Source organism: Callorhinchus milii, unplaced genomic scaffold, assembly GCF_018977255.1.
Source record: "Callorhinchus milii isolate IMCB2004 unplaced genomic scaffold, IMCB_Cmil_1.0 Scaffold2, whole genome shotgun sequence".
Taxonomy (NCBI): domain Eukaryota; kingdom Metazoa; phylum Chordata; class Chondrichthyes; order Chimaeriformes; family Callorhinchidae; genus Callorhinchus; species Callorhinchus milii.
Genome location: NW_024704743.1, coordinates 91,972,464 through 92,044,552, shown reverse-complemented (window position 1 = coordinate 92,044,552; position 72,089 = coordinate 91,972,464).

Below are 72,089 nucleotides of genomic sequence, written 5' to 3'. Positions count from 1 at the left end.
TGAGCTCTCTTGAATTTTCTGAAGCGTTGTCAGGAACACCAAGGGGAAAGAAAAAAATGCCAAATCAGACAAAACCTTCTAAAACAGAACACGCTGAGAGGCACGCTGTACATACAAACTGGGTTTAAAAGGCTGGTAATGCAGGAAGAAAGGAAAATGCTGCTTCTTCAAGAACTAGAAAAAATTCACAAGAAAATAAAAACTTATTGCTCTGAGAAAAAGTAATAAACAAACTGTATCTGTGTAGTTGTCTCCTCTGTGATTGAAGCTGTTCGCTCAATAAAGAATAAAACAATGCAACATGTCTCAGTATCAGTTTGCCAAAATGTGTGCAAAGGACAAACTATGAATAAAAAAGTAATACCTTCAGATGATTGCACAGGACATATGAACATGAAGAAAAGTTGGAATGTGCTGTGGCTTTTCTATTTTTAGATTTAAGAAATATTGTTGCAATGTTTTGAGGAAGATTCATCTGTCAAAAGATATTTCAGAACTAACACCGGAGACATCACACGTACTTTCCACAGAAAACCTTTGGATCATTGTGCAGAGTTTTGAATAGCCACATCTGAGCACTATGTAAAAAAGATAATCATTAAGCCGTAGCAGAATGTCATGTTTGCCTATACATTAACAGGTATTACACTTACATTACAGATAAAATCTTGTGAAGCACTTTGAGATGTGTTGATGATGTGATAGGGTGCAATACCAAATGCAAGAATTGTTATAATTGATATAACTCTGGATTTAAGAAACATGGCTATCTTTGTCTCCTACTGGAGTCTATCTTGTATCTTTACAGCCAGCAGATATATCACACTCACTTGAAATTATTAACAAACATTATCACATATAAGGAGTTTATTGAAGTTGTAGATTTGATTAAGAACTGAGATTAGCAGATTGGGTATTTTAACAGTATCAACAATAAGTGAATAAGTAATAATAATAATCCTTGCAATTGAAATAGCGCCTTATCATATCATCAAGTTGTCTCAAAGCGCTTCACAGAATATACTGTAAAGTGAATTGACTGTATGTTTTGAAAGCAAAAAGCAGAGCCAATTGTGCACAGCAGTGTCCCACAAACAGTCATGAATTGAGTGACCAAATTATTATTATTTTTATTATAAATATGACTTTTGAAAATTGCAGTCATTCTGCTGAGATGTTGGATGAAGCTTCATGGTGCCAGAACAACATTAACTTGAAGATCTTTGCAATCTTAACACTTCCTCCAATATATTGTTACTCAGTACAAGTTTTCTATGTATCAGTCAGCTTTGTATGTGTAGCCAGTCAGGGCACAGGCATGGAGCTCTGCTAATATCCACCCACTCCCAAAACCCTGTTGCCAGTATTAAATATAACTGATCTGATTTTCCAAGATCTATTCGGAACCTGAAGTCAAAACTGCCCTGGTGTCAGGAGTAGAACAGATGCATTAGTTCTGTGGCTTGATTTCAACGGTTGAAACATAGATTGCAGTCAAAAGCCAGAGGCTACAGGCAGTAATAAATTAAAGTCAGCTGTCGGATCTGATATTTGAGATGTGTGCACCACGTGCAAAGAGAACACGAGTGGCATGTGGAAAAGAAATCTTGATACTTTCTTGGGTCATGTGAAATTTTAATTGGATTTCCTACATTTCTGCAAAATGTTATATTTTTTCTGGCTCCATACAAAGTCTACTGTCATGCCAATGCACACATGTCTAGCAATCATATAAATGAGCTTTGTTAGTCAAGGCAAATTAGCAGACAGCGATGATGAGTGCAAGGTAGCCAATGTTAGACTTAGCGATCAAGAAAATGAATGCTTTTTCCTATGAAATGTGACAGAAAAAGTAGCAATAAAGGAAGATCTTTGGTTAGTGACTATAATCTGGGATTGTTAATTTCAGGATAGACTGGAACATAAAATGGTTGACTTTGAGGGAATGAGGAAATAGATGAAAACATTTAAAAAGGAAACAAAGATAGTAAAAGGAAAAGATTCATAGGAAACTTTTAAAGAGATTTTTTTAAAAAAATACAGAACAAATTCATTGCAGAAATAAATTGTCGGGCAAGTAGACGTGTGAAACCAGTGTAGCTGATGAACAAAGTTATTGCAGGCATTTGGGAGAAGGAGAAGATGTGTAAGGGTTTAAAGGAACAGGAAAGGAAGATCTATACAGACAGGCTGAGGATAACCAAGAAATTGACAATGGTGCAAAGAGGGAATATGCTGCAAACAACACAGAGAATAGCAAAGACTGTTTAAGGTATATAGGAAGCAAACAAAGGCTACAGAGAGAGAAGCCGGGCACTGAGAAATGACAAGGGAAAGTTAAGATCTAGAGATAGAGAATCTGCCCAGTTTAGTAAGCCACTAACCATATTTTTAAAATGTTTACAAATGAAAGGGGAAGAGCAAGCTAAATGCAGAGGTAAAGTTTCAAGGTGAACGTAGCTTTAAAACCATTAAGATCACAATGGATGTTTTGGAGAGGTTGCAGATATTCAGGCAGATAAGCCTTTAACAACTTTCACCTGAAGCTTTCAAATGAATTGGCTCAGGTGATTGTGAGTCCGTTCACGGATATTGTTCAAAGCAAACTGGGTTTGGGTTAAAACTCAGAGGACCGAAAAATAGGAAACATGATTCTCATCTTTAAAAAAAGGGCTTTGGGTGAGCCGTTATCAAATAAATTATCCTTATGTTGATTATGGGAAAGCTGTTTAAAATGATGATGAAGGATAATGTAATGGATAATCTTGAAGGGCATAGGTTAATTAGGGAGAGTCAGCGAGTCCTCAGAAGAGGGAGGGCACACATATTAAATATATTGGATTTCTTTGATGTTTTTGCAGATTGTTGGGAGCCGGTGGATGTCATTTACCTGGTTTTCATTAAAGCATTCACCACAAGTGTTCCAGAAGGTGAAGAAGAATAATATAGAGATATTTAAAGCAATGAGATTTAGACTCCCAGAATTAAACAGCCCAGAATGAAATCTTTCGACCCATTGTGCTTGTGTCAAATATTTTGTCCCATTCCTCTTCCTTTTCCCCATACACTTTTATATTTTTTCAAATATTACCTAATTCCTTTTTAAAATCTTGTCGGACATTGCTTCAACCATTTATTTTGGTAATGGAGAGAAATCTCACCTGGGCCTGGAGTTGCTCTATGCAACATTTTAGAGTGTGCAGAATTTGGTAAATTATTGAATTTAGTCTTAACTTTTAAGTAATTTTTCTGTGGTTCTTAAAAGAAACTTACATAAAATCGGCTTCAAAATTAATTTATATTGTATTTAAGAATTTATCAAATTTTACACATTTTGAAATGTTACATATTGCTGCATTCAAGAATTGTTGCATTCGCTCACAAAATATAGTCAATTCACTTTACAGTGTATTCTGTGAAGCGCTTTGAGACATCTCAAAGACATGATAAGGCACTACATTAAACGCAAGGATTATTATTATATAACTGTCTGTGTTCAAACATTTTGCCAACAGGAAGGGCAGTTTCGAATAATAATATTAATCCTAATAATCGTTGCATTTGATAAAGTGCCTTATCATGTCATCAAGACACCGTGAAGCACTTCGCAGTATAGTGACTGTGTATTTGTAGGCAAACAGAATATGTACTGAATAGGAATTTAGGGGTGTCAGAAGAGGAGAGAGATCCTAGGGTTTTGGTGGACAATCACTATATGATTGGTAGAACGTACTCAGACAATCACAAAGAAAACATGTCAGGATGTACAGCTAAGTGAGTAACGTATAGGACAAGAGAATTGATATTAAAACCATACATGGCCTGGGTGAGACCATAAAGAATCATAAAGATTTTAGCACAGGGGTTATTTGGCCCATTGAGTCAAAACTGGTGCTAACTCATCTAATGGAGTTAACTACCCTAATCTAATTCTCCACTCCTGAAATCTCACGAAAGGTCATCAACCTGAAAACGTTAACTCACTTTTCTCTCTTCATAGATGCTGCCTAACCTGCTGAGTGTTCCCAGTGACGTTTGTTTTCCCTTTTATATTTTTCCTCTTTAAATGTCTATCCATTTTTCCTTTTATATGTTGTTGTGGTGTCAGCCTCAGTAGCCCAAGCATATAATAGTATATACAATTTGAAAAATTGGATCAATATATGTTTTTCTGCCATGCACAAATTCAAGAACATGCTTGGGGTGGAGCAAGTGGGGGAGTGTCAAAATAAATGTAACAAAGAGAAAAGAAACTGTGATTTTTTAATGTAAAAAAATGATAAGGCACATGAACTGAGCTATTAGCAGAGCAAGATGACATGATGATATGCTTGGCAATTGAAATGTAGAATTGAATCAATCCTTTGTGGTAATCTTGATAGACTTGCTGATGACAGACCAGTCAGCCTGTCTCACTGGTAGGACTGGAGGGGCAGATCAGTCACTGGAAGCAGGGATTCTTCCTACTTGTTATTGTTAATCCTGCAAGCCAAAACCCTAATGCATAGGGCAGTTCATGTTGGACAAGCTTTCAATGGCAAGCTATATGGACTTAGCAAAATGTCAAGTGTACCCTGACACCCATCTGGGGTCCCCAAGTCTTGGGTCTTGCCAATGTGTGCTTAATAAACTGGAATCAAGTAAGCAGAGTGCATTGCTCTAAGGAGAGCGTGTGCATTCCATTCCAGATACAGGGAAATTTCCATGTGCAGGTGGCATATTTATTGTGGAATTCTCAGTCTGGTTTAGTTACCCTTTAAGCATAGTAATGAGTTTCTCCATGTATCAGACACACAGCTGACAGCTGGTACAAACCACAAAGACTTTCAAAAAGAAATAAAACATTCAGGGTTAATAGATTTCACAATAGATATACATAAGGGATCTATTGGCAGTATATCACTAGTTTGTCTCCAGAGACAACTAGCAATGCATAATAACTATTTTTTCGCTGTTCTTTCCACACACCCTCTAATGCCCTTCTTCCACAGAAAATAGAGTTTCTCCAGGTATCTCATTGCCCACAATACCAGGAGAAACTCCCTGCTCTCTTTGAATTTGTTACTGTTGTATGTATGAAAGGTGCTGCTCCACCCTAATCATGCAAGTTCTGATGAAGGGTCACATTTGAAATGCAATCTATCTATTTCTTTCTGATCAACCTGCTGTGTATTTTCTGGTTTTATGCCAACTGTACTGTGTGTATAGCCCGACTTCCTTCCTTCACTGGAAATGCACTTGATGTACAATTTATCTTGTTACGACTGATGCTTGTCCATGATAATGCCAGTGATATGCAGCTGTGAATCCAATCCAGCTCAGCTCAAAACTATTTTCCGGCATATAAAAAAAAGATGCATTGGAAAGAAAAGTTCAAACAAGATCTAATGTCACACAGTTACCCCGTCAAGAGAGCAGTACTGGAGTCCTGTAGCTCAGTGTTTAGAGCACTCGCTTTGCAAGCGAGAGACCTGGGTTCAATTCCCGGCAGGGCGAAACCTTGGGCAAGTTTCCTTACTCCACACGCCTAATAATAATCCCTCCAAAACAAAACAATAATAAAAATTGGTCATTTTCAATCTACGACTGTTTGTGGGACATTGCTGTGCGCAATTGGCTGCCGCGTTTCGCCCACAATTATACAATCAATTCACTTTACAGTGTGTTCTGTGAAGCGCTTTGGGACATTCTCCCTACGTGAAAAGCGCTATATCAAATGCAAGGATTATTATTATTATTATTACTGGATGTTCACTAGGGCCTCTCATTATTCATAACCTCTACATCTCCTGCAATCTTTGGGCCGTAACCCCTGTACAATGTCACAGATGGCCAAGATGTGGAAACTGTTTTTGCCTCGTACGCAGGTGTGTGATGACACTGAGCACATCCCCTGTCAGGCCTTTATATTATGTGTAAAATAGGATGACATTGATGTATGGGACACTAATCCTTAAGTGCCGCAGGGAAATTTTAAGTCGAATCCTTTTTCTAATAGCTTCATATTGTAGACACATTCATGCATGGGCACAGGTATTTCTCAAGCTACACTGCAGGTTTAATGTGGGTTTGTGCTTGGAGACCACTGTTCAAATATTTAATAACCAGGGCTGACCTGTGTTCTGTTCCCTCTGGAAAGATCATGCTACCCTTCTGTTACAGCATTACATCAGTTGTCTTTGGGTCATACCTCCAGAGAGGTTTATGTCACTCTGACAACTTGCTTGTGTTTAACCTGCTTCATTCCCATATTTCATCTGACACCAAACAGGCTTCTCTGCAGAGGGGCTGTAGGGGATGGAGGGGAGAGGATGAGGGAACAATTGTAGGTATTTTGTCATTTGAAATCTTTTATATCACTAGTTTGTCTCTAGAGATAACTAGCAATGCCCATTAGCTGTTTTCCCACACTGCATTAAAGTCTTCCATCCTAATACCAATTCCTTGTACTTTCCACGTACCATCTATTGTTGTTCTCCACAGAGAAAAGAGACTCTCTAGGTATCCATTGGTAATGACACCAGGAGAAACTATTTTGTCTCTTCAAATAGTGTTATGGAATCTTTAACATCACCTGAAAGGTCAGTCAAGATCTTGGTTTAATGTATTAAACCAATAAATTAATTATTTAAATAAATAAATAAATAAATAAACAAACAAACAAACAAACAAATAAATGTACTAAATCAAAGGCAGCTCCTCTAAAAGTGCAACACTCCCCCCATGATTGCACTGAATCCAATTCCTCCCTCCACAGACTGCAGATCATCCAGAACTCTGCAGCCCATGTTTTCTCCCGCACCAGGCTCCATGACTCTATCAGCCCCCATCCTCACCCGACTCCACTGGCTTCTCATTACACAGGGGATACAATTAAAGATCCTGGTTTTCACCTTCAAAGCCCTTCATGGCCTTGCTCACCCCTACCTCCGCGTCCTCCTAACCACCTACCAACCTGTCCGCGCTCTCCGCTCAGTGGGCTCCAGCCTGCTTCACATCCCCTCCCTTCACCTGCCCCCTATTGGCGGGCGGGCCTTCAGCCATTCTGCCCCCACCCTCTGGAACTCCATCCTGCAGTCCCTCCGCCTTGCCCCCTCCCTTGACTCCTTCAAGACCAGTCTCAAGACCTTCCTCTTCAACCATGCTTTCGATCACCCTCCTTCCTCCCCCATGCTCTCCACCCTCCCCAATCCTGACCCCCAGCTCGGGTCCGAAACACTGATTCTCCAGTGCCTTGGGATGTCCTCCCGACATGAAAGGTGCTATACAAATGTAATCTTGTTGTTGTTGTTGTTGGATTATCAGTCTGGACTTTTGAGCTCAGGTTCTGATATGGAGTGTTTGACCCAGAGGTGAGCATGCTTCCACTTGAGTCAAACAGTTTATTAGACCATGCAGTCCATACCTAACCTACCTATAAGATCCAAATGTTTGAAATAAGTAAAATGTGATTATGCACAGTGTATGGAGCTTCTCACTATCCTGGTCAACAATCCCTTAGATAAAATTGATCATGCACTTCACAGCTGTTCATAGGACATTGCAGCGTGCAAAGGTATTCACCTACAAAATACAGTCACTACACTTCACAGTAAATCCTGTAGAGCCCTTTGAAATGCTTTTTCCAACAGGGAAGGTACTATATTAAATGCAGGAATTCTTATTATTATGTATCAATATTTCATTTTTCTAAGGTTGCAGATTTTGATTCTTACATTGTTGGAATCTCACAAATATTTTCTCGCTGCATGTGTTTTTTTTGTATAAATCTGTGCATTAAGTTTGTGTGCAGGTATGAGTGAACGTGTGAGTCTGTATGTGTGGGTAGGGTGATGGTGTCGGTGTGGGGAGGAGGAATATTGGCTTGAAGATAATAATTTTGCAGTTTCATTGATACATTCATCCAGTAGAAGTGAGGCCTAAAAATATCAACTTTCTCTGAGCGAAATCAGGCCTTTAATTAGTGAAAACCTTGTGAAATACATTTTGCAGAACTAGATTTTCCTTTGGATAAGTAAGATAATTAAGTAAGGATGTGAGATTCCCAATAGCTTTCTGTTCTGTTTGCTTCCTTGGATCCCCTGACTCCTATTGATTTTAGTTGCTATTCCTACTTTGATGGGTAGCTTAGTGTAACTCATCTCAGCCACCAGTTTAGCTTTGACTGGGACAGGCTCTTTACTATAACAGTAGCTGAATTAAATGGCTTGACCGTTCAACAAGATTTACAAGTGTGTTACACAGCCATGGGGCTTTGCAGCAATTTCACATAAAATCCTCATTGTGTATTCTGGGCAACACCATTGCAAGTTTAGAAAAAATCACTTTTTCTGCCAGTTGATGAAATACCACTGTTAATTCTGTTAACAATAATCAAAACCCTTCCACAGGTCAACAATGTTATCTGATGTTGTTTAGTAGTGAAAAGAGAGTGCTGCTGAGACTGGAATAATCTGCAATAAAACCTGGTTGTAGTTTTCATGCTGTCAGAGCTCGTAATCATGAACCAGCAAGGTACCTATCTTAATAACAGTGTTTGTTCCTTTGCGGTGAATCCAAACCATACACGTGTTCCAGTCTCTGATTAAGGTCTCTGGCAATTCTGGCTCAATCAGGCAAATCTGAAATGGCAGGATTATTCTCCAAAAATATGAAATGATCCTAACTTCCAAGAGTCTACTGGCTAGGAATAGCTGAGATTGTGAAGAATGGTTAGGGCAAGCGAGAAGACCTGGGTTTGTTTCCCAGTAAGGGCGAAATATTGGGCAATTTTCCTTATTCCACACGCCTCTGTTTAACTAGCATTAAGTAGGAATCCGTTTTTTAGTCGATTGGTGGATTGCTTTTCCGGGGTAACAATCCCTTCAAAAGTAGTAATAATAATGATTAGGTCACTCAATCCACAACTGTTTGTGGGACACTGCTGTGCATAATTCGCTGCTGCCTTTCGCCCACAAAACATACAGTCAATTCACCTTACAATATATTCTGTGAAGCGCTTTGAGATGTCTTAAAAACATGATAAATAAAGCACTATATCAAATACAAGGTTTATTATTATTATTATTATTAATGGCCATTTTATAATCATATGCCCTTCAGATTAAATGATTTGGATGAGTGCCCATCGCTATGTAATGCTGAGCTTGACAAATGCAAAAAAAGAACTTGCACTATTTGTGCACTATTTCTGACTCAGAAGTTTTATGGGTTCAAGCACCATGCTTCAGCTCAAAACCAAACAATGTTACAATGCAGTACTAGTGGCATGCCATATTATCAGAGATGGTGTCAGTTAGATCAGGACATTGAATCAGGACACACTTGAAATAAGTAAAATGTGATTATGCACAGTGTATGGATGATATAGACTTTCAGATAAGGTGTGGGCATAAAATATTTTTGAATGACTGAGAGAGCAAGCTTGTGTGTGAGAAAGATGTGATGGTGCAAGCTCCCCTGTCTGATTCCATCCTTTAATGCTTTTACCTGTTGTTTATCCTCAATCTGGAAATCAATCTTTTAAGATTCAAAATTAATTCTAGTTTAGGGACCTTTCTGTGAAACGGTAGGGGAATTGTTGACTTTGCAGTGCAATTGAGAGATACCACTAGATGGAACATTTTATTTTATGATTGAAACCACAAAAGAGAACTTCAGCAGTACAGAGCAATGGCTCATGAGGGATATAGATTTCAAATCAATTAAGTGGGAACTTAATTAATTTATTTGAAAAGGTCTAAACGTGGAGCAGTCCCTTAGTACATCTAATAGGATAAGTTCCCAGCCAATGCGGTTCATGAAAGTGATTTTATTTCATTTTCTTTTCAGTTAGTGTGTCAGACCATGGGGAGTAGTGTGCCCAATTTTAATAACTACTTTTGTGAAAAGTTATATTGGGAAACCGTTGTCCACCAATATAAAATGTAACAAAAGACAAATTATTGCAGATACCGGAAATCTGAAGTAAAAGCAGAAGTCGCTGGATACACACAACATCTATGGAGAGAAGAAAGTGAGATAACGTTTCAGGTCGATGACCTTTTGTCAGAACTGCCGAAAATAAAAATGCATTGCTGTTTCGATATGCAGAGATCACAAGATCAAAATAAATTTGGATGAAGCAGGCTTTAAGACAATTTGATTGTATCCTTTTAGAATATTAGCCTGACTGCTCCCTTACTGTGTCAAATTGTTTTTCGATGAGTTTTGTGCCCTGAGCTTTACCATTCGTTCCTTGGAGCCTGGATAACAAGATCATCTCATGGTGACGGTTCTGCCAGGACCATTCATTCATCTCCTCTAATATAAAGACAGAATGCAACTTGATTTGACCTCTGCTCAATAATGGGCCATTAACAGCATTCGATGAACCTTTAAGTAACCATTTTTAATGATAAACGTCTGTTTCATGATATTAAACTCAGTGAAGCTCAGCCAATGTACTTTGGCACGTATGTATCATCCTTATGTAGAGCATGGCTCAATACCAGCAGGTCTAGGAACAAACATTTTGTAGAGGTTGGCTTTCTTCCCTCTCAAAAGAAAGGTAGATGGTTCTAGCTGCAAAAGAAACATGAAACTTTAAATTTGTTTATAAAGGAACTGAAGATTCTTTACAATCATAGTTAGATAGTTCCACAAACATCTCAGATTTCTTTATTGCTACATAACAGTGGTTGTGAATGGCATCTCTGCTCTCTAGACCTAGTCCTTTGGATTCTCTTGGTGTAGAGATGTATCAATGGATATTAATTAACAAGGTAGAATTGAGAAAAAGGACATTCAACTTGCTTGACTTTGTTATTTGGATCCTTGCAAAGTACTTGTTTCATCACCAGCCTATCTTGTCACCAAGAGTGACCTGTGAAGTGTTAATTATCACTGGTGACAATTATCACACCATTGAGGATGGTCGATAACTGAACCCAATCATTACCTAAAGCCAAATGATAAATAAGCACATTCAATTGCTAAAGTTGGTCAACAATAAAACATAGCTGACAACGAAACAGTCGATAACTAAACACAGTTGACAACTCAAGCTATTCAATAACTAAAAAGTAATCATGAGTGTGAAATAACAATGGTTGGGTCTGCATGAATGTTGATTCATCCCAACATGTCTGGCAAAGACACAATGGGCCAAATGGCCTTCTTCTGTGCTGTATAATTCTATGATTCTATGACTGTGGTCTGTGCAGTGGCATTACTATTCTGGCCTGCAGACTGTAGCAGTTCATTGGATATTGGCTTAAAAGTTGTGTAAAACCCATAATGAAATCAATTTCCTCCAAGGAACTGAGCTTTACTCCCTTAACCTTTCTTCATCGGTCACTGATTCAACTCGCAGTCTCATTCGTGCAGTCCTTTCAGCACTCGTCAGTGCCTCTGTGCCTATTCGTAATACTGAAAGGTTGAGTGGTTATTTGACTCACTACGATCTCAAATAAATATTGTGTTTGTTAAATTACTTTTTTGTTAAATCTAGCCATTACTATTGTTGATTTCAACCTTAGCATTTTGCAATTAGTTTGTGCTGCTTGTTGAAGTTTTTTCTTTGGTGTGAATTTGCTTCTATGGAGCCATTTCCTTAAGCAAATCTGTGACTTCTTTGAATTGTAACATGATTTAAATGGGTGAGTCTGCTGCAGTCAATAGCAATTATAAGGGATTTAGATACAGTGCATCATTTCAAAAGATTATAATATTAAGAATTCATTATTTGATGTTATAGTAGTTTGTGAGTGTCTTATGTGTTGCACATCAGAAAATTGATAATAATTTCCTAACATTAGACTCAATTTTCTGTACTTTTAGTTTTTCTATAGTTAATTTTGCTATTTGATTTTTTTCTTAGTGGACTTTATAATCTCTACTAAATATAAACCCGAGACCTGTACATTTCAAAGGCATTGTATTAATCCTATTCTTTTTATCGCAATCTTTGATAATACAATTCATAACATAACATAACATGTAAGAGCAGGAGTAGGCCATTCGGTCCTCCGAACCTGCCCCGCCATTCAATCATGGCTGATCTTCTAATCTAACTCCAGCTAATACCTAACCCTGCCTTATCCCCATATCCCTTAATCCCTTTTGCAATAAGAAATCTATCTATCTCAGTCTTGAATGTGTTCAAGGACTGAGCATCAATAGCCCTTTGGGGTAGCAAGTTCCATACATTCACCACCCTTTGAGTGAAGAAGTTCTTCCTCATCTCAAACTGTCTTTGTGCATTGATGCAGTCTAAGCAATCAAATAGTTGAGTCGATATGCGTTGGGTCAAGGATTAAGTCTGTTTGCCAGACGTGGTAATTAAATTTATTGGTGAGATGCTAATAATACACCTGGTACAGTTGAGGATCAGGTTTTGAAGTTAGAAACAAAGTGAATGAGAAATAACTGCATCAGTGGCAGCAAACCTTACAAAAAGGATATCACATTATAATAGTCTTATTTTCAACAATGATGAATTTTTCGGCTCCAGCAATCAATGGGCCATAATAACAAACTTCAAGTGAGACAAAAAGTGTCAAAAAAGTTTTTCCCTTAGAGTAATGGAAGTGTATTAATGGTGAGGTAGATTTCAAATAGATCTGGTTAAGATTATAGTGTTAGATTATAGAAGTTGTAGTATAATAATAATGAATATTAAACAAATGTGGAATGGAGAAAGTACTGACAGTCATGGGATAGAACACATCAGGTTTTCTCTGACAGCCTTGAAAAAGAGCAGAGGGTCACATCCTATCAGTAAGTAACAACAAGCCCACAAAGGTAACGGTCTAAGGTACCGGTCGATACAGGATCTTGACTTAGCCATGTCGCTAGATTCTGACAGGGCGTGCCAAGCGACAGAAGGCAACCCTCAAGAATAGCAACTAATGAGCAAGTTGCTTAAACTAGAGGACCTTGGTGCCATCCCGGGATACTGATAAGAAATAACCAGTCACTTAAAAGGAATGTACTAATGATCCCACATAACAAAATAACAAGCACCAGATAAAGCCCTAAACTGATCAATCGCCTATCTTAGACAGGAAAAAGGGAAGACCCCTTGGAGACTCAGTCAGGCTGGCACCAAGCCAAATGATTGATTAACCTGAGTACGTGACAGTATCAGAAGTGGGTAGAGGGGCCCTAGGAAGGACGAGGTGGTTGGTCGACAAACCGCTGAATAAGGCGAGGTAAAATACAAGTGATTAGTTATGTAAATACGGGAGGTAATGGCAAGTCAGGCGACTGACTATAAGTAGCCAAAAAAGAGAAGTGGGAAGCAGTCTGGAACGGCGCCAACAGATGGTGATGGAAGAACGAAAGCCTGAATAACTGAAGCAACTAAGAAAGAACCCTATTCTGGACTCGCAGCACTTGGCTTAACAGATTTTATCTAAACGGAATGCTGGGTGAACTTTTTGATATCTAACAGTAGTTTGGATTGATGTTTATTCAGATAAATATTGCAGTAGATAATTCTACATTTTGTGTTACTGAAGCCTAGGAAATGCTGCCTTCTCTTCAACAGTGTACTCGTCATTCAAGGAGATCTTGTGTTGCTGCCAAAATTTTGCAAGTCGGAATGACATGCAGGGGATATGCATTGCTGTCAATTTTCTGGAGCTTACACAGTGGTTATGCTTTTCAACTGTTTTTTTCAGCTCTAGTGTGTGATGTATTGGACCACATTTACATTTGGCTTGAGTTATTATAGGCCCAGGAGACATGAACCACAGCTTCAGACAACAGCAATGCTGGTGCGATGCCAAAGAAAGAATTTCATTATTGAATGATAAAAGAGAAGAATATTGCTTAGATATTGAGATCTATTGGTTAATGATAACCTAATAGGATTCCATCTGTCAATCCCCCTTCGCTAAAACTTCTGACCAGCCACGAATTGACAAGTTATTGCATGCACACAGATAGGGAAATTTGCACATATCTTTGTGAAGGTAGGTCCTGGTATCACTGACAGTATATACGGATAGATTATCTACTGCATTTGCTAACGTCACCATGGGCATTACGCTGCAAAGTAATTCATTGTGCGAAGCACTTTAAAATGTTTTGACGTGATAGCACGTGATATCAAATGCAAGCGTTATTTATTTATCTTTCCTAGCATCAGCAGAGTATGGTTAATGTGAGCCTGCCATTTCAAATCCTTGTTCAACTCTTACAGCTTCTTAAATTGAAGCCTCTGAAAACAGCTAATGTCAGACCAATGAGCGACATTAATGTGGTGTAAATCCTGAGAAATGTTTCACTTTCTGAAACCCATGGGTGCCTGGACCACTAATTTCAATTTGTTTTTATGAAATCAGCAAAACATGTTCAAAATCGCAGCTGTATATATTTGCATAGTCACTTGGCATGTCAAAGCAATGCATAAATCAGACCAGAAACTAGACATTTGAAAAACCTCTCTCTGTGAACAGAAACATGCTAAAGTGCCTCATTAACATATACACAAAATGAGGCAACACAGGAAGCAGGAATCCCACAATGACACACAGTAAGTCCTGTGTCAACTGGAGCCCATTGAGCAAACACATTTAAGCACTTGAATTTGCAGAAATCTGCAATGGATTGAATTAAAAGAAGTATTCATATTTAAAGCTTTTCCAGAAAATTTGAGGAACCACAAAACGTGTTTAATGTTTTTACCCACCCCTGCGCAATGCAGTATTGTAACTACTTTGATTAATAGCATAGCCAAACCTTCATTGGGGGGGTTGAAATCACAAGAGATTTCAGCTTGGTCAAATAAAGGCAAATATTTTTCATCTTCTCATTTCTTTTTTTGACACATGCCATTTAAGACTCCCCATGACAACTATTAGAAGCTAAATATTAGCAAATCAGATTGATGCGAACTCAATGCTTTTAGTATGCAGGACACATGTTTGAGGAGCATGTGTGTATATGTAGATGTGATTACACATTTCCAAATTGTGGGTGTGTGAATTTCCATTAATGTGTATGAATGTATGTAAGAGCAAGGCATTGCTTATGCACGTGTGTAAAGCACATGCATGACTTTGAAAATTCCATTTCACATTCTCTTTGATCTCCCTTTGATACCATGCTCTCAGCCTGAATTTTTTTATTCTCGTTTTTACAGTGGGGGATAGAGCAAAGGAGAAAGCAAGACAATGTCATTTTGATTAATTGCTTAGACACAGTCAGAAAAAGAATCATAAACTCTTTGCATTGCACCCTGGAAATTAAAGATGTACATTCACAATTTGCCCAATTAGATCATTCATCGAAACTTCAATTCTTTTTTGACTCAAACCTTAGTTAATCAAACGCTCATGTTTTCTCAGAAACACATTTGTACAACAGTGGAGTGACACTATGGGGTCATGAGGTGTTAGTGTAGTTCAGTGGTAGCACTCTCACCTCTGAGTCAGAAGATTGTGGGTATAAGCCACCTAAATCACATTGTCTAAGCTGACACTCCAATACAGTGCTGGAAAGTATGTTGCATTGTCGGAGGTGGTGTCCTTCGGTTAAGACGTTAAACCAAGGTACTGTCAATCTGTTCAGGTAGACATTAAAGATTCCAAGGCTGTTTGTGGGACATTGCTGTGCACAACTGGTTACCATATCTCGCCCACAATATACGCAGTCAAACCATTGTCCTGTGAAGCATTTTGAGATGTCTCAACAACGTGATAAGGCGCTATATCAAGTGCAAGGATTATTATTATTAAATCAAGGTACTGTCTGCCTGTTCACCTAGATTTTGTGCAAGTTGATGATGGACAGACAATCATCCCAAATGCCATTATTTTGAAAATAACAAATAAAGTAAAGGAAACAAAACACAAAATACACCAAGAAATGCTCACAACAACAACTTGCACTTATAGAGCACCCTTCAGCCGGGATAGCGTCTTGAAGTGCTTGACAGTGATGGAGTCTGACAACAAGAGGGGCAGAGAGAGTTGTGGGGTTGGGTGTGACTGTAAGCACGATCAAAAAGTAAAGTTTTTAGGCAGGATTTGAAGGTGGGTAGGGAGAGGGCAAGGCAGGAGGATTGAGGGAGAGAGTTCCAGAATTTCGGGGTGTAGTGGCTGAAGGCATGGCCACCGATGGTGGAGAGAAGATGACAAGGGACAAACAGGAGGCCTGAGCCAGCCGAGCGGAGGCAGCAGGTGGTGGAGTGGAGGGTGAGCAGGTAGGGAGGTGTGAAGGCATGAAGCGATTTCAAAACGAGTGAGAGGATCTTGAAATCGATCTGTTCGGTAATTGGGAGCCAGTGGAGCCTGGCTTCATTATTTTTATTATTTTGAAGATAGCCATTAAAGTAAAGGAAACAAAACACAAAACACACCCAAGAAATGCTCAGCAGCAGTTCACTAATCAGTTCTCCTTCCATCAATGTCTTGCGTGGTGCAAAACTGTGAAGGGAAGATGAGTTGCAAGTGTAAAGTGTTACTCAGAATTGTGTTTGAATTTGCAAACATTGCACAGGAATATGTAACTGATGAATTCACAAACATCATAGCTGTTTGTGGGCCATTGCTGTGTTCAAATTGGTTGCCACATTTCCTGCAAAATACAATCAGTACCCTTCACAGTGAAGCGTTTTGAGTCCTCCTGACGTAAAAGCTGCTATCAAAGGCGATGATTATTATTATTCTGCATGTACCTAGACCTGCTGAAGGTTGACCCACTGGAACTCATCTGGCTTCTGTGAAGCTAGATCACTACTAAATGAGGTTCATATCCCTTGGCAGCAGCTTGTGATTGATTGGTTGGAATTGCTCAGCCTCCAACACACCCAGGAATCTCTAGTTACATTTGGGTATTATTAGTTATTATCACATCTAAGAATCGTTAGTTATGATCACATCCAGGAATTACTAGCTTTAATGACAGACCTGAATTTAAATGTATCTAAAAGTTTGGTTAGAAAACATGTTGAGTATTGTGTGCAGGTCTGGCCACCATATTACAAGACAGATACTGTAACATTGAAGAGAATGTAGTGCAGATTTAGAAGAATGTTTCCAAGGATAAGTGAATATAGCTATCAAGAAAGATTGGACACTTTAGACACTTTTCTCTTTGCCAATGAAATTATTGAGAGGGGACTTGATAGAGGAGTTTAATTATGAAAAAAAATTGATAAGGTGGAATTAATAGGCCGTTGTCCTTTGTTGGTGAGTCCAAACTGAGGGGGCATAAGTATAAGGGAGTCAGTAACCCATCTAAGAAGAAGTTTAGGAGAAACCTTAGGTATGATCACACTAGATGTGATGCATATATGAGTAAAAAGTGAATAAAGGGGTATAGGATAAGGGATTAGGGGGGGGTGAGCATTCATACGGAGTATAAATAGATTACGCAGTAGGTCAGGCAGCATCCATGGAGAGAGGAAATTGAGTTAACGTTTCAGGTCTATGACCTTTCGTCAGGCTTGAAATGTTAACTAATTTTCCCCTCTCCATGGATACTGCCTGACTTGCTGTGTGTTCCCATTAACTTCTGTGCTTATACATTTCCAGCATCTGCAGTACTTTGCCTTTTATAAATAGACTAGTTGGGCTGAATGGGCTGTTTCCATGCTTTAACATTCAATATAATATCATGTAATCCAGGAATCCAAGTTATGAATCAATTTGAGTCTCCAGGCCAGCTGACAGGGAAAATCTTATTGAAGTCCCAGAGAGAGCATAGATTTCATGCTTCTTTGGCAGAGCATGGCTAGAAAATCTATACTGAACAAAAAAATTAAGTTAAAAGCCATTCCAGCCACTATAATTTTAAATAAATAAAAATCAATGTTTGGCAGGGGCCAATTTGAAAAAAAAGCAGATGGGAGAAAACTTTCACTGTAAATTGGAAGGATGGTCTGTCTTTCCTTGGTGGTTGATTTATGTTAAACACCAAACAATTAAATAATAATGATAGCAGATTAGCTAGGCTGTTTTATCAGCAGGACTTGGAGGGTCAATAGGGGCAGGGATTCTTCCCACTCAGCACTCATTAACCCTTCAAGCCAAAGCCCTAATGGGTATGGTGGTCCTGGTCGGACAAGCAGTGCAGGGAGCTTGCCCAGAAATGCTTCCACAGGAAAGTTGTGCAGTTTTAACTAGTTCAACGCCAGCAATATGATTTATTAAGATAAGACTTATGAGGGTTTTACCATATTGTAAAGTGTAGTTACTGTTTTTTTTGTAATGTACAGCATGAAGCAAATATTCAGAATTTGTGTTAATTACAACAACAACAACAAATTACATTCATATAACACCTTTCACATTGGGAAGATGTCCCAAGGCACTGGACAGTCAAGGACACAAAACAATTTGGAAAGATTCTCTCTTCATTTGTTTGTTTCTGGTGGAATGATTCTCAACTGCCGACCTTGACAGTATAAGCTTATAATAACCCAACTTTATGTTCATACCACTGAGGTCCATAAGTAGACCATAGACTGACAGCCAGAGAATGAAATATGCTTGTCTACCACCTTGACCTCTCCATTCATCTAAATGCAGCACTTCATCTGTCAATGACTGGGTGATCTTGTGAATTTTCTCTCATTATTATGTGGAGTTTGTTATTTGTCTTCTGAATTATGATGTATTATAGTGAGTTTGAACAAATAAACATCTGTTACTTATTTCAATTTACAAGTGATTGACGAGCAATCACTTAAATAGATGTTACACTGGGAAGGATAAAACTGCATTCCTGTGACGTTACACAGTGCATATTGCCAACACAGCATATTGTAAAATAAGATTTCTTAAATCTACACTAGTTATAGCTGCAGATAAAAATCTGCTGTCAAGATAATTGTCTTATCCTGTTTCTTAATATTAATATGAATACTGTAATTCTGGATCACCATATCTTCTAGATATATAATATTGAATTCACATGTTGATTAATATCAAAGGTGCAATCATGAAAGCCATTTAAATGTTAATAACATTTCTCAGTTTGATTTTAATTTTGGCAGTTTTCAAAAGGTGTGTTTTTGGCACTTAAATCTTCTGTCTCTGGCTCAGCTAATAGCACTCTCACCTCGGAGTCAGATGGATTTAAGACCCATATTGGAACTTTGATTTTATAACCTCGGTGGCACTTCAGTGCTGTAAACAATCAATTAATACATGATGCTTGCATTTGGTATAACACCTTTCATATTGGTAGGGCTTCTCAAAGAGCTTTACCGTAAATCAGTTGGATGTCTACCTTTCAGGTGAACCGTTAAACCGTTTCTCAGGTATTGAAGATTCCATGACACTATTCAAAAAGAGAAGAGACAGGCTGCGAGACCTTCTCCTAATGTTCTGGGCAAAATTCTCCAGATTACTCAACCATTTGCTTACTACTGTAAACCGCTTTGAAATATTTTGATGTTGGCGGCTGAATTCTTTTTTTCTTTTTTTCTCAAACGCAGAAGGCACAAAATTTCTTTGCAGTTCATCACTAAGTCTGTCACAGCCACTGTCAAAATTACCACCTCTCCCTCTTTGAAAATAAAACCTCCTCTGACTCCAAGGTCATCTTAGAAACCTCTCTCACCTCTGCCTTTTCCCACTGCCCCAAGTCTGTACTCTTTTGCCCCCATTTCTTCCAGGTTACTTGCCACCCTCAGAATGCACATGATCTGCTCCCTTGATCTCCCCCAAATTGTTCACCACCTAATCACCCCATCCTCGTATCCTGCTGGTGAATATAGTCAACCTTTCCCTCTCCTCCAGGACTTCCCTTCCCCATCAAAACCACTGTCATCACTTAAACAACCGACCCTTGATCCCTCCAAACATTCCAATGACCAGCTCATCTCACACCTGCTTTTCCTATCCAAAGTCTTGGAAGTATTGTTTGCACTCAATTTCACTCCCATCTTTCCCTTGATTCCCTTCTTGGGCCCTTTCAATCTGTTTTCCATCTGTAAGCTACAGCTGATGCAAAACTCCACCACCCACATCCTTACCTGCACCAAATTCTGTACATCCATCACCACAGTTCTCGCCAGGCTCCACTGTCTCCCTGTCTCCCAGAGGATCAACTTCCAGATTATCACCCTCATCAATAAATACAGTTCATGCCCCAGCACCTCACCTATCTTTTTTATCCCATTCTTCTGCTTGTCTCCTCCACTCAGCTAACCCAGGCTTGCTTTACCCCTAACCTTGGGAACCTCCTCCCTCTAAACCCCAGATTCACTCTCTGTCTTTAAATCCCTTCTGAAAACCTAATTCTTTGGCCACATCTGGGGTCACCCTCCACTTCCCCCTCCCTACCTCCTTTTTCTTTGCTCTGCATCTGACCCCATTTTTGTGAAGTGCTCCAAGACCTTTTTTGGTCAGCTGGTTGTCTGACACATGCAGAAACCCATCACCATGCTTAAGAGTATCCAAACCGAACAGAATTTTATGCATCCCACCTACACATGGAAATTCAAGAAATATTTACTGGAATGGAATGCGCACTCTCTCTTTGGAGGGATACATCCTACTTACCTAATTCTGGAAAGTGTTAGGCACAGGTTGGCAAGAGCCAAGACTTGGGTATCCCAGAGTGTGTGTTGGGGTACTGCTGGTGTCTAACCAGTTAAAACTGCATAGCTTACATTATCCTATGTGAAGGATGCTAGAGTGTTGCAAGTTGTTGCTGTTGTCCTTTCCCAAGTAATGTATAAATGTATCTTTGCACATATTTTGCTATACCTCTTCCTTCATGTAGAGAAATTACATTTTACCTTAAAATTCTGCAGCCACATCTGTTATTTCCCTTAATTTCATGGGCAGACTGTGTGTGTTCCTCTTGTTTGGCTGAAATCTTAGCGCACATATTTTAAGCAGATCTTTGTCCCCAATCCATTCATTAAAATCTATGAAAGGTATAACAGAGCTGGAGACTGAAATACATCCATTTTACATTGAGTATTAGTTCGACTAAAGCCATTAAACACGGTAAAAGTCAAATTCAAATCCTCCAGATGCTAAGTGGTACTCTGTTTCATTTAATCACAATTTGGTTTAATAGCTAAAAAAACCCCACACATTTGTGTTTTTCCATTGTAAGTAATAACAGGCTCCAGTTTGTAAGTGTGGGCTATATTTTATTTAATTTCCATGCAAACATCAGCAGAATCTCTTATCTTCCCTCAGGCACTCTGATCTCAAACTTGACCTCAACAAGTTGAGATATTCTCTGTCTCCTCTATCTTCCTGCTCAATTCCCCTAGTTGTTGTCATTGACATTCTGCTGATTTCCCTTTGAATTGGGATTCACATCCCACTCTCTCTTCTGAATTATAAAAACCTTTATATTTTGAATGCTGCCTGCTTGAGATGTTCTGTAGAGCATTTTAAAATCTGCTAATACACAATCAGAGACAATCGCTATCTTTTATTTAAAAAAGTGTTGTATTTGAATGAATTCTTGATGTGGACCTGTTCTTATTGCTTGATTTCTTTGGCATGGCTTGGGCTGGTTCCTTCTCAGTTCAACAAATGGTCTTCTCTAGCCCTTCCAGTTTCATCTCTCATGAAGTAACCTACCCATAATATTACCCAGACTTCTCTTTCAATTGCTGATCGACCTGCTAGGCATTTCCTTTTCATATTTTCAGATTTCCTGTGACTGTCTAAACAGGGATTACACTATTCCTATATTTCCAAGCAATTAAATGGATTGCATGTATTTTCCCTGGCAGTTCTACAATTCTGATCAGATGAGGGCACTGCTGGGCTGTTTACATTCCAATGCTGAGTATTGTAGTAGAGCTGCTTTGGCTCAATTGCTAGCACTTGTGCCAATGGATCAAAAAGGTTGTAGGTTCAAGACCCAAGTCTATGTTGACACGGAAGGGCGGGAATGGAAGAGTGTAGCATTGTCAGAGGTGTTGTTTTCAAATAAGACTTGAAACAAAAGTGCCATTCGACTGTTTCGGGTAGATGTTAAAGATCCCATGACATTATTTGAAAAAAAGAGAGCGTTTCTTAAAGTGTCTGGTCCAATAATCTTCCCATTGAATTGGTCATTCACCTCATGGCTGTTTGTGGGATGCTGCTGGCATAGATAAGTACCATGTTTGCATAAAAATACAGTCACTTGAAAGTATTTTCAGATGTTTTGGCATGATAAGACACTATGAAAATGCAAACTTGCCTACAAAATAAACAGTCACTATTCTTTAGGATGAATAGCATGAAATACTTTGAGGCATCCTCTCTACGTAAAAGGTGCTATATCAAATGCAAGCATTTAAAAAAATATTGTATGTCCTTGCTGGACCTCTTTTGTCCTTTGTTTGAATGCTTGCTCTTTTCTGTGTCTCATTGCTTCCTCTTGGCTTTATTTTTAATTTCTTTTTAATGAGCTTGATTGCTGGCAGTTCTCACTTAGTGGCTCTAAGAGTTCAAGTGTTTCAGTTTGGTGCAGTAATGGTAATCATTGCACTGAATACAGGGCCAACAACATTTCAAAGTACTCCATAGATAATTCTGTTTCAATAGTAGAAAATGGGGACATAATAACTAGAAACAATTTCAGAACCATTTCAGATCTGAACTTCAATCTTAGAATCCTGGCAGATTCTGAAAGACTCTCCAAAATGTTTTCTGTTTCAACAGATTATTCCATAGTCTTTAACCATATAACATTTTAAGGGGGATTGAAAAAGTAAACACAGATCGATATTTTAGGAAGCAACAAAGACAGTAAGAACAAGAAGACATAGGTTTAGAGTTGTAAAGGAAAATTCCAGGACAGACACCAGGAAGCTTTTCTTTATTCAGAGGGTAATTAACGACTGGAACAGATTGCCCGGAAAGGTATTAGAGGCCAGGACACTGGACTCATTAAAAAGCAGTTTGATGCTGTTAAGGGGGAATAGTAGGGCTGGGGTGTTCTGGAAGGATGAGATTGGATGAACCAAGGGCCTTCTTCACTCAAACCAATTGTGTGATCCTGTGACTGCTCAGCTCAGATTGTGAAACTGGTCCTGAAATTTATCGTCCAGCAAATTAGATGTCTACCTTTATTATTTACCAGTTCACGTTAATACCTTTAGGAGAACAAACAGACTAATGGCTGAGCTGACTTGTCAGACACAATCATTGGGAAGGGTAAGGGAATTGGGGGGAGAGGGGCACTTTGTTTCCAGCAGATCTGGGGAACAGTCAATATGTTAAATATCATAAAGTTGTTAAATTGATCACCATTGCTAACTGGCACATACATGATATTTAACACATAATACGGCAAAATCCAAAATATCATCCGCTCCCATTATAACATGGTTGTCTAGGTCCAATTTCTCAATGACTGTGTATAAGCAAAGCTGATGTCACTCCTTATATGTTGCACTCATGCGTGTTAATGTACAGATTATGCTGCTGATTCTACTGCTTTTGTGAACTGACATAAATAATGCTTCCTGCACATTGTACACATGCCCAATGAGGGGGAAGTGACATATGTGGCAACCTGACAACTTGGAAATTGGTCATTTTTCAGTGGAGAAACTGTCTAGCCATCACTGGAAGCTGGGTGTACCACTTTCCCAGTTACTGTGGGTCCAAAGGACATCAGTGCTATAAGCGAAGTCATGCTCAAATGAGGGTTCCTTTACAAAAACAGAAATTCTGGAAATAGATTGTAGGGTGATTCATATCTGAAAGAGAAAAATGGGTTAACATTTTAAATGTTAAATGTTCATCATAGCTGAGATGTTGGGCTGCACAATCACAATATAGGATATAGTTGGCCTGAACCCACTGCTTTAGTTCTAAAAGCTGAAGGTTATGAATGAAATATTAATCAATTCTTCTCTTTCAGGTGATGATTGAAATACTGTGGATACAAAGGCGAGAGAGGAGAGGAGTGAAATATGAAATCAGACAATACAGACAAAGGGAATACGTGGAGGATATACTGGTTAAAGGCTCTTACAGAAGGCAAAAATCACTGGAGAAAAAGCAAAAGAAGATGGAGGAGACAGGAGATTGACAGAAGCGACTAGACATTCACATTGCTTTAAGATTTACACAGGAACAGTGGTACAATATAAAATTAGTTTGGCAGGGCACATTGCTCAGTGATGTAATAATTATCATAGGTCATATTTAATGCATCATATATGATGTACTTTTCACCCCTTTAACTATCTTTGTGACTTCAAATTGCCATTGTAAGACTCAATGGAAACCTACCTACAAGGCTTTCTACCTAGTGCCTCATGAAGCTCTTGTCACAAAACTGTTAGCTTCTTCCCACTCAAGTCCATTTAACCCTGTAAGATTAAGTTCTTAACAGGCAGGGTGGTCCTAGCTGGACAAGCAGCAGGAAGCTTGCCAGAAAGTGCTTTTGATGGCAAGCTATTTGTATTTAGCTGGCTAAACACCAGCAGTACCCCCAAGCCTTGGCTCTTGCTAACCTGTGCCTAATAATCTCCAGAATTAAGTAATAGGGGTGTAGTCCTTCCAGGGAGAGAGTGCACATTCCATTCCAGACACAGAGAAATTTCTATTTATGGGTGGCATACATAATTGAAACTCTATTTGGTTTGGATACTCTTATGTCGGTGATGGGTTCTGTATCCCTGTCAAGCAAAACCCAACAAAGCTTCTCTTGAAGAAGTTAATTTGGGTAAATTGGCTACCTGTGAAGCACAGTCACTTTCCTTTATCCATGGAAACTGCATTGACCCAGTCTGCATCTCTTCCCAGACTATGCCTCGAGATTCACTGCACAGTAAACGTGACCTCCTTTCCTTCATCTTGGCTCCCTCATTTTTATTTAAAGATATAATCTTGTGAAATTTTGGTGAATTTTTTGCGTTTATATGAAGGATGTTAAGACAGGGAAAAAAAAGGTTTTATATCTCGCATGACAGCATCAAACACTGCAGCAAGGCGCAGAGTAGAGTTTTCGGTAATCCATCCCAGACGACCAATTAAATTTAATGCCTAAACACAATATAAATTCAGGTTACTCACTTCCCTACCTGGGTTCAAGCTTAAATCCCAAAGGCAAAAGTTACTGACTGAGATTAGTGTAACTTGATCTGTTCACTATGATCTGTTGCTTCCCCCTTCTAATATTATTGCATCAAAAAGCTTTTTAGTTGGTTCATAAAAGATAGTTTCAGAAAGTAATGCTCTATTGCGCAAATATGTTTACTTGGCATAAAGGCATATACTGCAAGCAATGCATTAACTAAGATTACAAGGACAACATCATTTTTGCAACTGTAGTAAAATTCATAATCAAATATTGATTGATATTTGTAATGCAGTGATTTGATTAAACTTATGATTTATTAATTTGGATTATGTTATTCAGTAGCTTTAAAGAGCCAGTATATTTCTTTGATGGATTCAGTCTGCAATTTAAAGGAGTTTTACATTTTAGTCATTTGTTATTTTGTGATGTTGTTCAAGTCTGATTTTCCTTTCCTGCAAGTTATCACTAGTTCATGTAGAACACAGAGATCTCTATCATGCATTTAGTTTCAACCCTTCCAACCTGTGGAAGAATTAGTCTGTGGCATTGACATGCTTTGGTCTATTGCTCCCCACGCTCTCATCTGCCCCCATCCAGTGATGGCTTTAAGTTACCACCCACTGCATCAGGTTACAGTAACAGGGATGTCTCTTCTTTATTTGTCTTCTGGCTCCCACCATGAAATCTATTTTGGCAGCAAGGCAAGTTAGTAATACATGGTGAGGACTGACGTAATCCAGGGAATTGGTTTCAGTGACAATTGACCAGCTTGTATTGGGAAGACTTCAAAAGGCAACATTGGTCCTAGGTTTCAATACCAATAAAACCTGTCAGTCAACCTGGTGAAGACACTACAGCAACGCCCTAACCTGATTCACCTTCCAGCACACAGGAACACCTCCGTATATCCCTCCACTGGGGCTCACCAAATAAATCCTCCCCAGTGGGTGGACCTGGACCTCTCCATCAGGAAAAGGGTCTCGCCCAGACACGAGAGAGCAGCTGTTACAGTACTGCCCCTTCCTCATCAGTTGTCCTCACTGACAACCCACCACCCCCCACCAACATCTCACTGGTTGGTTTCACTGCCCCTTTTTATTTAGTTTTCATGATTTCAGTGTTCGGCATTAATACCTGGTCTCATTGGAAATTGGAGCACAGGTGTCATAAAGCTCTAATTATAATATAATAATAATAATCCTTGCATTTGATATAGCACTTTTCATATCTTCTTGACGTCTCAAAGCGCTTCACAGAATAGACTGTGAAGTGAATTGACCGTATATTTGTGGGTGAAACGCGGTAGCCAATTGAGCATAGCAGTGTCCCACAAACAGTTGTGGATTGAAAATGACCAATTTATTTTTGTTTTGGAGGGATTATTATTAGGCGTGTGGAGTAAGGGAACTTGCTCAGGTTTCGCCCTGCCTGGAATTGAACCCAGGTGTCTCGCTTGCAAGGCGAGTGCTCTAACCACTGAGCTGCAGGACTCTACTTGATTTCTTGTACTTTCCACTTGTACTTGATTTCTAATTAAAGCAGAAATCATACACATAAGCTAATTGAATCTATTCCTTAATAATTGACTAAATTGGTCTTTTTAGCCCAATAATGGGAAGGGTTTACTGCTGTGTTAAACACATATTGGAAAATGTGGTCTGACAGTAATGCCTTATTTATGCTGTGCAGTTAGGAATTTCAAACCTCAATTTCCATGTTGGATCAACACTAAAACATCCAGCATAAGTGAAGTTTCAAGGGCATCACTTTGATTCCATATCCCAAATCTGAAGCCACCAGAGGAGTTTTTTTTAAAAAGGAAACTATATTTGGAGCTGTTTATCACAGCTCTGTGGATGTGCTTGTTGTGCACGTGCAAAAACAAGGCTGAGCAACCCCCAGCAATGGTCTGCTGTCAATCATTGTCTAAACACCTCATGGAGAATGGTCACTTAGGTGATGCAATGTGGTTTGAGTGCCATTGCCTTCACAGGAGGAGGGGAAAAACTAAGAGGATGAAAAAATCTTTCCATTCGTTTTCAGAGTATCTCAACTCTTCAAATGGTGCAGGTTTTTTTTGTTGGTCAACCGGTGTCTGACACATCTGAAACCCATCACCATACTTAAGAGTATCCAAACCAAGCTGAGATTTCCATGCATCCCACCTACACATGGAAATCCCAGAGATAGACTGTTGGAATGGAATGCATACTTTCTCTCTGGAGGGATGCATATTCCTGTCTGGCAAGCTTTCCTGCTGCTTGTCCAGCTAGAACCACCCTACCCGTTAGGGCTTTGGCTTGCAGGGTTAACAGGAGTTGAATGGGATGACTCCCTGCCCCCAGTGACTGGTCTGCCCTTTCAGGTCTTGCCAGTAAGCCAGGCTGGCAGTGCTGTCATCAGCAGTTCAGGAACTCGACTACTGAGATTCCTACTTTTCATTGCAGGAAATGTCACCTTGAAGCCAGTTCAGCTTCAAGGAGACCCTGCTTAATATTCAGCCATTATGCATCAACCTGGTGTAGTTTGATGTGCAGTGGCTGAATACTAAGTCTGTACTTGCAAACCTTAAATGGAAAGCCATGTGTGGAGATATCAAATCCCTCCCTGCAGCTTAGGCACAGTTTCCTTCTTAGCTTTGTGAAACTTCCCTGAAGTATTTCTTTACATGAAGTGGGATTTTCCTTTATGATGGGTGAAACATCCAATCTTTAACTATACCCTCATTGTATTTAATTGACTTCTTTTCCGACATTCAAGTTATTTTCACTCTCACAGATCAATGGCACAGATGCATTATTTATGTCAAACGTACTGCAGAACCAGGAGTTCTGCCAGTTTACGTGCTGTAAACTTTTACTTACACTTTTAGCAATACTTCCATAAGGTGAGTTTACAGTGGAATCATTAATAATAAAATACAGGGACTGGAACAGTAAGTAAATGCTTTACAATGCTCAATTTTTAATTAGTCCAATGCTATCCAATAAAGGCAATGAACAAATCAATTGGAAGAAAGTGTAATTGAAAATAAAGAATTTCTGGAATTTCACAATCATTACAACAGTTGTAAATTCATTTACAATTTAATTATATTAGTTTTAATGACTTCTGCATTGGGAGTAAAACATTTTTTGGCATTTTTATCGACCATTCACTGCACAAGATGACTATTTTTGTAAGTAAGTTACAATTCAATATGAAGTCATTATAATATTCAATTAGAAGGTGTGGAAGATGATTAGTGTACTTCTGGGATCAGTATGGGTAAAGTGCATTCCGGAGACCTATATTGCAATCAAACAGAGCAGCAAATGAGCCACATTTCAGGAAGTCTTTCTTTTCCTTTCCTCAAATATAATTCACCATGCTACTCTGACAATGGAGCAACAACTGTGCTTCTTTATCATCTTGTTTCCCTTAGTTATATGTCACGTATCAGGCATCAACATATCCAATTGGAATTACTTCTGCTGATTTGGTTATGAACCTAGAGGATGTCATCAATACCACAACACATTAAATCAGACGGCAGATTTGCTGCAGTTCACTGACCAGATATCTAAATTAAATCATTGTTCTGACCACTTATTCTACTCCCTTTGCTTACTTGTTCTTCTTGACTTCTCTGTTGCCTTCAACAGGGTCTCTCCTCTATTTCTATAGTTCTGTTCTTTTCTTGGTTTCACTCTTCTGTATTCTTACGTACTCTTCACTTTGTTTCTTCCATCAGCTTAACTTCCTTCCCCCACACCAGCAGTCTGAACTCAACGTCCCTACTTGGTAACCTTGTTCCAGTCAATACGGGGAGTCGGGACTTGAGTGGGGTTTAAACACCAGTCCAGATTAGGCAATGAACAATGAACACTACTCCCATCCACCCGTCTAGTTAGGCCAAATGGTCTGTTTCAATGCTGTATCACTCTGTATTTTAGGACCAATGTTGCCGTTTGCAGTCTTCCCCCAAAACTAATTCCTGGTATCTGTCGAGATATTTCTTTTTACAACCCGGAATGAACCCTGTGTCCTCTCACATCCTGGCATGGTAAATCTGAACCTAGGTTTATTTTTTCAATCCCATTTAGAATCCGTAGAAGTGTTAACTGAGAATCATGGTTGTGAATATTGAATCGATGATATTCTCAATGAAACCACAGACAAAGACTTTCCTAAAAGATTTATGTGATGTTTGAACCTTATAACACATCTGAAGGAGAATACAAAAATGAATCAGTGATAATTGGTAACAAATGTGAGGGCATTTTTATGTGTTGTCTCATACACACTGGGAATTAACTTGTATTCAATAACAACTAAATTCATTCTGCTCAAATACATATCAGTTAAGTTTAATAACAACTGCGTGAGGAAGCATCCCTTTCATCTGAATATATCCCAGAGGCCAGAGGGGAATGTTTAATCTAGCACCCACAAGCCGTTTTTTTTTAACTTCAAAGAGAATTCAATACCTAGAGGATCCGTATCAATATCTCTATCACATTTTTTGCTCACAAGTCATTTATGCAATATGCTGTGTCTAGATATTCAAACAACTTCTGTAAAACAGCTTAATAGAAGTACTGCAACCAAAAATATCTAGCAGTTCATTTAATTTTACAGGTTAGCAAACTACAGTATATGAAAATAGGAACTGTAATGAACCCTGAGATTTTTGTGTTAACAACAACAACTTGGATTTATATAGCGTCCTCCAAGCTGGATGGCATCTCAGAGCGCTTAACCAACAACAGATGAAAAACTATCGCTGTCTGTTCGTCAACTCCACTGGGGTGTAGAGAGCTGTTTTCAACCAGGTTGGCAAAGAGTTGTAGAAAGACATTGACAGATCTGTATTTTGTTAATTGCGTTTCAGAACTCAATAACTCTAACTCTGTCAATTGATAATGAGTTTATTATGTTTATTAAACATTGAGCATGTTGAGCTACAAGATGTGAGAGCATCCTTGTTTGCATCAAGAAGTTGAGGATAAATGTGGAAAATTCTCCGTTAGTGAGCAAATCTCCCAATCTTGACAGTGTGATCTTATAACAGGATTTTTTCATTACTCAGAGGCACTACAGAGAAGTGAGCAATGAAGTTAATCCCCTGTTTTAGAGGGACAATCAAATGGGCTGAAGGTCCTTACTCATTTGAACCTCTCTTGTAATAAGTCTATGTTGCCAAGGTCGGTAAATTTACCATTGATTGGAGAATTTTCCTTTAGCGATGAAGAGAAACACTGATATTTATTTTCCATATATAACTAATGTACTTCTGGTTACTAGAAGGAGTTGCTATTTGTCACTTGGAGTCTGAATACTGTCACAAATCACAGAAACTTGCACCCTATGATAATTCTTAACATTTTGACCCTATAATACATCCTATTGTCTTTTTTTACTTCAGGAAAGGATATTTTGTTCCCCAACACATGATGAAATTCTACTCCGCTCATATCATGCATGGGCTGGCAGGCCACAATCTACTCTCCACATTCATCACAGCATTGAAGTGAACATTCAAAATGTGACAAACGTCATGCCTGGTGAATTTATAAAGAAAATATCTAATCTTTAGCTGTCACTAGATAGTAGTACTAATGCATGAAAGGAGCAAAAGTGATGACTGAGAGACATCAATAAGTGGACAGATATCTCTGTTTACAGCATTTAGTGAGTTTTGACTATGCAGACTAAATAACTTTTTAATGCCCATCAGAGAAATTCGTGTTGTCACATAAATTGATATCTAGCCTGACAGGAAATTCTCTGAAGTGTTACAAAAATAAAAACAAATAAAGAAGTAGTCTTCCCAATATGAAAGATAACAAAATTAGTTCAATGTTTCAAAGTATTAAACTATCAATCAAGTATTACTTGAGCATTGTAAATCTCTCAGTATTTCTATCTGGCCAGATGTACTGCACATTGCACAAATGAACTCGAATATTGTGGAAGGTCTGCCAATTAAAAATTAAACGAACCACACTTTGCAAATAGAAATAAACTTAGAATGTGCCCCAAAAGCTTTCTAAATTACACTTTTACTTTAAATTCACCATCAGTGAATTGTGAAGTCCTGTAGCTCAGTAGTTAGAGCACTCGCTTTGCAAGCGAGAGACCTGAGATCAATTCCAGGCAGAGGGCGAAACCTTGGGCAAGTTTCCTTACTCAACACGCCTAATAATAATCCCTCCAAAACCCAAAACAATAATAAATTGGTCATTTTCAATCTACGACTGTTTGTGGGATATTGCTGCGACGCAATTGGCTGCCGCGGTCGCCCACAAATATAGTCAATTCACTTTACAGTGTGTTCTGTGAAGTGCTTTGGGACGTCCTCCCGATGTGAAAAGCACTATATCAAATGCAAGGATTATTATTATTATTATTATTATTATTATTATTATTATTATCAGAGAGCTAAGGCTTGTTAAGATAACTAAATTCATTATTGGTGAAGAAAATGAATAGTAATTGTTGCATTTGAGATAGCACCTTTCAGTTCAGGAGGATGTCTCAAAACACTTCACAGAATATACCATAAATTGTAGTAATAGTGCATTTTGTAGGTGAATGTGGAGTCCAATTGTTACAAAGCTCTGTACTATCATTCTGTGCAGGGCAATGGGGTAAGAGCGGGGGAGTGGGACTAGTTGAATAGCTCTTTCAAAGAGCTGGCGCAGGCACGATGGGCCGAATGGTCTCCTTCTGTGCTGTAAGATTCTATGAATGTCCCCAAAACAGCCTTGAAGTGAATGAGCAATTTTGTTTGGAGGATTGCTTGCAGGTGAAATTCCCTTATTTTTTCAAATAGTGCATGGGATCTTTAATGTCCAGCTGAAAGGCAACCAGAACCTCAATTTAACATCTTCAATAAAGCAGCACCCCACTCCCCCAACACTGCATTAGTAGCAATCCTCCCCATCAGCATTACATTCCAATGTTATCTTAGTCTATGTGTTCAAAGACTTAATGTGGCAGCAACTCACCTTTGATATCAACTGAGCCAGGCTACCTAAAGTAAATGCTTTCAATAAGCTATCAATCTAATAATCATGCTTCTCACCTGCGCCTCCAAACATTGTATCAAATGGATTAACTGGGTGTGATTTATATTCCGTCCCTCTATAACTGGACAAGTTTACAGTAAATATGTCAATTAATCTATTTTGTACTTAATTACTGAAATTGTTGTGTGACTTCATATTCACACAGTGCACGACACTAGATCATTTGGTTTAGTTTACATCCCAACCACCTTCAAAATGTATCCAGAACCTCAATAAAAATGTTCACAGGCACACTTTGAAAAGGAAATAGCGACAAATTGTATGCTCAATTTATTCTTAGTCCAAGTTCTGTGTGATTCTTAGAAAGCAATACAGGACAGAGATTTATTTTGGCCAGTTGATTATCTCGCAGTGTTTGACATGCCCCTTCGCTAAACATGTGTCTCCAGTGTAAAAATAGTAGCAATTGGATCTTGACAACCTTTACTTTATACTCTCGCGAATCAGGGAAGCAGGGTGCATGCGAGAGTGTGCATTCAATTCTAGACACAGGGAAATTGACATGTGTAGGTGGCATAAATAGTTTGGTTTCAATACTCTTGAACACGGTGAGTTTCCGCATGTCTCAGACACCAAGCTGATCCAAACAAAATGCAATGTATAGAGACAGGGATAATACCCAAGCAAGACAGGATTGGGGTAAGAGAAGGTGTCCAAAGGCATAGCTGAAGAGGAAAGTTTTTAGAATGGTTTTGGAGAAGGTGTGAGTGATTGAGAGATTTTGGGAGGCATTTCCAGAAATTGAGGGAGTAGTGAATGAAAGCTCACGTTCCAATGTTGATGCAGCGGTCAGAGTATGTGCAGCTGGCATTACATTAGGGTCTCTGGAATATCTATTGTGGATATTGTGCATATATATTGTGTGGTTTTAGCTAACTATCCTGAAACCACACCAATGACCACAGGCTGTCTTTCCTACACTCCAATAATAATAATAATAATAATCTTTGCATTTGATATAGTGCTTTTCAAGTCGGGAGGACGTCCCAAAGCACTTCACAGAACACACCGTAAAGTGAATTGACTGTATATTTGTGGGTAAACGCAGCTGCCAATTGCGCACAGCAATGTCCCACAAACAGTCGTAGATTGAAAATGATCAATTTATTATTGTTTTTTTGGAGGGATTATTATTAGGCGTGTGGAGTAAGGAAACTTGCCCAAGGTTTCGCCCTCTGCCAGGAATTGAACTCAGGTCTCTCGCTTGCAAAGCGAGTGCTCTAACCACTGAGCTTCAGGACTCCACAGTAATTGAGACACTCCACAATAACAACCATGTCAGCAATTGACCATATTCAGATACTTACTTAGTTTGGAGGCTGATTTAGATGGAGATGTTTTTTTTTACTGTTTTGATCAGCCGGATGTCTGACACTTGTGCAAAACAAATGTTTTATTCAAGGCACCACAGCAACAGACAGTTGCTAATATTAAATTGTACAAGGCATGTTATCACAACATTGGTTACAACGGAAGATAATTATTCCTATTTATGTAGAAAATCAAATAGAACTTGACTTTTATTGCATGTCTATCTTTTAAAGATACTGGGAGTCATGGAGAACTTGGGTGTGCAGCTTTGTGCTCCCATCGAGAATATATAAAATATCCTCTTTACAAAAAGTAAAAATTCCTTGGACATGTAGTCTGCAGGGTCTAATTTGTAATATTCACAAATTGAAGGCAGTTGTATTAATTGTAATTTCTTGTTTGTGGTTTCCAGCCTGAAATAATCACGACAGAGTCCAAAACAGACCTGGAGGCAAAACGAACAGCAATTTCACAAACCAGAGGCTGCAATTTATGCAATAAATCTTGGTTTGTGAATATCACAAATTACATCCCATGAATATGGTTCAAAATTTGGGACATTTCTTAATAATTATCATAAAGAATAAAGCTGAAAGGTCTCCGCCTATTCCTGATTTCCATTTTTTGCTATGAATATATTATGAATCATTGTAAATTTCACTTCTATATTCCTATATTGGATTGACTGCTACAGATTACCTCACTCAGCACTGTCAACTTTTTTAGTCAGAGGGAACATGAAACACAATGGATTGGAACAGTGCCTCGTCACTTCTGGAACTTTTGAACTCAAATCCAATTCAACCCATGATGGTCTAATATTCCTCTCTCTTGTGATTGTGAGGATCCTACATTGGATAAGTTTAAATAATAGGATCTATCACATGCCACCCTCCTACCCACCCTGCCCTCCACCCTCCCTGATCCCGACCCCCAGCTCGGGTCCAAATCCCTGACTGTCTAGCGCCTTGGGATGTCCTCCCAACATGAAAGGCGCTATACAAATGTAATTTGGACTGGCTCAGTGAGGTTGAGTGTGCATCCTTGGATGGGGATGCTGTCAGTGCCCGAGGTGTGGAGGCGCTGACGGGAGCCAATTAGGAAGGCCTCGGTCTTAGACAGTAGCTGTCACTGTAGCTTAATTAATTTATTGTATAAAGCAATTTGTGATATATTCAAGCATTATTCTGATATAATATGGAATATAAAATTGCAAGTCATATTTAGTCAGTAGCTGAATTGAAACTTCCGTGTTTCATAAATGTATCTCCATGCAGGAATTGTGCAGAGCATTATCATTTTGTGTAACAAAATTGATATTCCCAAAGCACCAATATAATTGATGAGTTAAATACTTCTTTATAAGCTGTCAATGAAGCATATGACTGTGATTGAGTTCTCTGGCTTTACTGTTTTGTGCAGACAAATTCATGTAGACTCTGAAAGGGAACAAAAGTTGTGCTTGATAATGCAGGCCATTTGCTACAGTCAATTACAGGACACATTTCTACTTTAGGCTCCATAGATTCTGCAGCAACTCCATCCAGACAGAAAAGTCAAGAAAGATAGAGGTCACATCCTAATTGATGAACCTTGAAATAGAGAAATAATCCTGTACTCAGCCACAATTGATAACTCACATTAGTTTACAAATCTTGATTATATTGATAGTCTCTTCATTAGTTTACAGTGGAGTGTTCCACAGACGCAAATGTTTATAAATTATGGAAATATTTTAATACTTTTTAAGGCTACAATGTGATTAATTAAAAACATAAACAATATTTTTAACATTTGCCACTGTCGTTGCAGCTTGTTTGGGAGCACTGTCTCCTCTGGGTTAGAAGGTTGAGGGTTCAAGCTACAGACCAGGATTTGAACCTACAGTTCAGCACTTTTGTTTTCTACCACATCATTTGGGGCCAATTTTGAAAACGTAAGGAGTGTCGTAGCTAGAAACGCGACAGTGTCAATAAGCTATGGCAATGCTTTCACTCCACAATATGACACAAGGAGAAAAATGATACAAAATGAAGATGTTCAACTGGTGTGTGAAATCGAAACAAAGGTTCAAATACAGGAATTGAGGTGTGGGTGGGTGGGGGGAGGAGGGGGGGTGGAATTCAGTCCCAAATCTGTCATCAATGACAGGTTGTTAAGGACACAATGCAACTAATTATCACTGGAGGTAATTAGGACATCACATTCTGCAGTTCCTCACTATACCTTCAGAAATATCCCCAAGATAAAATCAGTCATTTCATTTCAAGGCTGTTTGTAGGACATCGCTGTGCACAAACCGGCTTCCATGTTTGCCTACAAAATACGGTCTCTATACGTTACAGTGAATTTGTGTAGCACTTTGAGATGTTTCAATAAGGTGCTATGTCAAATGCAAGGATTATTATGGTTATTATTAAATATAGCTTTTTACTCTATGAACAAACAATACTCCCACTGCACTTTTCTTCTCTTTTAAGTAACACAGAAGTACTATAAATAAGATCAATACAAAGTTGTATTGAAAATCATATGATTTCTTTATCACCTCAGTTGCCATAATCACTAATATTTTGTGTTACCCACACATATGTGATACACAGAATAAAGCTATTATTTTTGCATAAAATATTAGCTTAAAGAAAATGACTTCAGACTATGAATTGCATTGACTTTAAATGAGCTAAGAGATTGAAAATAACAACTATCTATTTCCAATTAGAAGTGAAATGTTTACTTGATATCTAGCTGTTGACCTCGATTACCCAGCAGAGAGAAACCAAACCATTACCTATACTTTGATCCCATAAAGTCAATCTAGATAATTTCAGTAATGTGGTGTAATGTTGCCATGGGAACAAGGAAGGTAAACACTGTGATAAACTGATCAGCAATTTAATCATACAAAGCGCTTTGAGACATTTTTATGATGTGATAAGGCACTGTATCAAATGCAAGGATTATTATTATTAATGTCCAGTAACTATAGATGTGGTCCCTTTCAGTAATACTTAAAAAAGAAGATTTCGGTTTCATATAACACTTTCTTGTATTCAAAGGGCCATACAATGTTTACTTGACTCAATCTTCTTTCATATTAGGCTGTACCGGCCACACAAGATAGAAAAATCAGGAGAATGGCCCCATGAACACTTTATGCTCTGCAGTCCCAGGACTGAGAAAGTAATGTGTCTAAATAGCTCTCTAACAGAGTAACTGCTGCATGGCCACCAGAAACAATATAATAATAATATTTGGCCACGTCAAAGGACTTCACAGGATTAATTATAAAGTGTTGTGCCCTCCTCGAGGATCTCCACAATTAATTGAAAATTCTGCCACTCATTCCCTCAACGACACCAAACTCCATACTCTTATCACGGATTGATTAGAAGATCCTCACGCTCATGCCTTGGCAGCTCCCTACCTCTCCGAACTGCTTACATCCCAGTCCACCAACCACCAGTGGTGCTCAGCTGGATCCAGCATACTGATACCCCTCTGATTGCATCTGCAGACTTTCCTCTTTGACTATGCTTCGGTTCACCTCCCCCTCTCGCCAGCTAAAGGAAGCATTCCAATACGCTTCCTCTGTGAAGGATACTATGTAAATGCAAGTTGTTGTTGTATATTCTGTAGGCAAATGCGGCAGCCAATTTGCACTCAGCAATACTCAACAAATACCTATAAATTGAGTTACCAAATTTAGCTGTGGGATTGTTGGTCAGAACACTGGGTGAAACTCCCTTCTCTTTTCGAATAGTGTCATGAAATCTTTAATGTCCACCTGGGTTTAATGTCCCATCCGAAGGCAGCCCCTCCAACAAATCAGACACACCCAGTATTGTATTGGAGCATCAGCCTAGACTTGTGAGTTCAAAGACCTGATGTGGGGCTAGAACTCACAGCCTTCTGATTCAGATGAGAGTTCTGTATCATGACTTTCAACATGATGGACTACTGGGGCAAATAGACAACTATAAACCTGCCTTTTATGTGCAATAAAGCAATTTAGTGGATTAACTATATTTCTGATGTACTGCTGCATCAGTTTTAGTTATGTGCAACTGGATGACAAGAAAATAATAGGTTATGTGTGATACAATAGGCTGGGGTGCAATACCTTATGTCACAATACTAAAGCTATGGGTCATTCAGTCGTTTTGAGCTGAAAGAAAAGGATGTCAGTGGGTATAACATTAAGCCATGTGCAGCCATGAGTAAACAGTCCTGATTTGAAATGCTATGATTCTTGTATTGGGAAATTAGTGCATTGCTGGAATGGATTAGCTTCTTTCACTATGTTAAATCAGTTGCCGATGTGTAATCTGCTGAAACAGCCATAGCTTTATTGTTCACACAATGTGCTCAACTACTGCAGGTCAATGGTTGACAGCACGATTGTGTCCAATGTTTCATAACACTTGGAAACGTGCTTTTACTTGTGTCCCGATAAAGAGCTATTGTTTGTAAAACTGTATGGTACATTATAAAGGGGTAAAGTTTCTGCCTGACACAGAGGTGGGTGACAAGAGGTGATCCTAGATTAATTACACTATGAAGACATAATCAGCATTTAGTTATATGAACATTACATGGTTTATTTCTGCGTAGGACAATGTGTACAAATCATTGGATCTGCACTTAGAAAGAACTTGATAGAACCTGCATTATTAAACCACATTATTGGTCAAAATATCTCAAAGCACTTCACAGTACAGCAAAGCAAGTTATAATGTGAGGTGGAAATCCATAAATTTACAATTTGTGCTCTAATGAAGTTTAGTAGTCAGTTTTGCGATGCAACCAATCAACTCGCTTTCTGTATGCCAATTGGTTCCTGTACTAAAATAAAAATGGCTTATTTGAAGGTCATCAGTTCACTGCTAACAAGATTTCCTACGCAAGCAGGAAGTGATGTTGGTGGAAACCTAGTGATCCAGAGGTTGGCCATTTTTATTAGCAAAGGAAGCTAAATTGGCCAGCTTCCAGGTCATGGGCTTAAAACCGACATTATATTTTGCTTTGCACATTCACAACAAATGACGTTGTCAGTGACCTATCGACCCAGAAGTTGGTTATTTTAGTGTGAAAGTTGGCCGGCATACATTCCACACCGCAACAGTGCTCTAACAAAACATTATAAAGAAGTGTTACAGTGAGGCTGCACTGTAATTACTGTCAAGTGCAGTTACTGTCTTTTGCAGACAAATGCACCCACCATTTGCATTATCAAGGAATCAAAAACTGACCAACTACTCTGTTGGATTGCCATCCAGGATACCAGAAAATCCCTCCTCTCTCTTCCTCTAATGTCATGGGATCATTAACATCCAACTAAACAGGCAAATCAAACCTCATTTTAGTGTTTCAACAATAAATATTTCCACTTTACTGTACAACGCCTTTCACACTGGAAGAGGGTGTCAAAACACTTTCAAAGGCTGAGTGGGGAATTTGATCTGGGAGGGAAGGAGGCCGTCAAAATATAGGTCATCAGGTGGGACTTCAGAGCAGATAGGGAAGGGTTTTCAGGACATATTTTCAAAGAGAAGAGGCAAAGTGGCTGAAGGTTCACCCTGGAATGGTGGGGCAGAGCGTGCTGGGGCATCAAAAATCCCAAAGTGTTTTGCCCACAAAATATACAGTCACTACACTTTACAGTATATTCTGTAAAGTGCTTTGAGATATCGCGACAGTGTCATAAGGCATTATATCAAATGCAAGGATTATTATTATTTTATTGTGCTGTAAGACTATTAATTTCACTGTATTTCTGAATTTCACTGGCACTAGAATCAGAACCAGTTAGCATCTTGTTATAAATGGTAGCATGAGAAAGAACTTGCTAATTATGGGCACTAATTGGAAAAAATTAGCTTAATATACAATATTTATCAACAAACAATTGAGCACAATGAATTTGCAGCCTGCCCTTTATGCAGAAAAAACAGTACCGCTCTCAGTAAGTGAAAGCCTCTCACTTTACATCCAATGCATTGTCGTCTAATTCAAATGGTTCCTTAATAGTGCAGAGGTAATAACATAAGAAAGAGTATTCTCCTTTCTGTGGTGAAAATGGCTGTAAATATTAACATCTATTCACCAGATGTACATCCCAATCATAACATTTTGAGCACATATACATTGTATTTCTGTTAAAACATTTCACGTCTTCCAATTAAACCAGCAAAGACTCATGACTAATTGCTTTGTACCTGCGTTGGATTTGCATAATGAACAGAATCTCTAATGAAGCTACAGTATACCATCAGACTTCTAGGCATCTTTTCAAAACAAAACCCCTTGAACAAAGCAAACATCCTTTTATTTATTTTCAGCTAGTAGGCTGGAGATTTTATACTGAAAGAATAATTTTGGCTTAAGAACACAAGAATATAAGAAATGCTAGATGAAAAAGACCATTAATAGCAAGCATTGAATTGTGATAAATATTTATCACAATTTAATGCTTGCTATTAATGAAGTACTTTTGACTCTGCAATTGGAAATCAAGTTAATTTAATAAGTAATTTTAGAACCTCTGCTTTCGATCCTTAATAGATATATTTGGATTTAGCTCTGGGGATTTATGTTAGATATTTTTAAAACATCAAAAACTTTTAACTGATCGATTGGAAGCCCACTCACATCGCAAAAATTAACCTAGCTCTACTTAGTCTGCACTAGTAATTTGTTGCAGTTTATTTTCTTCCACCACTAAATTTAAGAGTGCTCATTTTGACATGGTCATCTGAGCCCTGATGAGGGAATTTATGTTTAATTAAGCTTGTTGTTAAATCTGTTGTTAATGTTGTAATTGTTAAAATTCTATGATTCATACAATCCATTGTATTCCCACTAGATACTGTATCTTGCTCTTCTTTAGCAGATATGTCCAATTATTGCTCCTTCACGTTATGTATGTTTCAATTGCATACTTTATGCTTCCAATTAATGTCAAGCAATCTCTTCAGACACCCAAATAAAACAAATTGCATTTAAGCATGTCAATGATTCCATGTGTGTCAGTCTCTCAGTTTACAAAGACAAAAAATGTTCAAAATAGTTATTTATATCTCTCTCAATGGCTTACAAACGTAAAACTATACCTTCTTACACCCAATGAAATATTGATTTGGGGGCTCAAAAGATTGAATTTTGGTCCCTTGAGAGTAAATTGATCTTCTAAGTAACAACAAATGTGTATTATACTTTTGTTTTCAGAACTAACAATATAACTGCAAGATTTTCTGATGGAAATATTTCAGAGCAACAGCCTGAGAATTACTGTTTCAAAAGGTTTCCAGTATATTAGAACAAATTGAATGAGATACTGCATTAATCTACTTAATGCAATATGCTTTAATTCCCAATCGGAAAACCTTAGTGTTGGGAATTGCCTCATTTTCTAGTTTCAATTAAGACCAAATTATTTTAACTTCATCAATTTTTACCGGAAATTATATCCAGGTCATTTATATATAGTATGATATATATTTGATGCTGCATATAATTAACCTGGATATCGGAATAGAGAGGAGTATAGTATCCTCTCATCCACAGAAAATGCAGTCTCTCTACTTTGAAACGTCCTCCTGATGTGAAAGGCGCTATTTCAAATGTAAGGATTATTATTATTTATATCCAATTTTGCTGATGACACTAAACTAGGAGATGTAGTAAATTGGGAAGAGAGGAGAAAATTACAAAGGACATTGCCAGATTAAATGAATGGACAGAACTGTGGCAAATGGGGATCAACAACATCACAAAGTGTGAGGTAGAGCACTCAGTATATATAAGAATGGCAGATGGATATACATTCTAAATGGGGAATCACTATAGGAGGAAGATGAACAAAAAGATATTAGTATTCCAAGTACAAAAGTTATCAAAATATATATTGCAGATACAGAAAGTAATGAAAAAGACTAATGTGATGCTGGGTTTTATAACAAGGAATTTGCAGTATAAAAACAGTGAAATGCCAACATAATCTTAGGAGAGTTGACAAGTTAACTGGAGGTCAGCCCTTCATTCTGTTAGTGAATGGAATATTAATAATGAGTCAATTCAAAGTAAGATCAGAAAATATTTCTCCACACAAAAATTGGTTTTAAGACACTTTTGAGTGTTTGACACATGTGGAAACCCATCACTGTGCTTAAGCGAACCCAAACGAGATTGAGAGTTCCACATATGTATGCCATCTACACATGTAAATTTCCCTGTATCTGGAATGTAATGCACACTTTCTTACTGGAGGGATCACCCTGCTTACCTAATTCCAGAAACTATTAGGCATAGTTCGGTGTTAAACAAGGTTTGAGGACCCCAGGATGAGGGTTGTGGTGCTTCTGGAGTTTCACCGACTAAAACCAGTAGCTTGCCACTAAAAATGCTGTCTGCAAACTTCCCATTGCTTGTAAACCTGGGATCATCCTAACAGTTAGAGCTTTGGCCTGCATGGTTAACAAGTAGCTGATTGGAAATAATCTCTATCCTGGCTCCTGTTCCTATGGAAGTAGAAAATTCCAAAACAAGTTTATTATTGCTATCAATGGAGCAGTTTTATTTCCCTTTTCCAAGTATTGTGTTATGTTCTTTTCTGCTCTTAGGTTTTTTATCCAATGACCACACAGAGTAATTTTAATCCCCAATATCTTGAAATTCACAAGTACATATTTGAGATGTAATAATTGGCTCAAAGCATGCAATAAGGAAAAATTGTGTTAACATGCTGTTACAAAGAAAAGATTAGGTTTTCTATTACATCTATGATTGCTTAGTATTAGAATTGTTTGAACAGTTCTTTTTGCCCTAGATATTGCAGAAATAACATATTTCTTCATATAATTTTGACAGTTAGATTATTTTGCATGTATAATTTGTATTTCTCTTCCGGTTCTGTGAATATGACATCAGTATAGTTTTATTGAGGGCACATTTTCCTCTATTTCTAGATTTAAGTTATAAAGGTTACTGCATACAACAATATAGATTATTGTATCTGAATGCAATGCAGCCACTGTGTCTGAGGATTAGATGGTTAGATACAACAATTTTATTGTCATGCCAAGTTATTAAAAATACAAATTTAACACAGCATAATTTTCACATACAATGAATGGATAATGCTACTGTTCTTCATGTAGGGCTAAAATTGGGCTAGGTTATGTACACATCATCTCACAGTGAGAAGTGGTACTTAATCATTTCATACATTAATTTCCTACATCTGATATAATGCCTTTCATATTGGGAGGACATTTCAAAGAGCTTCATAGGATTTACTGTAAGGTACAATGACTGTAGGCAAACATGGCAGAGAATTTGCAAACAGCAATGTTCCACAAGCAGTCATGAAGTGAATGGTCGATTTTATCTGGGGGGTTGTTGACTAGGATACCAGGAGAAATTCCCTTCTCATATTGAAATAGTGCAATGAAATCTTTCATGTCCACCTCAACAAGCAGACAGGATCTTGCTTTAACATCTAATCTGAAGGACAGCACCTTCAACATCATGGTATAACATTGGGTAAATTTGATATTACCTTGTTATAGTGTTGGTTGTTTTTGGTGGAGGGGGTGAGTTGTGTTCACTGAAGTGAGAGATATTAATTTTACTTTGGTAGCTAGTCAGTGCCAAGATAAAGTATTTCTTCCTCAGATATAACACAGCCAGTTACAGACTAATATTCCCAAGATTTCAACATGAAAGGAGTAGCCATCTCTTTCCATCTCCCATTCTTGTGAGCTCTCTGAGAGATTGAGTATTTAATGCCAAATGAGGTTGTTTGTAAAGAAACTTGTGCTCAATAGGAACTGGGTGAGACTACTCAAATTCAATTTACATCAAACGCTTAAAACAAGATATGGATAAAATATTTGCCCAATGCAGTGCAACTCACATAAATACAAGTTGTTGTACCTCTCAATCACCTATTACTGAATTTTTAGTCATTTGCTTAACGGGAAAGAGAATTCGGCATGTATGAAAAGCAACATGAACATATGATTCTCAATTTGCTCTCCCTGGTGCACAACAGTCTCATTTTCATTTCACAATTGCAGTCACATCAGAAAAGAATGATATTAGGGATTGATCTTAAACTGAATACTGAACCCAATGGGAATCAGCCTGCTTCACCCACTTACGGTTCTGATCCATTTGAGAAAGAAAATAATCATCAGTTCATGTTACCAGACAACACATTTCCCCTATGCATTGCACTTGTGACAATTTGGTGCATTGCACCACACTTCTTCCTTCCACAGCAAAGCTGTGTCTGCAGGAAGTGGGTCACAGTTTCAGTGTATTGGTGAGCTGCAAAGAGGCCCACACTCAATTTTAACACTTGCTCCAAAAATTACCTCAAGCGGTGATTTTAGGAATCAAATCAACTCATGAGCTGTGGTATAACTGGGTTGGCACTGCTGACTTTATGTTTCAAAATATTTTTCAAAACCAAGATTATCATTCGACCACCCTTAATTCATTAAATGAAATTAGCGCTTCTTAATGTTAGCCTGTCCCACTTCAGAACATAATAACATAAGAATTAGGAGCAGGAGTAGGCCATTCGATCCCTCGAGCCTGCCCCACCATTCAATAAGATCATGGCTGATCTTCTGACCTAACTTTAATTACCTGCCCTATCCCCATATCCCTTAATCCCTCTATTTTTTAAATACCAATACAGAATAACCAGCATTTGCCACTAGTTACCATAGGTCTAGTGAACACTAGTGCAAACATTTTCAAAGTGGGAACTTAAATTCTGATCCTGGTTGGAAGGAATGATCAATCTTTCCCAGTTACGCAGGAAAGTTTATTTTGGAATATTAGAGTAGAATCTCATGGGGAAAGGGGAGACCAGTTCCAGAAACTGTGCGCCAGGGTTTCTGTTTTATGATACACCATAATACATCTATATGGTACAACTCAATACAATTTATATTTGCATAACAATTTTCACATGTTAAGGTGTGAGCTTGAAATAAATTGCCCTAAAATATACTTCAATTTGTCTTGTAGATGATTTAAGCCAATGTAAAAATGTGTTCCCCTCAAAGTATTATTTATTGCATTTGCAGAATATGTCTGGATAATTAGCTGTGACATGTTAATCCTTCATTAATTAGGCATTTGGGACAATAGCTGGCAATTGTGTAAGTGTAGAAATTACTGGTTTGTATCATAAATCTTGAACAGAATATTCTGAAGAATTGGGATTAAAATTCTGGGAATTTATGTCAATATAGTAATGGGGAGGGGTTATCTATCTTTCTTTAAATTTAGAGAACAATGTCATGGGATTGTCAGCATCCACATGAGGATTAGCAGATAGGACCTCAGTTTAACATCCTGTCAGAAAGATGGCACTTGTGACAAGGCACCATTCCACTACTGCTGGACTGGGTGTCAGCCTGGATTATGAATGTTGGTATTGGATTCTCAGAATGTGATCAGGTCAAAGAAGGTCCATACCTTTATCCCAGTAAATACATTAAAACATTGACTAGGTGCATTTTTCATCAATTAATACATCACGTTACAATTTCCTGTCCAATATTGCTAAAATGTTATGTAAAATCACAATCAAATTAGAAAGGGTTAAATATTGAAAACAAGGGACTACTTTGATGCAGTCTCACAACTACGGTTCCTAAGCAAGACAGATCTGCAGTACTCCAGGGCACTGCCAATGACAGACCAGCCACCCTGGCTCATCAGCAGAACATTGAGAGACTGTGCTTTCAGTAGTAAGCTATGTGGTTACAGCACCTTCCGACATGAAAGGCACTTTACAAATGTAATTTTGTTGTTGTTGGTGGTATTAGCTGGTTAAGCTTCAGTAGTTACCCTAGTGCACACTCTGGGATCTCCAAGCTTTGGTTCTCACTAACCTATGCCTAATATACTAAGCAGGGTAAGCAGGGTGCGCTGCACACTTCGCTGGACCAAACTCTGCACCCACATCTCACCAGTTCTGGCCAGACTCCATTGGCTTCCCATCACTGAACAAATTAATCTAAGATCCTCACACTTGTGTTGAAATCCCTTCACTCTCTGGTACCTCCCTACCTCTCTGACCTCCTCACTTCCTAATCCACCACTTGGCGCCTCTGCTCGACTGGCACTGGCCTCCTGCCCACCAGCTGAGGTCGCGCTTTCAGCCTCTACAACCCAAAACTCTAGAACATTCTCACTCAATCCCTCCGCCTTGCCCCCTCCCTCCCCCTTTTCAAGTCCTACCTGGAAACCTTCCTCTTTGACCGTGCTTACGGCCACTTCCTCCCGCCCCACCCCTGCAGCTCGTAGTCATGCTCCACCACTGTTAAGTGCTCTGAGACACTTCCCTGAGTGGAGGGTGCAATATAAGTGCAATTTGTTGTTGTTGCGTCCTTCTAGGGAGACAACNAAAAAAAATCAAGAGGATACTTCCCAAAGGTGAAATTCTTTCTAATAAGCATTTCCTTCTAGTACTATCTAGTCATCAACCTAGCCATAAAAAAACATGGTTTCTCATTCTTAGTCATCATTCTGGACCAATATTTGTACAGTGATTTAACAGAGATACTAGTAATTGAACAATTCCTTATCACTTCCAGGAGCAAAGTGATTCACAATTGAAATCTTGACTTGTAGAAATTAACTAGTGTTTTGTTAGATTAGTTTCATTCCTCTTTGTATTATAAAAATCATATTAATTCAAGTTGGAAAAATGTGGTCCAAATCTGGTTTGAGATTTGGGTTCACAAAGTCAAAGTCATTCGGATTGGCGTCTGAGACTTTCATGACGAGTGTGTTTCATCAGTAAATTGATTCATGTGCCTCACCACTGTGTCAATATTGAAGGAAAGAAGAACCAAACTAGTTGCTAAGAAACCTTGCTGCACAAGCAATTCCTTTTTTCCCTGATTCTATACATCAGTTTTTGTCTTTGTTGAGGCTCAGGATCTTTATGAGCTTCTATCTTCTGTTTGTTTTATTTCCCACTTGCAATCCAATCCAAATTTACATTTACATCGTCCTTCATATCGGGAGGATGTCCCAAAGTGCTTAATAGTACTGGATGTCGTCCGAGCTTAGGGAATGGTGAGGAGAAAATGACCGAAAGCAAGGTCAAAAAGGTATGTCTTGAGAAGGTCCTTGATTGAGGTGAGGGAGGGATTGAATCAGAGGGACTGCAATGGAGTTCCAGAGAGTAGGAGCAAATAGGCTGAAACAAACACCGGCGTTTATAGGAAAGATAGGGCGGGTATATGAAGGAGGCCGTTATTTGCTGAGTGAAGGGAACGGCCAGGTTGGTAGGGTTTGAAGAGATCACAGAAGTGGGGTGAGATGTGAAGGGATTAAGGGTGGGGGGGTTGGCTTCTGGTTCCTATCTGAACGCTGGCCTGTCACTATCGCCCACCATTCTTAGTGAATCAATATCCTTTGAGTAATTTTCATTTGTCATTTGTCATTATTAACCAGTGAGTGATTCGCTGCTTCACTGCTATGGGCACAGTCATTACAACAACAGCTACATGTTCTCACATGGGTCAATGAAGGTTGGTTCTTATTTTCTATCAGCTGTCGATGTAAATTAGTGAACTACACCCACCCACTGTAAATAGGTTGTAGCAAACCTAAAGAAAACCAACAGTGATACAGATTTAGATTGTATTCAGTAAGAATGTTACTAGTAACAGTTACTAGTCCCAAAAGACGATTTGTTGCTTGTCACATTAAAATAGTTTAATCAAAGACCATTCCTACTGATTGTCTGATTTTTGGCTTGATCTTTGAATATTGTTGAAGATTAGTGCATAGTACTGACTATCAGTCCCAAGAAGGTTAATGTATAGAACAACTATGTGGTCTTTGAGGAGGCTAATATACAGAACAGGCTTGTGGTGCTAAGAGGGCTAATGTAGGGAACAGGCCTGTGGTCCTGATGTTTTACATTCAAGGACATGAATGCAATTTGTTGACGCTTTGCATGACACAAACTATTCACCATTACTCAGTATCTGCACGATGTACACAAGGACCTAGGATGCTGGTATTACATTTTACTCAAGGGCCAAACTGAGTCTCTTGAGCTGTGATGCTATTTGTTCACTTGAGACACATCTATAGATAGAGGAACTTAAATCTCAAGAGAGAGGTTGCATCAGATTGACAGACCAAGCAACCTCGAGTCCAGTTATATAGAGGATGATATTTACATTTTACAACATGGAATGAAAAATGCAATGTTTTCATAACAGATTCAACAACACATTTGATAATTGTCAAATCTAGTATGAAACATCACATTTGTCACCTCTATAAGTTCAACATGTTAGAGTCATGTAAACACCAATGAATAACAACACAAATTAAGCTATTTGGAAATGGAGAATAGGTCAGAGGAAATTAATTTTAGTCAAGTAGCAATTCCCCAATCTGTCATGACAACCTTACCTAGATTTATTTTTGTCACACTCGGTCCAGGCTTTAGCTTGACATTGGGGGTGGGAGGTCAATGCAGTGAAGGTCGATTTTTATTATCATGCAGAATGTGACATTGCAAATGAGTTACCATTCGACACTGATGCATGGGGAAGCTTCCTGCATTAATGGGAATGTTAGGTAATCACATTCTTGAACCGTTGACTGTATGATATAAATCATTTGCATTCCAGATTCCATACATTCTTTTAAAAAAATGAATTACAGTACAAACCCGGTTTGCAGTCACTTCAGTAATCCAGTCACCTCACAATTGCGGGCACATTTCCACAATCTCTTTCATTGTCTATGTTAAAAGATAGTCTGTCTGTTTCAGTAAGACGGGCACCTCATTATTTAGGACAACAGTTATTGATTGCAGTTGCTACAAGTGCCCTCCTGCGCTTCAAACGTGGTACACACACCCCCCTCTGCTACTAACCTGTACACAGTGCACTAGGCCTTGGGCTACTCTCGCTGTTTGCTCAATGTAGCTACTGTGGGCGGAGTGAGCTCCGGTCGCGCCTGCACAGTGTGGGGAGCGTTGGGATCGCGGAAGCGACACGAGCAGAAAATCGACTTCACCCGATGCCCGAGGCCCAACCTGAGCTCCTGAGGCCAGTTCCATAAGTGCTGTATTCAGAGCATGTGGTTTGTGTTTATATTGTTTGTTTTGATTTAGTGAGTGTTGACAAGTGATGTAAACATGCCATCACTGAAGGAGTTGTCCTTACATGAGAGAGTGAACTTAATCAAACACAGTGAGGGCAAAAGTCGTAGTTAGTTAGCTGTGATCTATAGCATTGGCAGAACACAAGTTGGATGCATTCTCAAAAGGAAGGTTGAATACATGACAGCTTTTGTTTTAAATGTGACAGTGGCTTTACTTTAATCAGATTGCAAAGTATGGTTGTTGAATGTTCATCACCTGCCCATTACCAATGCCCTTAACATTACATCAGTGACCTGGATCACCCGACCTGTTTCAGTAATCAGGTCACTCACTAAGTAGGTCACTTTTGCCCAGTCAATTCAGCAAGCTTCATGTCTTGCTGCTTGTCCAGCTTGAACCACCATACCTTTGGGCTTTGGCTTGCAGGGATAACAGGAGCTGAGTAAGATGTCTCCCTGCCCCCAGTGACTGGTCTGGCCTTGAAGTCCTAATGATGAACCAGGCTGTCTGGGCCATCAGCAGTGCTATGGAGTACCTAGGAACCGCATGGCTCAGGAACTGGACAACCTGGACCGCTCCACATTCCAAACATTAAACATTTAGTAGATGTTAAAATATTATTTAACATTTATTAATGTATTGAATGCAGAACTATATGAATGTTATGTATACAACTAATGACAAGATAAAGCAGCTGTCAATCAAAGTACAATATTGTGATTTCACTGGATAGCATAAAATTGCTTGAAACAAAAATGAAACAATTGTTTGGCCAGAAGCCTCCAGCCACCACTTTTGACACCTGCAGAGTTTGAATGTCATTTCACAGAATACCGATCAAACTCCAATTGATTTGCAAAAAACTGCAGCTAAGCTTTTGGAGGAGCTATCTATCAAAAGCTGCTCCATACTAAACTCGATGGAAGATTCTTCACCACAAGAGGATCATACACTAGCATTCTCATCAGTCTTTCCACGCAGAAAGGCCTTCAGATTATTCCTGAAAGCTCTGCATGGCTACATCCAGGAGAAACATGATGGACGGTGTTGCTGGATTTACAGCATGCTATTCAGAGCCAACCTACTTGTTAACTGTGCACAACTGAACTGTATAATGTTCAGAAAAAGCCAGGTCTATGTGAATGCAAATGTTTCTAGATTGTTTCTAGATTGCAAATTGTGATGTGAACATTGCCTGCTTCAGCCACAGTGAAGACAATTGCCTTGTATTGCTGATGTCACCTTATCTGCTGGTGACAAACCCTCTGAATATTTGAAGCGCTTGTCTCTATTGCTTCCACGAAATCTGCCTGAAAGCACTTCAAATATTCAGAGAGCAGGAAAGAAGAATTTTCTTCTGAGTGATGTCAGCCTGGCTCAGTGATAACACTTTCACTTCTGAATCAGAAGATTGTGGGTTCAAGTCCCGATCTAAGCTGATACTCCATTGTACTGCTGAGGTTGTCAGAGGTGCCATCCTTTGGATGAGAAGTTAAACCGAGGTCCTGTCTGCCTGTTCAAGTGGATGTTAAGATCCCAAACACTATTTGAAAAAAAAAGGGAGTTTCTCCCAGTGTCCCAAATAAAATAAAATTGATCACTGACTCCATAGCTGCTTACAGGACATTGCTGTGCTCAAATTGACTGCGGCATTTTGCCTCCAAAATCCACTTTATAGTTTATTCTGTGAAGCCCTTTGAGACATATCGACAACATGATTAAGCTATATTAAATGCAAGAATTACTTATTATTTTTATTATTTCTCCTCATTTTTAAGGAGTGAGGTTGTAATGGGATTTAAAATTTCTATTATTTTTGTGTTTTAATTTTTGGTGCATTTTAACTACAGCTTGATTTACTTTAGCATTTCCTCTTTTCACTGGAAGGAAGTGAAGGGCATATCATTCAATTAATGACTCTGAGCACCATCCTGAACGAACAACCTCCAGATGTCTCACAATTGAAGGAAGAGATGATCTTCTTGGTGGACAGCCATCAGTTTGTGAATATATTCACAGTTCAGCCACAATGACCTGTACTCAAAAACTGTCATGATAACAATAATAATAATCCTTGCATTTGATATAGCGCCTTATCACATCTTCGGGACGTATCTAAACACTTCACACAATACACTGTAAAGTGAATTGACTGTATATTTTGTGGGCGAAAATATATGAAAAAATATGAATGGAAACAAAAGTGCAGATGCAGACAATCAATTTATTTTATTACGTCTGCTGGTATCATTCCCCCTATCCTGCCCATGTATTAATAATCCTTGCTTTTTTTATATAGTGCCGTATCATATCACTGAGACGTCTCAAAGCATTTCACAGAATATACCGTGAAGTAAATCTAAATAGGGTCTCTCTGGAGTATAAACAGGGTGTCCTTGGAGCTGAACTTGCTCCAAGGTGACATTCCTGGCAACGGAGTATCGGAATTGAGCCAGCCCTCTGTGGCAGTCTTGGTAGTCCGGTTCCTCAGCCAGGCAGGTTCGCAATATTCTAGGGCACTGCTGATGACAACACAGCCATCTGACACACTAGCAGGACCTGGAAGAGTAGACTAGGATTAGGTAATCACCCCACTCAGCTCCTGTTAACCCTGCAAGCCAAAGCCCTAATGGGAGGGTGGTTCTAGCTTGAACAAGCAGCAGGAAAGCTTGTCAGATAGCAATATCAATAGCAAAGTAAGCGGTTTTCGCTGGTTAGACTCCAACAGTACCCCAATGCACATTCTGGGTTCTTGGCAATCTGCGCTTAATACTTTCTGGAATTAGGTAAGCAAGATATGTCCCTCCAGGGAGAGAGTGTGCATTCCATTCCAACAATCTATCTCTGGGATTTCCATGTGTAGGTGGGATGCATGGAAATCTCAGCTTGGATTGGATACTCTTAAGCACAGTGATTGGATTCCGCATGACAACCGGCTGATCAAAAAAATATAGATTGACTGTAGTTTGTGGGCGAAACAAGGCAACCAGTTGCATACACCCATGGAGTGAGTGACAAATTTTAATTGGGGGATTGTTAACCAGGACATCCGGAGAAACTCCTTTCTCTTTCGTACCATGGGATATTTAATATCCACATGAACAGACATTTGGGAAGTTGGTTTAACATCTCATCTGAAAGACAGGTGCACCGATGTATTGGCTGTATTCATTTTATGATGTAGGTAGCTTAAATTTTATAACTAGCTTCCCTGTACAGTTAGACCTTCAATAGACTGAGAGAGTTTCTGAGCAAAAATAGAAGGCCTCTCCAGTGTTCAATGATAAATGTGAGCTGTCAGCAACTATTCTCTCATAAAGAACACAATTGATTCCTTACCCTGTCCATAAAAAGAAAAAAACTTTCTTAACAGCTTGATTCCACATGCTGGATCTAAGACACACAGATTGATGGAAAGGATTGTTAAACATTTTATTCATGCTGCCTGCGCTGTACCAACCCAGAGTTAATTTGGACCAGTATAAAAATAATTACAACTTGTGCTCTTACTGCATAGCTCCTGTGTCATGTAAATGAAGTATTTGAATATATGTCAAATGTATTGTATGTGAATATAATGCCCTGTTAATCATGTTCTTAATATTCACAGTGTGAACTTTCATCCAATATTAGCAGTTTGGTTCTTCTCTCCATCTCTTTTAGCTCCACTTTGGGTGGAAGAAAATACGATTTTTCTTCTAAATTATAAATCCATGCTCAAGAGCTCATTTTATTGTTGCGGTGATTATGCCCCAAGGATCCCATTAGGGAACACATCTTTAGGGCTTGACAGATCTGAACTAATGTGTGAACAAACGCATTTGTTTTAAATGTCCAATGCCATAAATTAATTAATGAATGAAAAGCGTAATTGCTGAAAACATGGTAATATTTGGAAAGTTCTTGGATATAGGTTAGTGACAAAAATTAACATTTCTATTTCAATCATGTACCTACCTCATTGATTGCACGATAATCACCTTCCCCTTCTTCCATGCTCGGCAACCAACACTGTCACTGTAATAACAATTAATAATAATAATGCTTACATTTGGTATAGCACCTTTCTTGTTGGGAGAACATCCCAAAACGCTACACAGGATATATTGTAAACTGCAGTGACTGTGTGATTTGTGAGCGAATGCAGCAGGCAATTTGAGATTACTGAACGGAGAGTTGATCACGGATGACATTATTATAATAAAAGAACAAAACCCATGCTATGGCTGTCCTCCCGATGTGAAAGATGCTATACAAATATAATTTTGTATTGTATTTTGCATATGCAATCAGGATGGAGTAACACATCGACCATATGGAAATGGGGAGATCCACTAAAGAGGGCAATTGGCTGCCCTGCTGATGTCTGTCTGAAGGTGATAAGCCAGTGTAGTACTGATGACTGGAGTCTAAACTGTTAGAAAATAAAATCAGCCAAATCTGTAAGGAAATAACGCTAATTCCTCTAACCAGATATCAGACTGTTTTATTATAATTCGTTCGTTATTCCCCAATATCCCGATGGGTCAGACCAAAGGCCGGTACAATCAACAGATCTTATAACAGAATAACACCACTATAGATATCTCGAGTTCAAGAGTTCAACACTGTGTCTTTCCAGCACACAAGCTTGATTCTTCATGCTTTCAGTCTTCTTGCTTACAACTTTCAATTTTCCATCTGATATCCTCAGTCTTAGTGTTTCCAGCTCTCAGTCTTCCATCTCCGTACCCTTGTCTCCGCAGCCCGAGATGGCCCCATCTCCCGTATCCTTGTTTCCGCGACCCGGGACGGCTCCATTTCCCGTATCCTTGTCTCCGCGACCCGGGACGGCCCCGTACACAAAGTTATCGGAACTCTTATACCAATGTTCATCCAATGTTCATGCAGACATTAGATCACCTGGCCAAAATCATGCTGGGTTCACGTGAACACCTCATGGGGTGTACGTGCCTCACATCCACAAACACACTGTCCTTGAGACAGTCCGTTATCTTGTGTACATGCAGGGAGTTTCAGTCCAGCTGCCCACAACACACTTAACTTAAAAGTTAACCCGTTCGCAACATCTATTATGATTCCAACATCATACAAAAAGTGTAAATTCTAACACAATCACGGATGCATCACATCTAAGAGAGAGAATCTATTGCAGCAACTTTGTGCTTTATTTCTACTTGATTGAAGAACATTGTGTAGTGGTCAATAAGTGTTGTTTCCCGGATCTGGTTTGGTCCTGGTAACAACAACTTGCACTTATATAGTACCCTCCATGAAGAGCAGCATCTCAGAGCGCTTAACAGTGATGGAGCCTGACTCTGAGCTTGGTGGGGCAGAGTTCTGAATGAGCTAGACCTTTTGAATAATGGAGTTGGGGAGATGGGCGAGGAGTGCATTTGAGTAATCCAGGTGGGAGGCGACAAGCGCACGCATGAGGATTTCGGCTGCATTTGGGGTAAGGTAGGTCAGAGGCGGGCAATCTGGCGGAGGTGGAAGAAGGCGGTCCTGGTCAGGGACCAGATGTGGTGAAGGAAGGACAGCTGGGGTTCAAACTGGACGCCTAGATTGCGCACTGGTTCAGTGAGTGTGAGAGAGATCCCAGGGAGGTTGAGGAGTTCAGATCCGCAGAAGCCAAGGAGTATGGCTTCCGTCTTGTCCACATTCAGCTGCAGGAATTTTGCATACATCCACTCCCTGATGTCTGCCAGACAAGCTGATAGAACATCGGCGGACCTGGAATTGGTACTGGAGGAGGCAAAGTAGATTTGTGTGTCATCCACATACCCACATACATGTGGAAGTTTACTCCGTGTCTGCGGATGACATCACCCAAAGGGAGCATATAGATTAGGAAAAGAGGAGGGCCAAGGATGGCGCCCTAAGGTACCCCGCAAGTGACTGGGCGGAGAAACCATTTGCCGAGATGAACTGGAGGCATTTGGTTAAGAAGGACTTGAACCAAGTGAGTGCAGTCTCATTAAGATGGATGAGGGAAGAGAGGTGGTGGAGGAAGATCTCGTGGTCGACTGTGTCAAACGCAGCAGAGAGATCCAGGAGAACGAAGAGGCAGAAGGAGCCCTGGTCACAAATAGAGAGAATGTTGTTTGTGACTTTGACAAGTGCTCTCACCTTGGTGTGTGCAGGGCGAAAACCAGACTGCAGGGGCTCAAGGAGGGAGTGAAGGGAGAGGTGTGACCATAGTTGACTTGCAACAATGCGTTCCAGGACTTTGGCAAGGAAGGGTAGGTTGGAAATGGGATGGTGGTGTGAGAGATTAGAGGGATCGAGGGTGTTATTTTTGAGGAGGGGTGTGTTAACAACGGTTTTCAGGGGGAGTGGAACAGAGCCTGAGGGGAGAGACTGATTGGTTGACCATGTTGGCCAGCATGAGATAGATAGGGAGTTGAGTGACCAACAGCTGGGTGGTGAGGGGGTCGAGGCAGCAGGTGGTGAACTTTATCCGGATGATTGTGGTTGAGGGAGAGGAGGAAGAAATGGGGGCAAAAGAGTGTAAGAAGGGGGGAGTGGCAGGAGCTGTAGTAGATGGAGAAGGCGGTGTGAATGGTCTGGGTGGGGTGGAAGAGGAAATGGGGAGGGAGATCGATGCAGCCAAGTGTATGTTTTCAATCTTTGAAGTGAAGAAGTCTAGGGCCTCTTCGCACTTGGTGTTTGATGTGAGGAGGCTTGAGGGGATGCATAGAGGAGGTGATACTCAATGAAAAATAGCATCTTTGGATTGTTGTTTGCCTTCAAGATGACTTTGGAGTAAAAGTCAGTTTTGGCCTGTGAAAGGGAGAGGTGGTAGATGTGGAGGCGCTCGAGGCACAGCTGGCGGTGAATTGTGAGGCCGGATTTCTGCCATCTGTGCTTGAGCAACTGGATTTGAGTGAGCAGAGATGACTGTTGTACCAGGGGAGCAGGTGGGTTTGGAAACAGCCCTGGATTTCAGGGGAGCCAGAGAGCTGAAGGTTGTGGCTAGATGGTGGCTTGGTGGCTGAATCAGGATCACTGCGGGTGGAGGGCCAGAGGGAGAGGAGGTCCGAAGAAGAGAGGGCATTTGTGAGGGACTCGGGGAAAGCTTTTTCCAGGGGTGGAAAAAAATGGTGGAGGTCTTGGAAAGAGGGGAAGGGGTTGTGGGAAGAGAGGGAGATGAGAAAGTGGTCCAGTGGGGATGGATGAGAGAATGGTACAGAGAGGATTTGGGGTTGGGGGAGAGAAATGACTGTGGAGTTTGAGGAGCAGGAAGAGTTGGGGAGGGTATGGATGAGTGAGGGGGAAGGATATTTGCCTTTCGGAGGCAGTTGGTGTGGAGAGAGTGAGCGATGGGCTGCTCTATAACATCATTTACATTGATGCAACCCCTCAAAGCGTTTCACAGGATTCACTGTAAATTGTAGTGACTGAACATTTGGCAGGCAAACACAACACTCAATTTGTCTTGCAGCTTGTGTAAGGAGGAGGTGAGGAATCTGGGGATCAGGGCATTGGAATAATCAATGTGATGAAGGTGTGGATGAGTGTCTAGGAAACCCGATGAGGGTGAGGTTGTAATGGAGGCAGCTGATTTTGCAGACATTTTGCAAATGTACTTCAGCCGGTCTCTTACCTTATTGCTGGGAGAAGCATTAATCTGACAGTAGGATCTTGTACTGTCATGCAACGGAGAGTATGACAGCTGTTTTTCTTTCTTAAACCCCGAAATGATTTCTTATGTAGACTTTTCTTCAACAGAATAGGAGATCAACTCTCTCTCAAAAGACACAAGGCTGATTAAGGGGCATCTTACAGAGCATGAGCCATAAAAGGCGGTGAAGGCAGCTTCCACATGAGCCGGCTTGCCTCCTCTGCGTTCCAGACTAATGTTTCTACAAATTAACTCCATTATTTCACAAATAAATTCCATTAACCATCAAGCTGGGGAGAAAAAAGGTTTTTCGAGAAAAATGTTATACTCTGATCATTGCAATACTATCCGTTATAATTCTTATGAATATTAAAGTTTAGGAAATATATTACAGGAGCTCAATACAGGCTCAAAATAATCACATTCAATTTCAGTAAGTAAATCCCAGGCAGAATTTGTGCATAATAACATTTCAACAAGACTTAATACAATCCCATAGAAATGCAGTGACATGAGAATATGATAGAAGGAGATCAAGTTACAACAGCAACACTGTTTTCATTTTTAAAGCTTTAAACCCCTTTTCATGACCTGCCATATTTTAGCAATGTCCTTGATGCACTAATGATTTTCAATAGGTTTTGAAGTGTAAGACTAGTAAGGCAGATTAACAAACATGAAAATTAGGTAGTAATGGCAGATTTGGGGATCCCAGGTCTATAACTTATTTGAAGTATAGTGTTAAATAATTGAGAATAACCTTGGAGATTGCAAGTTCAATTATTTTACTTAGACCGTGGGGGGTGGGGGGCATACTATTTTCAAGTGTCAGCATTTTTTGCACCTCCTTAGTCATGAATAAAGTAGCAGAATTAACATTTATGTTCATTTGTTAATTTTTGCTGTTTTCAGAAAATCACAAGATTGGTTTAGATGTAGAAGGCCCTTTGGTCCATCTGATTTAATTCCTCCAGAACCCCCACCCTCCCATCAAGCTGCTCTTTAAATGAGAATTATCTCCAAGCTGCCCTATATCTCATCATTAAAATGTAAATTTTTGATATTTTTATGACTTTCTGTGAGCCATTTGCACCTGTTGTACCAAAACCAACCATAAGTAATTAATTTGGAGGACTGTTGGCCATGACATAAAGTGAGAAACTCTTTCAAGCAGTTTCACGCTTTCGTGAACATGAACTGAGCAGGCAGACAGATCCTTGGTTAAACTACTTATCTGAAAGATGATATCTCCAACAGTGAGGTGTTCCTCAGACTATGACCTCAAGTCTTTACATGGGGCCATACTCACAATTTTCTGACCCAGAGCTAAGAGTGTTGCTCACTGAGTTACTGCTGAATTACATTAATACAGCTGCTTTCTGAGCTATCGTATGCCCAATTCATGTCTTTTAATATCTGCCCCAAGACTTACCTTTTCAACTATACTTTCAGTCATCTCTCCCTTTCTCCTCAGTTACTTTCAACCTCGACCCCGCCCCGCCACCAAATAAAATTGGCTGCACAGCCTGCTCAGCTATTTGAAATGCTGTAAAATGTTTTCCCAATGTGAAAGGTTCTATATCAATGCAAATTGTATCATATAGTGTTCTAAGTGGACTCTAAGGGATTTTGCCTTTGCGACATTTACATTTTTTTTGACATGACATAAATTTGCAAGGCTTTGGGGAAAGAGCGGGGGACTGGGACTAATTGGATAGCTCTTTCAAAGAGCCGGCACAGGCACCATGAGCGAATGGCCTCCTTCTATTAAGCTGTACGATTCTATGATTCTATGACAAAAGACAAGACTTCTGTGTGAATGTATGCACAAAAGCAGAATCCGACAATATACCAGAAAAAAAGATTGTGTGTGAAACAAAATTAATGCAAATAAATGCTCTGCATAGTCTTGAAATTGGAAATAGAGCTTGCTGCAGAGCTCCAATCCGTACACAAAATGAAAATGAACTTGACAGAGGAGAAAAGTATACACCAAAGACCTGGTCAGAATGAGCTGAGCAGTTAGATCTTCAGAGTTTGCAGGAAATAAATCATTGTATTTTTCTGCACACCACCTTGGGGAGAATTTCCACTCTGGTCTCGATTTATTCTATTTATGTAGCATTTTAGAGCATCCAGAATTTGGGAAACTCTTAAATACAATTTTGAATTTTCAGAAATACAGAAATCTTGCTTCAAAGTCAATTTTTGAATTCAATAATTTGCCAAATTCTGGATAATTAAACATTGTTACATGACTATAATAAATCTAGACAGTAGATTGTTTAGATAGTAAACATTGTTTGTTCTGGGCCTACTCGGATACGTTTGTTCCTCAGATACACCGATGACTGTGTTGAGGCTGCTTCCTGCTCTCCCAATAAGATGGAAAAATTCGACAAATTTGCTTCCACCTTCTACCCCTTCATTACATTCACATGGTCCATCTCCGACCCTTCCCCACTTAAAATTTCCATCTCGGGGCATAGATTAACCACAGATATCTTTTAGAGCCCACCAACTCTCACAGTTACCTGAACTACACTTCTTCCCACCCCACCTCCTGTAAATAATAATAATAATAATCCTTGCATTTGATATAGCGCTTTTCACGTCTTCTAGACATCTCAAAGCGCTTCACAGAATATGCTGCAAAGATTCTATTCCCTTTCCCAGTTTCTCCACCTCCGCCACATCTACTCTATTGACCAGCTCAACATCCAACGAATAATTCTTCGCCATTTCCGGTACCTCCAGGGTGACCCAACCACAAAACATATCTTTCCCTCCTCTCCACTCTCAGATTTCCAAAGGGACCATTCCCTCCATGACTCCCTGATTCATTCCTCCATCGCCACCAACACCTGCTCTCCTCCCCCTGGCACCTTCCCATGCCAGTGAAGGCGATGCAATATCTGTCTGTTCACCCCCTCCCGTATCACTATCCAGGGCCCCAAACACAATTTTCAAGTGAGACAGTGATTTACATGTACTACCACCAATGTAATTTACTGTATTCGCTGCTCAAGATGTGATCTCCTCTACATTGGGGAGACGAAACGCAGATTGAGTGATCGATTTGCCGAACACCTCCATTCTGTCTCCAAGCACAACCCTGAGCTTCCAGTTGTTTGCCACTTTAACTCTCTCCCGCTCTCACTCTGACCTCCCCATGACCTCTCCCTTCCTCCTCTTCTGTGACCATTGGCACACAATCTGGGTCCCAGATACACCTTTTCTCTTTCTGGTCTGCCCCTGCCGCCCTCCTTTGTTTTGCATCAATAACACCTGTTAAATCCATCATCCGCTGCCCTCTAGTCCATTTTCTCCTTTGTCTTTCTTGCCCTGTCTCTGCTCTCTGTTAGTCCTTAAATCCTCTCACTCCCAATATCCCCCAGTTCTGACGAAGGGTCATGGATCCGAAACCTTGAATCACTTCCTTTCTCCATAGATGCTGCCTGACCTGCTGAGTGTTCTCAGCGATCTCTGTTTTTGTTTACAATTTCCAGCATCTGCAGTACTTTGCATTTTTTTTACAGTAAATCTAGACCTGGATAGAATTTCATAGAAGCACAGTATCAAAGAATTATACAGCACAGAAGGAGGCCATTCGTTTCATCATGCCTGTGCCAGCTCTTTGAAAAGAGCTCTCCAAATCAATCCCACTCCCCCATGCTCTCCCCATAGCCCTGCAAACTTATCTTATAATCTACTTGGGGGTAGATAACTATATTTCTCTCCACGGGTGTAACTTACTTCAATGTATCATCCGTAACAAGTCTGTTCTTTCATTTCAAATATTCACACTAGTCTAACGTACGTACACAGGTAGAGAACAGTTTGAGATTAATCACAAATCATGTTGCAGAAAGTGTCCTGACAGACTTTACATTAGAACAATTGTAAGGCACGGAAAAGGTACAACTGCCAATGAAAATGAGCAGCAATAGTGTTCCAAATTGACATGTAAACAAGGGTAAATAAGTAAACAAAAGACAAAATCCTGCAAATGCTGGAAATCTGAAATAAAAACAGAAGTTGCTAGGAGCACTCAGTGTTAGAATTTACACTTTTTGTATAATGTTAGAATCATAATAGATTTTGCGAACGGGTTAACTTTCAAGTTAAGTGTGGGGGGACAACTGGACTGAAACTCATGAGTTTCCCAGGATCACGTGAGTGTCTCAAGGACAAGATGTGTACTACTGCTCTGCAAGTACACAAGATAACGGATTATCTCAAGGACAGTGTGTTTGTGTGTGTGAGGCACGTACACTCTGTGAGATGTTCACGTGAACTCAGCATGATTTTGGCCAGGTGACCTAATGTCCGCACCATGATTGGATGGACACAAGCTTAAGACACCGTGCCAGACCAAGATCGGCGCGCGCCCTGGACAGTACCTACCGTGGATGGAAGACTGAGAGCTAGAAGGCAGAAGTATAGATGACCACGAGGAGGGATTACGCGGAGTATTGTTCTGTTAGTGAATTGATTGATTGTGCTTACTTGCTCACGCCCATCGGGAAGTTGAACGGATCCTGGAGTTTAATAAACACCATGCTGGTTGCAAACAGTGGCTGCGCTTGATTGGAACTCGAAAACTTTTTTTTCCTTAACATCAGAAGGTCAGGCAGCAGGTTAGAAGATCAGCCATGATCTTATTAAATGGTGGGCAGGCTCGAGGAGCCGAATGGCCTACCCCTGCTCCTATTTCTTATGTTCTTATGTTAGCCTTTTCCTAGAGTGGAATACAAATATTGTCTGTGAAGCATTGAGAAAAAGGATGAAGTGTCACTCAACTTGAAATGGGAACAGCTATTTGTGATGCTGATACTGTGCATAATAACACTGTTTGTTAATGAATACAATAGAAATAGAAATATACCTCAAGTAATATTAGATCCAGTAGTGTGATGCTATTTCTTCAGTCAAAACTTGGCAGTAAAAGTGCCCAAAAAGGAAGATGGAACTCTTTAACCCCTCCCCACCCCACCGTCAGCCGCAACCCCCTCCCACCCTCCCACCCATGCACACACTTCCCCCAAATAATAATAATTGACACATGGGATCTGGAGACCATTATTGGATTTCCATCCCAAGACTGTGAGAAATAGAAACTGTGGAGTCCTGTAGCTCAGTGGTTAGAGCACTCGCTTTAAAAGCGAGAGACCTGAGTTCAATTCCAGGTAGGGCGAAACCTTAGGCAAGTTTCCTTACTCCACATGCCTAATAATAATCCCTCCAAAACCAAAAACAATAATAAATTGGTCATTTTCAATCTACGACTGTTTGTGGGACATTGCTGTGCGCAATTGGTGCCGCGTTCGCCCACAAATATACAGTCAATTCACTTTACAGTGTGTTCTGTGAAGTGCTTTGGGACGTCCTCCCGATGTGAAAAGCGCTATATCAAATGCAAGGATTATTATTAAATGTCTGTCCATACATTTGAATTAATACAAACAGCATCTTTGTTTAGCCAAGCTGCAAACATTTGCCTATTGGAACAAATACAGTGAAAGCTCACTATTCAGGACAGTCAACAAAATGTCCTGGTTTATGCTTAAAGGTGGGGTGGCTTCAATAGTGAATTTGGGGATTTTCGTCATTGTCAACTTCAAATGTAAAAAAACAGATTGTGAAAAAGTAGCCTTCATTTTTGTCCTCCTTTATTGAGGTGTGATTCTATTGTACCAGGTTAAGAACTGATCAAAAGGTGGTCAAAAGGTGAAAAGCCAGAATAATGTCTTCCCATGGGTCACAATAATTATTTTGTTGTACTTTATTGGCAGGATCAGCCACTTCAGGCCACTAAGTCAGAGGGAGGCAGTGGAACTAGCAGAAGTGTCAGGAGATGTCCTACCAATAGGGCCACCTAGTCTCTTGCAACAGCAGCAACAAGTACTACAAAGGCACATTCTCCCATCCATACATTAATGTGGGCTTCTCTGGTCCTAACTGGATATCCTTTGAAAGTACTACAATACAGGTCAAAGGACTTTGTGTCCATTTACCCATTAGAACAAATACAGTGAAAACTCCCTATTCTTACTCAAACTATATAAGTGGTAGCATGGCCCTAGCTGGTCAAGCAGTGGGAAGCTTTCCAGACAGTACTCTCAACAGCAAGCTATTACTCCAGCAGTACCTAATGTATTCTCTGGGGACCCCAGGCCTTGCATCTAATAAGCTCAAGAATTAAGTAAACAAGGTGCATACTATGTGTAGGGTATGGAGTCCAAGCAGGGTGTGGAGTCCTGTAGCTCAGTGTTTAGAGCACTCGCCTCACAAACGAGAGACCAGGGTTTGATTCCTGGGTGGGCAAATTTCCATACTCCACACGCCTCTGTTTACCTAGCAGTAAATAGGAACTCGGTTGTCAGTCGATTGGCGGATCACATTTCCAGGGATTTCCTTAAAAAGAATAATAAAATGGCCACTTCAATCATGACTGTTTGTGGGACACGTCTGTGCACAATTGGCTGCCGTGTTTCGCCCACAAAATATAGTCAATTCACTTTGCAGTATATTCTGTGAAGCGCTTTGAGACATCTTGAAGAGGTGATAAGGCACTATATTAAATGCAAGGATTATATTATTATCCCAACAGAACTCTGTCATACAGATGTGGAACTCTCAGTCTGGTTTGGATACTCTTAAGCATGGTGATGGGTTTCCAAATGCGACATCCAGCTGACCAAAAAAGAATTACTGAAATTAAACAGCTTTGTTTCTTAATTTAAGTGAAAAATCAACACACAAACCTTTTATAGCAAGCTGAATACAAATCAACCTCTTTGTAATGACTATTAGATTTGTGGAGGGGAAAAGATGACTTTGCCAGTCTTTACCAAATATGATAATTATCAAATCCTGAAATTTTCACTCCACAGCGCACTGGGGAGAGTATGTTTGGAAGATCAAGAACTATTCTCAGTTGAATCTGATTTTCAGACATAATTTAATAGCAAAGGACAGTGGAACTCAACCAGAGACATCAGCTGGTATGGCTGTAATGCATAGGGTGGATTATTGTTTTCTGCCTATAGTTGTTATTGCAGGCAGAAGCTCCCATCCACTAATTGGTAGAATATACAATTTTTCTGTTTTTGCAAGCAGACAGAGAAATTATAAGGTCAGTCTGACAAAAGGAAGAAAATCACAGGACTTGAGTATGACATATAGGAAGACATAGCATATCTTCATTTGCATCAGAATATCATGCAGATTTGAAACCCCAGGACAAAAATAGCACAAGAAATGGCAGATAACAAGCCTAATTCTGAAGTACTATGACATTAACACAGAGTAATTGGAATGTGGCAGTGTCAACGTTTTAAGAGTGTGACATTTGTACAATAATAACCAAAGAAATTGGAAATAGTGCCGGAATTTATGACATCTTGATACGTGTTATTTGGGATGATGGAACACAAGGAATGATTGAATAATGAGGCATAGCCCTACCAGTTAAATCATAGAGGTGAAATTTGCAGCATTTCATGATGGTTCAGTGTTATCACATAAAACTATTATGAAACACTGCAAGTCTCTTACCATTCAATAACTATTGCCTGACTTACTTGTGTTGACAATGGCACTTTTGTGCCATTTTAGCTGCTGTGCGATGCCATCTTTGAAACATTGCATGTTATGATGCTAGGTCTTGTAGAACCTAATATCCTACAAGCAGCATATGAATGCAAAGGAAGAGGAAACTGATTAAAGTCAGTCAATATCATCTTCTCTAGCACTCAAATGCTAATTTTTGTGACCAGGGCAATGTTTCAGCATAGGAATTGCTTTGGGATTACCACCTTTCTTTTCTCCCAATATACACCACATATACACTTTTAAAACCTACCTAAAGATTTACCTCTTTGACTACACTTTCAATCATCTTTTCACTCCACCACACTCTTCAGATTGCACCCTCCCACTCACTGGCTTGGGTGCCCAAAATACACCACATATACACTTTTAAAACCTACCTAAAGATTTACCTCTTTGACTACACTTTCAATCATCTTTTCACTCCACCACACTCTTCAGATTGCACCCTCCCACTCACTGGCTTGGGTGCCCAGCCAATTGTCTAAAGTGCTTTGAGACATCTTCTTGTGCGAAACGGGTGATATACTGGAAATTGTATTGTTTTGAACAGTCGGCCATAGTCTCAGCCAGACCAGCTATGTGATTCTCAGTGTGCAGGTTGTTACAGTTTTCATTTAGTGTTACACCCTCTATTTCCCCATGAGTACAAAATACTCATCCTCTGCCAAGCACCAGAGACCTCACTCTCAATCACATTCTCTACAGACCTGACTCAACTATATGATCTAAGCTAGGCCTTAGGCCACAGGCATCTCTTTTCTGGCTTTCCTTGGACAAATCCTTCCTTCGAGTCCCAGAATGTAGGGACCAAACTCCCCACAGCTTTATACCCCCTAATTTATTCACCCAGGTCAATTATCTGGTCCTCCCAATGGGGAGGAATAAGATGAGCATTTGTGGGTGGGGTGGGGACAAGAGAATTCTCCTAGCTAGTGGATGGAGATGCGTTATGAGCCAATTGGCCAGTTTGTGTATTAGCTACACCAAACTTGCATGGGGACACTACCCTGCGTGAGGTGCATTATATGAATGGAAGTTGTTGTTGTTATTGTTAGCTGTCCCATTGCTCCTGAGAATAGGCTGAATCGCCCCCCCCCCACCCCCCCATGGTGTCAGCCAGACCTGCTGTGTGATACTCAGCATGTAGTCCTGTTACAGTGTATTGTAGTATAATACCTACTGTTGTCCAGAAACATATACTCTTCCTATCAAGTTTTCCATTTATGGAAAAATAGTTTATGGTTTTCCATTTATTTATCACTCAAATTCCTTGAGAGTCTTATAAACTTCTAACCTTATAACAGACGGCCATCCCAGAGTCATTCTCCATATTCTGTGCTGTGATCATCTCCAAACCATCCAAATATTACAAAGACAAATTGAAAATTCTTTTTTGCATCTTTTCTATTTTTCAAGCACAGAGATGTCATTTGCTGAAATCTTGCCAGATCGTTGATGGATAGTGTTGAATATTTACCAAACACTGTCCGTGGCCTGCATTATTTGTTAGTAATTTGGCTGTCTCCACACTTTAGCAATTTCAAGCTGATTTCTTGCAGTGATATATTTCATTTCACCTACAAATAATAACTCATCCGCATTATCACCCTAATCTTCACTAGTGTTTTTTTGGGACCTTTCTGTCACGTTTCTGTCACCAGCACCTAGAAGAACATAAGCAGCCCATAACTGTCAAAAATAACAAAAGAGAGTACATACCCTGGTCTCGCAGGATGCAACCACTTGAACCACCAGGAGTAGTAGGCATTCATTTTTAGCAGTACCATGCTGTCATCAAAAACATTTTCTTGTTTATTGACAGGAGCTCCTACTTCCTTGTCTGAAACTGGTCATTTAGAAAATGCTTCTTTGCAACATGTACAAATGATGCATTCACTGTCTTGTCATGTTTCCAACTACCCTCAGCCATCTGGTGAAAGGTTAACAACTGGTGCGTTGTTTATTGGAGTGCTATAAAGTCTGGCTGTGTTTTAATTCCATTCAAGAACTCTGGAAATGTTCGCCCCAATGCACTTAATGAGATTTTTCCAATAGTTCCCAAAACACTTCCTGTCTTGTCTTCTTCTGGATTGGACCAATTACTGACATTAGCTCAATTGCCAAATGAAATAGTTCAGCTTCGTTTGGTCGATTTTCAGTTTTGCTATAACCCTGATTTGGTTGCCCAAGGACAGAGCATGTCCCCAAAGACAGCATCTGGGCCAAAAGGCTGCAGATCACCTAATTATTTTCCACATCAATGAACCAAACAGTTGAGATCCTTTCCTGCCCACCATAATCCCTACACAGGGAGAGAGTGGAATGCATTAATTGTGGTCAGATGTTCATGCATTAACCATGTCTAGTTGTTTGCTCCCTTGGAAGCAGTGGTGCAGTCTATCAACAGCAAACGGGATATCGTATGGGATCAAGAGGCATCAAATAACATGGTGCTTATCTAGGTAGCAGGACTCATTGTAAGATTGTCAGCTGGAAGGAAATCTGAGTTAAATCTCTGAGGAAAGGTAACCATTGTCAATAGTATTGGATAAGAGTTTCACAAATACCTTTGAACATTTTATCTCTTTTGGACACCCATCACTGGACTAGTGATAGAATACTGAAGTGCCTATCACTATATCTTCAGTCTTCATCTTGTGCTCATACTGCTTTCTGTGGTTTCTCTACTATTTGGAACAGTAAAGAATAAGTGGCTGAGAAACAAGCAATCCTATATTGAGAACTTTATGATCTCCGAGAATTATGAGCATTTTAAATTCCGTTGGGAATTTTTAATTTTAGCTAATGTGCAAAACATATATCGAAGATGTGATAAGGGGCTATATCAAATGCAAATGCAAGAATTATTGTATAATTAAGGGTGATTTATCCATTTTATGACATTCTATGACTGACCCTCTACCCCTTTTTCACGGTAGCATGGAATCTTGACATTGTAAAATGACAGCACTGATTGCTTAAATTTTCAACATGGTAACATAAATGTGTTCTTTATGGAGGAGGTATAATATTCATGGAGCATGCAATCAACATATTTGTATTGATTGTAGGTCCAAAGTGTGCTGCAGTTTCCTGCTGCTGTATGGGATGTAGACAAGCAAAACATATAGACAAACAACAGAACCTGGGAAATAGATAAAGAACTATAATAAGAGAATCAACAAGATAGAGGGAAACAAAGAAATAAAGAAGAGAAGGTTGGAAGAGAGAAACAAAAATAGTCTTGGGGAAAAAAAGAGACACAAGGCAGAAGCCAGTGAAAAACAAATGCAACAAAAACTAACAGAGCAGAAAGGCAGAGAGTGAAAATAACAATTGAAAAAGTACACAAGAAAAATACAGTTTTAAGGATTAGATTTCCGATAGCCGTTAACTGAATGAATTCTGACTTAATTCAAATTCTGTTTTTAATGTTTTTTCCCATTCTTTGATCTTCCTCTTTCTTCACTCTTCAGTGATTCTTTTCTGGTTTGAACTGATAGCAAATTGTTGATAATTGTTAATTGCATTGTTGATAATACTTTTATGAATTTGAAGGGCAAGGCTGCTTCTACATTATTGTATATTGATGACTGTAAATGTGCCTCATCCTCATCATGCTCTGAGACCTTTGCTGCAATTTCACAATAAATTCCAAATTCTAAGTTTCTAAATGAAAACCCAAGAAAAGCAAATGATTTATTTGGTTTGTACCCAGTTACATACTCGGCTGGCAATAAATTCACTTTCACACAAAATGCTTTGAGATATCAAAAGCAGGTACATGCCGCAATTTACTGACACACAATACAGTCCATAACTGTAAAATCCTTTTCCAACCAGTTCTCAGTTCAGTACAATTTACATTTTGTATCAAGTCTTTCATGTAGTTATGTCCAACTTGACCGTACATGTTTTTCATTTGTCTCAAAGCGGAATGGGCAACTCTCTCACTGCAGAGCACATAGCATTGAAATAAGTACCATTCCTGTTATCAATCTTTTTTATAAAAGATTTTGATGAAGGATAAAGGTTGATAAAAGTGTAAGCCATGGTGTTCATATAGGTAGGGTCTCCCTGCCCGTTAAGGATAAGCATATAGAACGCATAGATTTCTAAACATCAAGACTCATCAACTATTAACAATACCTTGATTTACATTGGTTCTGCTTAACCTTGCCAGAGAGACCATAATCACATTCACATAAGAAGCTTTTTTCCTTAGACATGATACTCATTGATAAATATGAACAAGATTCACACTGTGAATGTATGAGTTAAGATCTACAGTTGTGTCAGCTACGCAGTCTACATTTTTATAGTGAATTATACACAGCTATGTATGGCACCCTCACTGCTTTGCTATTTCCTTAGCACAATTGTGTTTTCTGTTGTTATGTCAGTAACCTGTGAACTGACATTTCAATTGTGGGCTGAAAGAGTAAAAGGCTATTGTGGCCAGTTTGGGGCCCAAGCTTTGACATGGAGTTGGGGGAGGGTCACATCTGTAGAAAAGATTTGTCATCAACTTTCTCAATTGTATTTGTCAACATTGCATTCATTAGCACCGATAATAATTAACACATCACGCCACAATTTTTTTCCAGGGCCTTAAGATATCCTTTTGACACAAAAGGTGCTATATAAATCGATAGATAGCCTGCAATAGTCTTTTCCAATCATGTACAATGTTAAGTTTATTTACTCTGTATCTTAAACCCACATGAGAGTTAGGAACATAGGAACAGGAGGAGGCCATTCAGCCCTTTGAGCCTGTTCTGTCATTTAATCAGATCAAGGTTGATCTGTACCTCAACTAATCCTTTCAATCCCAATTTCACGCCTTCTCCCCGTATGCCTAATACCCTGATTTACCAAAAATCTATCAACCGCACTCTTGAAGGTGTGGATGAATCCAGCATCCACAGCCTTTTGGGGGAGAGAATTCCAAATTTCTACCACTTTTTGAGTGAAAAAATGCTTCCTGGTTTCACTCTTAAATGGCCTGGTTCCAATCTTAAGACTATGCCCCCTTGTTTTGGATTCCCCACCAGAGGAAATAGCTTTGCTGTACCTACCCTATCAAATCCCTTTATCATCTTAAATACCTCAATCAAATCAACCCTCACCTTCTAAACTCAAGGGAATACAATCCAAGTTTGAACTCCATCTGCCACAGCTTTGCCACTCACTTAATCTGTCTAAGTCCCTTTGTAACTTCCTACTCCAATCTACACAATTTACTGAGCCTGCTGTCTTAGCGTCATCTGCAAACTTGGATATAAAACTTTCTATTCCTTCATCCAAGTTATTTATATATATGGCGAATAGCTGGGGTCCCGGTACCAACCTCTGAAGGACACCACTTATCACATCCCGCCAATCAGAGAATGTTCCCTTTATACCTCCTCTCTGTTTCCTGCCTCCCAAACAATTACCAAGCCACATCACAAGGTTACTTCCGACTCTGTGCGTTTCCATTTTCACTAATAATCTTTTCTGTGGAACCTGATCAAATGCCTTCTGAAAGTCCATACACACATCCATAGACACTCTCCTATCCACCTCCTCAAATAATTAAACTAGATTAGTCAGACACAACCTACCCTTCACAAACCCATGCTGACTCTCTTTGACTAGCTCATAACTGTTCATTACTCTGTCCCTGATGATGGATTCCAGTATTTTCCCTCCAACTGACGTTAAGCTGACAAATCTGTAGTTTCCTCGTTTCTCCCTTCCTCCCTTCTTAAATAAAGGGGTGATATTCACAATTTTCCAATCTAGGAACACAATTCCCGAATCTAGTGAGCTTTGGAAAATTATGATGAATGCATCTGAAATTTCCTCTCCTATTTCCTTTAACACCCTAGAGTAGAAACTATCAGGTCCTGGAGATTTGTCTATCTTGAGACTCATTATTTTACCCATTACGATTATTTATTTATATTAATTTTATTAAGCTTTTCTCTTTGACTATTTTTAGGTTCCCCTGTATAGCTGGTATTTTGTCCTCATCCTCTACTATAAAGATGTTAGTGAAATATTTATTTATCAAGTCAGCCTTATTTTCTGTCATAGCCTCCCCTACATCTGTCTTTAACAGACCCCCATTCTCCTTGACCATTCTTTTTCTTTTAATATACTTATAAAAGCTTTTACTATTGGTTTGAATATCCCTTGCAAGTTGTTTTCATACTCCCTTTTTGCTGCTCTTATTACTTTCTTTCTATCTCTTTGTTGATTTTTGTAGTTCTCCCAGTCCTCTGTATTGCCACTTTTTCTTGCATTTGAGTAAGCCTTTTCTTTTAGCTTGATACGATCTCTAACCTCTTTTGTCCACCATGGTTGCTTAAGTACACAATTGGAGCTTTTGCATTTTAGGGTTATGTACTTGTTCTGTATTGTATCAAGTACTTTTTTGAATACTTCCCATTGTTCATCTGCAGGTTTACCCATTAACAATTAACCAGTTTACTGTGATCAATATATTTCTCATCCCATCGAAGTTTACCTTTCTTAAATTTAAATCCTTGGTTGGAACTCTCCCTTCTCCCTCTCAAATCTAATGTCAAATTCAATCATTTTATGATCATTATTTGCAAGATGTTCCCTTACTGTCAGATTGTTAACTAGTTCTGGCTCATTACTCATCACCAAATCCAGTATGGTGTATTCCCTTGCTGTTCTAAAACGTATTGTTCCAAAAAAACTGTCCTGAATGCATTCTAGAAATTCATTGCCTTGCTTCTCCCAGTCTATGTGAAAATTAAAATCACCCATTATAACCACATTGCTTTTGCTACATGCTTCCATGATCACCGTATTTATACATTTTCCCACTACATCACAACTCTCTGGAGGTCTGTAGACTACTGCCAACAGAGTCTTACCTCCTTTGCTGTTCCTTAATTCTAACTACAGAGTTTCCACTACCTGATTGCCCTTACTGAAATCTTTCCTTTCCACTGCTGTAACAGTGTATTTTATTAATATTGCTACTCATCCTCCTTTCCCAATGTCCCTGTCTTTTCTCAGGATCTGATAGCCTGGAATATTCAGCTCCCAGTCATGAGAATTTAAAAGCATTGATGGTTTCAGCATTTATAGTGAATGGATGGACGGGTTTACCCATAAACTCAAGAAAAACAGCCTGAAGAAAACAACAACTCGAATGATATTCTCAGTATCTAGCAAGAATGAGGGAAATATCAATATTTTGTCAAACTTTAATTTATCAATACAACAGAAGAACACATTCCAAGTTTACTACTCCAACTGTGCTAAAATTTGTGAGAAATTGTGAAGAATATAAAAATTAATCTTGAATATTTTCCAATTTGTCCCTGCTAAAGGGTGAATCAATTAACTATTCATCATTTCAATATGATCAAGGAAAGTCTAAGTAACTTTAATCTCCTGCCCAATGGGCAACAGCTGTCCATTTCTGAAGAGCTATGTATTATAAATGAGAGAAGTCAGAATTTAATTAATGTTAGAGCCATGGTGTTTACCACGGGGAACTGCTTTTTATGTTTAATTTGTATCTTGTTCAGCAATGTAACTAAACCGTTTGAAATACAAAAGGCAAGCCACTTCTAACAAACCCATCATTCTATGGACTCCGATAGATGTAGGCTTGAATGGGATTGATAGAGTGTGATTTGTGGTTTGATTCATAGGGAGTTGATAAAATGGCAAGATCAAAAAAATTGTGCATCTGGAGCAATCTGGTTTATTATCAAAGGGCTATACAACCAATTGTAAATTAATTGTTGTTGTGTAAGGGATTGAAAATGCAGTACTACACCACATGTAGCTCGAGAGCTCCCATTCTGGTCAACAAAGGATTTTTGATTCTGCTTCTGGGTCACATTGTTTGTGGTGCATTTTGTGCTGAGACTCTGTCCTGCATGTTTAATTTGTGTTGTTGTCCACCAGTATCAGCATCCTAGCTATAAAGCCTCATTCATAATTCTTCCTGTACTATTGCGACTGGAAGGAAGGGAAGAGGCAGAATTTGAGGTTGTGGGTGGAGCATGTAAAATACTTTATGCCAGGTTAAGCAAAAATCAGCAAAGTTACATAGACCCTTGGGGTCAAGTGTTCGACGATGTCTAACAGACTTTCTTCATAATTAATCTGAGTGAGGTCTTTTTCCAGTAACTAGATATACCAGTGCAAATATATCTCGGAACCCCACTCAGGATCACAGATAACAAGATGAAGCAGACCCTTCAGCCCATTTGACCTCATCCTTGCAGATTATCCACCATATTGCCATATTCCTGTCAGGACATCAAAATGT